At 46.2% G+C, this 72,089-nt stretch overlaps 1 protein-coding gene across 1 annotated transcript; it reads left to right on the plus strand.

The window, feature by feature from the left end:
• The first annotated feature begins 26,390 nt into the window (after positions 1 to 26,390).
• On the plus strand, positions 26,391 to 28,136 carry LOC148686429 (uncharacterized). Its single transcript, XM_088666901.1, has 2 exons — positions 26,391 to 26,543; positions 26,747 to 28,136. The coding sequence occupies exon 2, from the start codon at positions 26,860 to 26,862 to the stop codon at positions 28,114 to 28,116; it is 1,257 nt and encodes a 418-aa protein (XP_088523027.1). The 5' UTR covers positions 26,391 to 26,543; positions 26,747 to 26,859; the 3' UTR covers positions 28,117 to 28,136.
• Positions 28,137 to 72,089: the final 43,953 nt, after the last annotated feature.

A 72,089-nucleotide genomic window follows, 5' to 3' on the forward strand; every position in this document is an offset into this window, starting at 1 on the left:
GCCATGATGGTTGGTGTTAGATGTGTCAGAATTTAAGATATGGCTTTTGTAAGTAATCCCATTTTCCTCTTCCAGATGGTGGCCTAAAGGTTGATTCTCCGGAAAAGTGTGCTGAGCACTTGGGAACATGTAGAAAAGACCAATGTAATGTTAAGAACCCAGAACTCGGAAAGTGTAGAACAGGAATCAATTGCTGCAAAATATCGTAAGTTACCTTATTTGACAAATAAAAGGTACCCCAAAATGGAACTCCAAAATTCCACCATCATCTATTTTAGATTACTACTGGGTTTCTTTTTAACATTCTTTCATAAGCACTACCAATCTACATGATTATCCTATGCCTATTGATGGAGCGAGGGGACGAATATGGTTGGAAACAGCACAAAATGAAGTGCATTGAATTGCAGTGATGATAAAACAGTATTCACTCAATATTTACTAATTTTCTCAACAGCCGAGATGAAAAAAATCGGAAAACAGAACGTAGAGGGATTGAGTTTTCCCCCAAGGAAGAAGACAAGAAGGAGGGCTTCACGTTGAACATACAAGCTCAAGGAACTGAAGTTTCCATGAATAGGTTGGTCACCGACATCAAGGCTATCCTTACCGAGGAAAAGGAAATCACAGAATATTCCCTGAATGCCAGAGGCCAAGGAATCCCTGGGGAACACAACTCAGCAGAACCGCAGATCCGATATACTCTGGACATAAAAGGGCAAGGGACTGAATCAGCTCTTAAGAGATTACTTGAAAAGACCAGGGTTTTTTTCAGAATCCAAAAGGAATTCCGTAACATTTCAATGAACATAAAGGGCCCAAGAATTAGTCCTTCCATCCAGAGTTTAATACAAGAGATCAATGTTTCCCTGCAAGGAGAACGTGGAGGGACTGAATTTCCCCCCCAGGAAGAAGAAAAGAAGGACGGCTTCACATTGAACATACAAGCTCAAGGAACTGACATTTCCATGAAGAGGTTGCTCACTGACATCAAGGCTTTCCTTACCGAGGACAGTGATATCACAGAATATTCCCTGAATGCCAGAGGCCAAGGAATCCCTGGGGAACACAACTCAGCAGAACCGCAGATCCGATATACTCTGGACATAAAAGGGCAAGGGACTGAATCAGCTCTTAAGAGATTACTTGAAAAGACCAGGTTTCTTTTCAGAACCCAAAAGGAATTCAGTAATATTTCAATGAACATAAAGGGCCCAAGAATTAGTCCTTCCATCCAGAGTTTAATACAAGAGATCAACGTTTCCCTGCAAGGAGAACGTGGAGGGACTGAGTTTCCCCCCAAGGAAGAAGACAAGAAGGACGGCTTCACATTGAACATACAAGCTCAAGGAACTGACGTTTCCATGAAGAGGCTGGTCAACGAAATCAAGGCTTTCCTTACCGAGGACAGTGAAATCACAGAATATTCCCTGAATGCCAGAGTCCAAGGAATCCCTGGGGAACACAACTCAGCAGAACCGCAGATCCGATATACTCTGGACATAAAAGGGCAAGGGACTGAATCAGCTCTTAAGAGATTACTTGAAAAGACCAGGTTTCTTTTCAGAAACCAAAAGGAATTCCATAATATTTCAATGAACATAAAGGGCCCAAGAATTGGTCCTTCCATCCAGAGTTTAATACAAGAGATCAACGTTTCCCTGCAAGGAGAACGTGGAGGGACTGAGTTCCCCCCCAAGGAAGAAGACAAGAAGGACGGCTTCACATTGAACATACAAGCTCAAGGAACTGACGTTTCCATGAAGAGGCTGGTCAACGACATCAAGGCTTTCCTTACCGAGGACAGTGAAATCACAGAATATTCCCTGAATGCCAGAGTCCAAGGAATCCCTGGGGAAGACAACTCAGCAGAACCGCAGATCCGATATACTCTGGACATAAAAGGGCAAGCGACTGAATCAGCTCTGAAGAGATTACTTGAAAAGACCAGGTTTCTTTTCAGAACCCAAAAGGAATTCCGTAACATTTCAATGAACATAAAGGGCCCACGAATTAGTCCTTCCATCCAGAGTTTAATACAAGAGATCAACGTTTCCCTGCAAGGAGAACGTGGAGGGACTGAATTTCCCCCCAAGGAAGAAGACAAGGACGGCTTCACATTGAACATACAAGCTCAAGGAACTGAAGTTTTCATGAAGATCTTGCCCACCAACATCAAGGCTTTCCTTACTAGGGACAAGGAAATCACAGATTATTCCCTGAATGCCAGAGTCCAAGGAATCCCTGGGGAACACAACTCAGCAGAACCGCAGATTCGATATACTCTGGACATAAAAGGGCAAGCGACTGAATCAGCTCTTAAGAGATTACTTGAAAAGACCAGGTTTCTTTTCAGAACCCAAAAGGAATTCCGTAACATTTCAATGAACATAAAGGGCCCAAGAATTAGTCCTTCCATCCAGAGTTTAATACAAGAGATCAATGTTTCCCTGCAAGGAGAACGTGGAGGGACTGAGTTTCCCCCCAAGGAAGAAGACAAGAAGGACGGCTTCACATTGAACATACAAGCTCAAGGAACTGACGTTTCCATGAAGAGGTTGGTCACAGACATCAAGGCTTTCCTTACCGAGGACAGTGAAATCACAGAATATTCCCTGAATGCCAGAGTCCAAGGAATCCCTGGGGAAGACAACTCAGCAGAACCGCAGATCCGATATAATCTGGACATAAAAGGGCAAGCGACTGAATCAGCTCTTAAGAGATTACTTGAAAAGACCAGGTTTCTTTTCAGAACCCAAAAGGAATTCCGTAACATTTCAATGAACATAAAGGGCCCAAGAATTAGTCCTTCCATCCAGAGTTTAATACAAGAGATCAACGTTTCCCTGCAAGGAGAACGTGGAGGGACTGAGTTTCCCCCCAAGGAAGAAGACAAGGACGGCTTCACATTGAACATACAAGCTCAAGGAACTGAAATTTTCATGAAGCTCTTGGCCACCAACATCAAGGCTTTCCTTACTAGGGACAAGGAAATCACAGATTATTCCCTGAATGTCAGTAGCCAAGGAATCCCTGGGGAACACAACTCAGCAGAACCGCAGATCCGATATACTCTGGACATAAAAGGGCAAGCGACTGAATCAGCTCTTAAGAGATTACTTGAAAAGACCAGGTTTCTTTTCAGAAACCAAAAGGAATTTCGTAATATTTCAATGAACATAAAGGGCCCAAGAATTGGTCCTTCCATCCAGAGTTTAATACAAGAGATCAACGTTTCCCTGCAAGGAGAACGTGGAGGGACTGAGTTTCCCCCCAAGGAAGAAGACAAGAAGGACGGCTTCACATTGAACATACAAGCTCAAGGAACTGACGTTTCCATGAAGAGGCTGGTCAACGACATCAAGGCTTTCCTTACCGAGGACAGTGAAATCACAGAATATTCCCTGAATGCCAGTAGCCAAGGAATCCCTGGGGAACACAACTCAGCAGAACCGCAGATCCGATATACTCTGGACATAAAAGGGCAAGCGACTGAATCAGCTCTTAAGAGATTACTTGAAAAGACCAGGTTTCTTTTCAGAAACCAAAAGGAATTTCGTAATATTTCAATGAACATAAAGGGCCCAAGAATTGGTCCTTCCATCCAGAGTTTAATACAAGAGATCAACGTTTCCCTGCAAGGAGAACGTGGAGGGACTGAGTTTCCCCCCAAGGAAGAAGACAAGAAGGACGGCTTCACATTGAACATACAAGCTCAAGGAACTGACGTTTCCATGAAGAGGCTGGTCAACGACATCAAGGCTTTCCTTACCGAGGACAGTGAAATCACAGAATATTCCCTGAATGCCAGAGTCCAAGGAATCCCTGGGGAACACAACTCAGCAGAACCGCAGATTCGATATACTCTGGACATAAAAGGGCAAGCGACTGAATCAGCTCTAAAGAGATTACTTGAAAAGACCAGGTTTCTTTTCAGAAGCCAAAAGAAATTCCGTAACATTTCAATGAACATAAAGGGCCCAAGAATTAGTCCTTCCATCCAGAGTTTAATACAAGAGATCAACGTTTCCCTGCAAGGAGAACGTGGAGGGACTGAGTTTCCCCCCAAGCAAGAAGACAAGAAGGACGGCTTCACATTGAACATACAAGCTCAAGGAACTGACGTTTCCATGAAGAGGCTGGTCAACGACATCAAGGCTTTCCTTACCGAGGACAGTGAAATCACAGAATATTCCCTGAATGCCAGAGTCCAAGGAATCCCTGGGGAACACAACTCAGCAGAACCGCAGATCCGATATACTCTGGACATAAAAGGGCAAGCGACTGAATCAGCTCTTAAGAGATTACTTGAAAAGACCAGGTTTCTTTTCAGAACCCAAAAGGAATTCCGTAACATTTCAATGAACATAAAGGGCCCAAGAATTAGTCCTTCCATCCAGAGTTTAATACAAGAGATCAACGTTTCCCTGCAAGGAGAACGTGGAGGGACTGAGTTTCCCCCCAAGGAAGAAGACAAGGACGGCTTCACATTGAACATACAAGCTCAAGGAACTGAAGTTTTCATGAAGATCTTGGCCACCAACATCAAGGCTTTCCTTACTAGGGACAAGGAAATCACAGATTATTCCCTGAATGTCAGTAGCCAAGGAATCCCTGGGGAACACAACTCAGCAGAACCGCAGATCCGATATACTCTGGACATAAAAGGGCAAGGGACTGAATCAGCTCTTAAGAGATTACTTGAAAAGACCAGGTTTCTTTTCAGAAACCAAAAGGAATTCCGTAATATTTCAATGAACATAAAGGGCCCAAGAATTGGTCCTTCCATCCAGAGTTTAATACAAGAGATCAACGTTTCCCTGCAAGGAGAACGTGGAGGGACTGAGTTCCCCCCCAAGGAAGAAGACAAGAAGGACGGCTTCACATTGAACATACAAGCTCAAGGAACTGACGTTTCCATGAAGAGGCTGGTCAACGACATCAAGGCTTTCCTTACCGAGGACAGTGAAATCACAGAATATTCCCTGAATGCCAGAGTCCAAGGAATCCCTGGGGAACACAACTCAGCAGAACCGCAGATCCGATATACTCTGGACATAAAAGGGCAAGCGACTGAATCAGCTCTTAAGAGATTACTTGAAAAGACCAGGTTTCTTTTCAGAAACCAAAAGGAATTCCATAATATTTCAATGAACATAAAGGGCCCAAGAATTGGTCCTTCCATCCAGAGTTTAATACAAGAGATCAACGTTTCCCTGCAAGGAGAACGTGGAGGGACTGAGTTTCCCCCCAAGGAAGAAGACAAGGACGGCTTCACATTGAACATACAAGCTCAAGGAACTGAAGTTTCCATGAAGAGGCTGGTCAACGACATCAAGGCTTTCCTTACCGAGGACAGTGAAATCACAGAATATTCCCTGAATGCCAGAGTCCAAGGAATCCCTGGGGAAGACAACTCAGCAGAACCGCAGATCCGATATACTCTGGACATAAAAGGGCAAGCGACTGAATCAGCTCTAAAGAGATTACTTGAAAAGACCAGGTTTCTTTTCAGAACCCAAAAGGAATTCCGTAACATTTCAATGAACATAAAGGGCCCAAGAATTAGTCCTTCCATCCAGAGTTTAATACAAGAGATCAATGTTTCCCTGCAAGGAGAACGTGGAGGGACTGAGTTTCCCCCCAAGGAAGAAGACAAGAAGGACGGCTTCACATTGAACATACAAGCTCAAGGAACTGACGTTTCCATGAAGAGGCTGGTCAACGACATCAAGGCTTTCCTTACCGAGGACAGTGAAATCACAGAATATTCCCTGAATGCCAGAGTCCAAGGAATCCCTGGGGAACACAACTCAGCAGAACCGCAGATTCGATATACTCTGGACATAAAAGGGCAAGCGACTGAATCAGCTCTAAAGAGATTACTTGAAAAGACCAGGTTTCTTTTCAGAAGCCAAAAGAAATTCCGTAACATTTCAATGAACATAAAGGGCCCAAGAATTAGTCCTTCCATCCAGAGTTTAATACAAGAGATCAACGTTTCCCTGCAAGGAGAACGTGGAGGGACTGAGTTTCCCCCCAAGCAAGAAGACAAGAAGGACGGCTTCACATTGAACATACAAGCTCAAGGAACTGACGTTTCCATGAAGAGGCTGGTCAACGACATCAAGGCTTTCCTTACCGAGGACAGTGAAATCACAGAATATTCCCTGAATGCCAGAGTCCAAGGAATCCCTGGGGAACACAACTCAGCAGAACCGCAGATCCGATATACTCTGGACATAAAAGGGCAAGCGACTGAATCAGCTCTTAAGAGATTACTTGAAAAGACCAGGTTTCTTTTCAGAACCCAAAAGGAATTCCGTAACATTTCAATGAACATAAAGGGCCCAAGAATTAGTCCTTCCATCCAGAGTTTAATACAAGAGATCAACGTTTCCCTGCAAGGAGAACGTGGAGGGACTGAGTTTCCCCCCAAGGAAGAAGACAAGGACGGCTTCACATTGAACATACAAGCTCAAGGAACTGAAGTTTTCATGAAGATCTTGGCCACCAACATCAAGGCTTTCCTTACTAGGGACAAGGAAATCACAGATTATTCCCTGAATGTCAGTAGCCAAGGAATCCCTGGGGAACACAACTCAGCAGAACCGCAGATCCGATATACTCTGGACATAAAAGGGCAAGGGACTGAATCAGCTCTTAAGAGATTACTTGAAAAGACCAGGTTTCTTTTCAGAAACCAAAAGGAATTCCGTAATATTTCAATGAACATAAAGGGCCCAAGAATTGGTCCTTCCATCCAGAGTTTAATACAAGAGATCAACGTTTCCCTGCAAGGAGAACGTGGAGGGACTGAGTTCCCCCCCAAGGAAGAAGACAAGAAGGACGGCTTCACATTGAACATACAAGCTCAAGGAACTGACGTTTCCATGAAGAGGCTGGTCAACGACATCAAGGCTTTCCTTACCGAGGACAGTGAAATCACAGAATATTCCCTGAATGCCAGAGTCCAAGGAATCCCTGGGGAACACAACTCAGCAGAACCGCAGATCCGATATACTCTGGACATAAAAGGGCAAGCGACTGAATCAGCTCTTAAGAGATTACTTGAAAAGACCAGGTTTCTTTTCAGAAACCAAAAGGAATTCCATAATATTTCAATGAACATAAAGGACCCAAGAATTGGTCCTTCCATCCAGAGTTTAATACAAGAGATCAACGTTTCCCTGCAAGGAGAACGTGGAGGGACTGAGTTTCCCCCCAAGGAAGAAGACAAGGACGGCTTCACATTGAACATACAAGCTCAAGGAACTGAAGTTTCCATGAAGAGGCTGGTCAACGACATCAAGGCTTTCCTTACCGAGGACAGTGAAATCACAGAATATTCCCTGAATGCCAGAGTCCAAGGAATCCCTGGGGAAGACAACTCAGCAGAACCGCAGATCCGATATACTCTGGACATAAAAGGGCAAGCGACTGAATCAGCTCTAAAGAGATTACTTGAAAAGACCAGGTTTCTTTTCAGAACCCAAAAGGAATTCCGTAACATTTCAATGAACATAAAGGGCCCAAGAATTAGTCCTTCCATCCAGAGTTTAATACAAGAGATCAATGTTTCCCTGCAAGGAGAACGTGGAGGGACTGAGTTTCCCCCCAAGGAAGAAGACAAGAAGGACGGCTTCACATTGAACATACAAGCTCAAGGAACTGACGTTTCCATGAAGAGGCTGGTCAACGACATCAAGGCTTTCCTTACCGAGGACAGTGAAATCACAGAATATTCCCTGAATGCCAGAGTCCAAGGAATCCCTGGGGAACACAACTCAGCAGAACTGCAGATCCGATATACTCTGGACATAAAAGGGCAAGCGACTGAATCAGCTCTTAAGAGATTACTTGAAAAGACCAGGTTTCTTTTCAGAACCCAAAAGGAATTCCGTAACATTTCAATGAACATAAAGGGCCCAAGAATTAGTCCTTCCATCCAGAGTTTAATACAAGAGATCAATGTTTCCCTGCAAGGAGAACGTGGAGGGACTGAGTTTCCCCCCAAGGAAGAAGACAAGGACGGCTTCACATTGAACATACAAGCTCAAGGAACTGACGTTTCCATGAAGAGGCTGGTCAACGACATCAAGGCTTTCCTTACCGAGGACAGTGAAATCACAGAATATTCCCTGAATGCCAGAGTCCAAGGAATCCCTGGGGAACACAACTCTGCAGAACCGCAGATCCGATATACTCTGGACATTAAAGGGCAAGCGACTGAATCAGCTCTGAAGAGATTACTTGAAAAGACCAGTTTTCTTTTCAGAACCCAAAAGGAATTCCGTAACATTTCAATGAACATAAAGGGCCCAAGAATTAGTCCTTCCATCCAGAGTTTAATACAAGAGATCAATGTTTCCCTGCAAGGAGAACGTGGAGGGACTGAGTTTCCCCCCAAGGAAGAAGACAAGGATGGCTTCACATTGAACATACAAGCTCAAGGAACTGAAGTTTTCATGAAGATCTTGGCCACCAACATCAAGGCTTTCCTTACTAGGGACAAGGAAATCACAGATTATTCCCTGAATGTCAGTAGCCAAGGAACCCCTGGGGAACACAACTCAGCAGAACCGCAGATCCGATATACTCTGGACATAAAAGGGCAAGCGACTGAATCAGCTCTTAAGAGATTACTTGAAAAGACCAGGTTTCTTTTCAGAAACCAAAAGGAATTTCGTAATATTTCAATGAACATAAAGGGCCCAAGAATTGGTCCTTCCATCCAGAGTTTAATACAAGAGATCAACGTTTCCCTGCAAGGAGAACGTGGAGGGACTGAGTTTCCCCCCAAGGAAGAAGACAAGAAGGACGGCTTCACATTGAACATACAAGCTCAAGGAACTGACGTTTCCATGAAGAGGCTGGTCAACGACATCAAGGCTTTCCTTACCGAGGACAGTGAAATCACAGAATATTCCCTGAATGCCAGAGTCCAAGGAATCCCTGGGGAAGACAACTCAGCAGAACCGCAGATCCGATATACTCTGGACATAAAAGGGCAAGCGACTGAATCAGCTCTTAAGAGATTACTTGAAAAGACCAGGTTTCTTTTCAGAACCCAAAAGGAATTCCGTAACATTTCAATGAACATAAAGGGCCCAAGAATTAGTCCTTCCATCCAGAGTTTAATACAAGAGATCAACGTTTCCCTGCAAGGAGAACGTGGAGGGACTGAGTTTCCCCCCAAGGAAGAAGACAAGGACGGCTTCACATTGAACATACAAGCTCAAGGAACTGAAATTTTCATGAAGATCTTGGCCACCAACATCAAGGCTTTCCTTACTAGGGACAAGGAAATCACAGATTATTCCCTGAATGTCAGTAGCCAAGGAATCCCTGGGGAACACAACTCAGCAGAACCGCAGATCCGATATACTCTGGACATAAAAGGGCAAGGGACTGAATCAGCTCTTAAGAGATTACTTGAAAAGACCAGGTTTCTTTTTAGAAACCAAAAGGAATTCCGTAATATTTCAATGAACATAAAGGGCCCAAGAATTGGTCCTTCCATCCAGAGTTTAATACAAGAGATCAATGTTTCCCTGCAAGGAGAACGTGGAGGGACTGAGTTTCCCCCCAAGGAAGAAGACAAGAAGGACGGCTTCACATTGAACATACAAGCTCAAGGAACTGACGTTTCCATGAAGAGGCTGGTCAACGACATCAAGGCTTTCCTTACCGAGGACAGTGAAATCACAGAATATTCCCTGAATGCCAGAGTCCAAGGAATCCCTGGGGAAGACAACTCAGCAGAACCGCAGATCCGATATACTCTGGACATAAAAGGGCAAGCGACTGAATCAGCTCTCAAGAGATTACTTGAAAAGACCAGGTTTCTTTTCAGAACCCAAAAGGAATTCCGTAACATTTCAATGAACATAAAGGGCCCAAGAATTAGTCCTTCCATCCAGAGTTTAATACAAGAGATCAATGTTTCCCTGCAAGGAGAACGTGGAGGGACTGAGTTTCCTCCCAAGGAAGAAGACAAGAAGGACGGCTTCACATTGAACATACAAGCTCAAGGAACTGACGTTTCCATGAAGAGGCTGGTCAACGACATCAAGGCTTTCCTTACCGAGGACAGTGAAATCACAGAATATTCCCTGAATGCCAGAGTCCAAGGAATCCCTGGGGAACACAACTCAGCAGAACCGCAGATCCGATATACTCTGGACATAAAAGGGCAAGCGACTGAATCAGCTCTTAAGAGATTACTTGAAAAGACCAGGTTTCTTTTCAGAACCCAAAAGGAATTCCGTAACATTTCAATGAACATAAAGGGCCCAAGAATTAGTCCTTCCATCCAGAGTTTAATACAAGAGATCAATGTTTCCCTGCAAGGAGAACGTGGAGGGACTGAGTTTCCCCCCAAGGAAGAAGACAAGAAGGACGGCTTCACATTGAACATACAAGCTCAAGGAACTGACGTTTCCATGAAGAGGCTGGTCAACGACATCAAGGCTTTCCTTACCGAGGACAGTGAAATCACAGAATATTCCCTGAATGCCAGAGTCCAAGGAATCCCTGGGGAAGACAACTCAGCAGAACCGCAGATCCGATATACTCTGGACATAAAAGGGCAAGCGACTGAATCAGCTCTCAAGAGATTACTTGAAAAGACCAGGTTTCTTTTCAGAACCCAAAAGGAATTCCGTAACATTTCAATGAACATAAAGGGCCCAAGAATTAGTCCTTCCATCCAGAGTTTAATACAAGAGATCAATGTTTCCCTGCAAGGAGAACGTGGAGGGACTGAGTTTCCTCCCAAGGAAGAAGACAAGAAGGACGGCTTCACATTGAACATACAAGCTCAAGGAACTGAAGTTTCCATGAAGAGGCTGGTCAACGACATCAAGGCTTTCCTTACCGAGGACAGTGAAATCACAGAATATTCCCTGAATGCCAGAGTCCAAGGAATCCCTGGGGAACACAACTCAGCAGAACCGCAGATCCGATATACTCTGGACATAAAAGGGCAAGCGACTGAATCAGCTCTTAAGAGATTACTTGAAAAGACCAGGTTTCTTTTCAGAACCCAAAAGGAATTCCGTAACATTTCAATGAACATAAAGGGCCCAAGAATTAGTCCTTCCATCCAGAGTTTAATACAAGAGATCAACGTTTCCCTGCAAGGAGAACGTGGAGGGACTGAGTTTCCCCCCAAGGAAGAAGACAAGAAGGACGGCTTCACATTGAACATACAAGCTCAAGGAACTGACGTTTCCATGAAGAGGCTGGTCAACGACATCAAGGCTTTCCTTACCGAGGACAGTGAAATCACAGAATATTCCCTGAATGCCAGAGTCCAAGGAATCCCTGGGGAAGACAACTCAGCAGAACCGCAGATCCGATATACTCTGGACATAAAAGGGCAAGCGACTGAATCAGCTCTCAAGAGATTACTTGAAAAGACCAGGTTTCTTTTCAGAACCCAAAAGGAATTCCGTAACATTTCAATGAACATAAAGGGCCCAAGAATTAGTCCTTCCATCCAGAGTTTAATACAAGAGATCAATGTTTCCCTGCAAGGAGAACGTGGAGGGACTGAGTTTCCCCCCAAGGAAGAAGACAAGAAGGACGGCTTCACATTGAACATACAAGCTCAAGGAACTGACGTTTCCATGAAGAGGCTGGTCAACGACATCAAGGCTTTCCTTACCGAGGACAGTGAAATCACAGAATATTCCCTGAATGCCAGAGTCCAAGGAATCCCTGGGGAACACAACTCAGCAGAACCGCAGATCCGATATACTCTGGACATAAAAGGGCAAGCGACTGAATCAGCTCTTAAGAGATTACTTGAAAAGACCAGGTTTCTTTTCAGAAACCAAAAGGAATTTCGTAATATTTCAATGAACATAAAGGGCCCAAGAATTGGTCCTTCCATCCAGAGTTTAATACAAGAGATCAACGTTTCCCTGCAAGGAGAACGTGGAGGGACTGAGTTTCCCCCCAAGGAAGAAGACAAGAAGGACGGCTTCACATTGAACATACAAGCTCAAGGAACTGACGTTTCCATGAAGAGGCTGGTCAACGACATCAAGGCTTTCCTTACCGAGGACAGTGAAATCACAGAATATTCCCTGAATGCCAGAGTCCAAGGAATCCCTGGGGAAGACAACTCAGCAGAACCGCAGATCCGATATACTCTGGACATAAAAGGGCAAGCGACTGAATCAGCTCTTAAGAGATTACTTGAAAAGACCAGGTTTCTTTTCAGAACCCAAAAGGAATTCCGTAACATTTCAATGAACATAAAGGGCCCAAGAATTAGTCCTTCCATCCAGAGTTTAATACAAGAGATCAATGTTTCCCTGCAAGGAGAACGTGGAGGGACTGAGTTTCCCCCCAAGGAAGAAGACAAGAAGGACGGCTTCACATTGAACATACAAGCTCAAGGAACTGACGTTTCCATGAAGAGGCTGGTCAACGACATCAAGGCTTTCCTTACCGAGGACAGTGAAATCACAGAATATTCCCTGAATGCCAGAGTCCAAGGAATCCCTGGGGAAGACAACTCAGCAGAACCGCAGATCCGATATACTCTGGACATAAAAGGGCAAGCGACTGAATCAGCTCTCAAGAGATTACTTGAAAAGACCAGGTTTCTTTTCAGAACCCAAAAGGAATTCCGTAACATTTCAATGAACATAAAGGGCCCAAGAATTAGTCCTTCCATCCAGAGTTTAATACAAGAGATCAATGTTTCCCTGCAAGGAGAACGTGGAGGGACTGAGTTTCCCCCCGAGGAAGAAGACAAGAAGGACGGCTTCACATTAAACATACAAGCTCAAGGAACTGACGTTTCCATGAAGAGGCTGGTCAACGACATCAAGGCTTTCCTTACCGAGGACAGTGAAATCACAGAATATTCCCTGAATGCCAGAGTCCAAGGAATCCCTGGGGAACACAACTCAGCAGAACCGCAGATCCGATATACTCTGGACATAAAAGGGCAAGCGACTGAATCAGCTCTTAAGAGATTACTTGAAAAGACCAGGTTTCTTTTCAGAACCCAAAAGGAATTCCGTAACATTTCAATGAACATAAAGGGCCCAAGAATTAGTCCTTCCATCCAGAGTTTAATACAAGAGATCAACGTTTCCCTGCAAGGAGAACGTGGAGGGACTGAGTTTCCCCCCAAGGAAGAAGACAAGAAGGACGGCTTCACATTGAACATACAAGCTCAAGGAACTGACGTTTCCATGAAGAGGCTGGTCAACGACATCAAGGCTTTCCTTACCGAGGACAGTGAAATCACAGAATATTCCCTGAATGCCAGAGTCCAAGGAATCCCTGGGGAACACAACTCAGCAGAACCGCAGATCCGATATACTCTGGACATAAAAGGGCAAGGGACTGAATCAGCTCTGAAGAGATTACTTGAAAAGACCAGGTTTCTTTTCAGAAACCAAAAGGAATTCCGTAATATTTCAATGAACATAAAGGGCCCAAGAATTAGTCCTTCCATCCAGAGTTTAATACAAGAGATCAACGTTTCCCTGCAAGGAGAACGTGGAGGGACTGAGTTTCCCCCCAAGGAAGAAGACAAGAAGGACGGCTTCACATTGAACATACAAGCTCAAGGAACTGACGTTTCCATGAAGAGGCTGGTCAACGACATCAAGGCTTTCCTTACCGAGGACAGTGAAATCACAGAATATTCCCTGAATGCCAGAGTCCAAGGAATCCCTGGGGAAGACAACTCAGCAGAACCGCAGATCCGATATACTATGGACATAAAAGGGCAAGCGACTGAATCAGCTCTTAAGAGATTACTTGAAAAGACCAGGTTTCTTTTCAGAACCCAAAAGGAATTCCGTAACATTTCAATGAACATAAAGGGCCCAAGAATTAGTCCTTCCATCCAGAGTTTAATACAAGAGATCAACGTTTCCCTGCAAGGAGAACGTGGAGGGACTGAGTTTCCCCCCAAGGAAGAAGACAAGAAGGACGGCTTCACATTGAAGATACAAGCTCAAGGAACTGACGTTTCCATGAAGAGGCTGGTCAACGACATCAAGGCTTTCCTTACCGAGGACAGTGAAATCACAGAATATTCCCTGAATGCCAGAGTCCAAGGAATCCCTGGGGAACACAACTCAGCAGAACCGCAGATCCGATATACTCTGGACATAAAAGGGCAAGGGACTGAATCAGCTCTGAAGAGATTACTTGAAAAGACCAGGTTTCTTTTCAGAAACCAAAAGGAATTCCGTAATATTTCAATGAACATAAAGGGCCCAAGAATTAGTCCTTCCATCCAGAGTTTAATACAAGAGATCAACGTTTCCCTGCAAGGAGAACGTGGAGGGACTGAGTTTCCCCCCAAGGAAGAAGACAAGAAGGACGGCTTCACATTGAACATACAAGCTCAAGGAACTGACGTTTCCATGAAGAGGCTGGTCAACGACATCAAGGCTTTCCTTACCGAGGACAGTGAAATCACAGAATATTCCCTGAATGCCAGAGTCCAAGGAATCCCTGGGGAAGACAACTCAGCAGAACCGCAGATCCGATATACTATGGACATAAAAGGGCAAGCGACTGAATCAGCTCTTAAGAGATTACTTGAAAAGACCAGGTTTCTTTTCAGAACCCAAAAGGAATTCCGTAACATTTCAATGAACATAAAGGGCCCAAGAATTAGTCCTTCCATCCAGAGTTTAATACAAGAGATCAACGTTTCCCTGCAAGGAGAACGTGGAGGGACTGAGTTTCCCCCCAAGGAAGAAGACAAGAAGGACGGCTTCACATTGAAGATACAAGCTCAAGGAACTGACGTTTCCATGAAGAGGCTGGTCAACGACATCAAGGCTTTCCTTACCGAGGACAGTGAAATCACAGAATATTCCCTGAATGCCAGAGTCCAAGGAATCCCTGGGGAAGACAACTCAGCAGAACCGCAGATCCGATATACTCTGGACATAAAAGGGCAAGCAACTGAATCAGCTCTTAAGAGATTACTTGAAAAGACCAGGTTTCTTTTCAGAACCCAAAAGGAATTCTGTAACATTTCAATGAACATAAAGGGCCCAAGAATTAGTCCTTCCATCCAGAGTTTAATACAAGATATCAACGTTTCCCTGCAAGGAGAACGTGGAGGGACTGAGTTTCCCCCCAAGGAAGAAGACAAGAAGGACGGCTTCACATTGAACATACAAGCTCAAGGAACTGACGTTTCCATGAAGAGGCTGGTCAACGACATCAAGGCTTTCCTTACCGAGGACAGTGAAATCACAGAATATTCCCTGAATGCCAGAGTCCAAGGAATCCCTGGGGAACACAACTCAGCAGAACCGCAGATCCGATATACTCTGGACATAAAAGGGCAAGCGACTGAATCAGCTCTTAAGAGATTACTTGAAAAGACCAGGTTTCTTTTCAGAACCCAAAAGGAATTCCGTAACATTTCAATGAACATAAAGGGCCCAAGAATTAGTCCTTCCATCCAGAGTTTAATACAAGAGATCAACGTTTCCCTGCAAGGAGAACGTGGAGGGACTGAGTTTCCCCCCAAGGAAGAAGACAAGAAGGACGGCTTCACATTGAACATACAAGCTGAAGGAACTGACGTTTCCATGAAGAGGCTGGTCAACGACATCAAGGCTTTCCTTACCGAGGACAGTGAAATCACAGAATATTCCCTGAATGCCAGAGTCCAAGGAATCCCTGGGGAACACAACTCAGCAGAACCGCAGATCCGATATACTCTGGACATAAAAGGGCAAGCGACTGAATCAGCTCTGAAGAGATTACTTGAAAAGACCAGGTTTCTTTTCAGAAACCAAAAGGAATTCCGTAACATTTCAATGAACATAAAGGGCCCAAGAATTAGTCCTTCCATCCAGAGTTTAATACAAGAGATCAACGTTTCCCTGCAAGGAGAACTTGGAGGGACTGAGTTTCCCCCCAAGGAAGAAGACAAGGACGGCTTCACATTGAACATACAAGCTCAAGGAACTGAAGTTTTCATGAAGATCTTGGCCACCAACATCAAGGCTTTCCTTACTAGGGACAAGGAAATCACAGATTATTCCCTGAATGTCAGTAGCCAAGGAATCCCTGGGGAACACAACTCAGCAGAACCGCAGATCCGATATACTCTGGACATAAAAGGGCAAGGGACTGAATCAGCTCTGAAGAGATTACTTGAAAAGACCAGGTTTCTTTTCAGAAACCAAAAGGAATTCCATAATATTTCAATGAACATAAAGGGCCCAAGAATTGGTCCTTCCATCCAGAGTTTAATACAAGAGATCAACGTTTCCCTGCAAGGAGAACGTGGAGGGACTGAGTTCCCCCCCAAGGAAGAAGACAAGAAGGACGGCTTCACATTGAACATACAAGCTCAAGGAACTGACGTTTCCATGAAGAGGCTGGTCAACGACATCAAGGCTTTCCTTACCGAGGACAGTGAAATCACAGAATATTCCCTGAATGCCAGAGTCCAAGGAATCCCTGGGGAACACAACTCAGCAGAACCGCAGATCCGATATACTCTGGACATAAAAGGGCAAGCGACTGAATCAGCTCTTAAGAGATTACTTGAAAAGACCAGGTTTCTTTTCAGAACCCAAAAGGAATTCCGTAACATTTCAATGAACATAAAGGGCCCAAGAATTAGTCCTTCCATCCAGAGTTTAATACAAGAGATCAACGTTTCCCTGCAAGGAGAACGTGGAGGGACTGAGTTTCCCCCCAAGGAAGAAGACAAGAAGGACGGCTTCACATTGAACATACAAGCTGAAGGAACTGACGTTTCCATGAAGAGGCTGGTCAACGACATCAAGGCTTTCCTTACCGAGGACAGTGAAATCACAGAATATTCCCTGAATGCCAGAGTCCAAGGAATCCCTGGGGAACACAACTCAGCAGAACCGCAGATCCGATATACTCTGGACATAAAAGGGCAAGCGACTGAATCAGCTCTTAAGAGATTACTTGAAAAGACCAGGTTTCTTTTCAGAAACCAAAAGGAATTCCGTAACATTTCAATGAACATAAAGGGCCCAAGAATTAGTCCTTCCATCCAGAGTTTAATACAAGAGATCAACGTTTCCCTGCAAGGAGAACTTGGAGGGACTGAGTTTCCCCCCAAGGAAGAAGACAAGGACGGCTTCACATTGAACATACAAGCTCAAGGAACTGAAGTTTTCATGAAGATCTTGGCCACCAACATCAAGGCTTTCCTTACTAGGGACAAGGAAATCACAGATTATTCCCTGAATGTCAGTAGCCAAGGAATCCCTGGGGAACACAACTCAGCAGAACCGCAGATCCGATATACTCTGGACATAAAAGGGCAAGGGACTGAATCAGCTCTTAAGAGATTACTTGAAAAGACCAGGTTTCTTTTCAGAAACCAAAAGGAATTCCATAATATTTCAATGAACATAAAGGGCCCAAGAATTGGTCCTTCCATCCAGAGTTTAATACAAGAGATCAACGTTTCCCTGCAAGGAGAACGTGGAGGGACTGAGTTCCCCCCCAAGGAAGAAGACAAGAAGGACGGCTTCACTTTGAACATACAAGCTCAAGGAACTGACGTTTCCATGAAGAGGCTGGTCAACGACATCAAGGCTTTCCTTACCGAGGACAGTGAAATCACAGAATATTCCCTGAATGCCAGAGTCCAAGGAATCCCTGGGGAAGACAACTCAGCAGAACCGCAGATCCGATATACTCTGGACATAAAAGGGCAAGCGACTGAATCAGCTCTTAAGAGATTACTTGAAAAGACCAGGTTTCTTTTCAGAACCCAAAAGGAATTCCGTAACATTTCAATGAACATAAAGGGCCCAAGAATTAGTCCTTCCATCCAGAGTTTAATACAAGAGATCAATGTTTCCCTGCAAGGAGAACGTGGAGGGACTGAGTTTCCCCCCAAGGAAGAAGACAAGAAGGACGGCTTCACATTGAACATACAAGCTCAAGGAACTGACGTTTCCATGAAGAGGCTGGTCAACGACATCAAGGCTTTCCTTACCGAGGACAGTGAAATCACAGAATATTCCCTGAATGCCAGAGTCCAAGGAATCCCTGGGGAACACAACTCAGCAGAACCGCAGATCCGATATACTCTGGACATAAAAGGGCAAGGGACTGAATCAGCTCTTAAGAGATTACTTGAAAAGACCAGGTTGCTTTTCAGAACCCAAAAGGAATTCCGTAACATTTCAATGAACATAAAGGGCCCAAGAATTAGTCCTTCCATCCAGAGTTTAATACAAGAGATCAATGTTTCCCTGCAAGGAGAACATGGAGGGACTGAGTTTCCCCCCAAGGAAGAAGACAAGAAGGACGGCTTCACATTGAACATACAAGCTCAAGGAACTGACGTTTCCATGAAGAGGCTGGTCAACGACATCAAGGCTTTCCTTACCGAGGACAGTGAAATCACAGAATATTCCCTGAATGCCAGAGTCCAAGGAATCCCTGGGGAAGACAACTCAGCAGAACCGCAGATCCGATATACTCTGGACATAAAAGGGCAAGCGACTGAATCAGCTCTTAAGAGATTACTTGAAAAGACCAGGTTTCTTTTCAGAACCCAAAAGGAATTCCGTAACATTTCAATGAACATAAAGGGCCCAAGAATTAGTCCTTCCATCCAGAGTTTAATACAAGAGATCAACGTTTCCCTGCAAGGAGAACGTGGAGGGACTGAGTTTCCCCCCAAGGAAGAAGACAAGAAGGACGGCTTCACATTGAACATACAAGCTCAAGGAACTGACGTTTCCATGAAGAGGCTGGTCAACAACATCAAGGCTTTCCTTACCGAGGACAGTGAAATCACAGAATATTCCCTGAATGCCAGAGTCCAAGGAATCCCTGGGGAACACAACTCAGCAGAACCGCAGATCCGATATACTCTGGACATAAAAGGGCAAGCGACTGAATCAGCTCTTAAGAGATTACTTGAAAAGACCAGGTTTCTTTTCAGAACCCAAAAGGAATTCCGTAACATTTCAATGAACATAAAGGGCCCAAGAATTTGTCCTTCCATCCAGAGTTTAATACAAGAGATCAACGTTTCCCTGCAAGGAGAACGTGGAGGGACTGAGTTTCCCCCCAAGGAAGAAGACAAGAAGGACGGCTTCACATTGAAGATACAAGCTCAAGGAACTGACGTTTCCATGAAGAGGCTGGTCAACGACATCAAGGCTTTCCTTACCGAGGACAGTGAAATCACAGAATATTCCCTGAATGCCAGAGTCCAAGGAATCCCTGGGGAAGACAACTCAGCAGAACCGCAGATCCGATATACTCTGGACATAAAAGGGCAAGCGACTGAATCAGCTCTTAAGAGATTACTTGAAAAGACCAGGTTTCTTTTCAGAACCCAAAAGGAATTCCGTAACATTTCAATGAACATAAAGGGCCCAAGAATTAGTCCTTCCATCCAGAGTTTAATACAAGATATCAACGTTTCCCTGCAAGGAGAACGTGGAGGGACTGAGTTTCCCCCCAAGGAAGAAGACAAGAAGGACGGCTTCACATTGAACATACAAGCTCAAGGAACTGACGTTTCCATGAAGAGGCTGGTCAACGACATCAAGGCTTTCCTTACCGAGGACAGTGAAATCACAGAATATTCCCTGAATGCCAGAGTCCAAGGAATCCCTGGGGAACACAACTCAGCAGAACCGCAGATCCGATATACTCTGGACATAAAAGGGCAAGCGACTGAATCAGCTCTTAAGAGATTACTTGAAAAGACCAGGTTTCTTTTCAGAACCCAAAAGGAATTCCGTAACATTTCAATGAACATAAAGGGCCCAAGAATTAGTCCTTCCATCCAGAGTTTAATACAAGAGATCAACGTTTCCCTGCAAGGAGAACGTGGAGGGACTGAGTTTCCCCCCAAGGAAGAAGACAAGAAGGACGGCTTCACATTGAACATACAAGCTGAAGGAACTGACGTTTCCATGAAGAGGCTGGTCAACGACATCAAGGCTTTCCTTACCGAGGACAGTGAAATCACAGAATATTCCCTGAATGCCAGAGTCCAAGGAATCCCTGGGGAACACAACTCAGCAGAACCGCAGATCCGATATACTCTGGACATAAAAGGGCAAGCGACTGAATCAGCTCTGAAGAGATTACTTGAAAAGACCAGGTTTCTTTTCAGAACCCAAAAGGAATTCCGTAACATTTCAATGAACATAAAGGGCCCAAGAATTAGTCCTTCCATCCAGAGTTTAATACAAGAGATCAACGTTTCCCTGCAAGGAGAACGTGGAGGGACTGAGTTTCCCCCCAAGGAAGAAGACAAGAAGGACGGCTTCACATTGAACATACAAGCTCAAGGAACTGACGTTTCCATGAAGAGGCTGGTCAACGACATCAAGGCTTTCCTTACCGAGGACAGTGAAATCACAGAATATTCCCTGAATGCCAGAGTCCAAGGAATCCCTGGGGAAGACAACTCAGCAGAACCGCAGATCCGATATATTCTGGACATAAAAGGGCAAGCGACTGAATCAGCTCTTAAGAGATTACTTGAAAAGACCAGGTTTCTTTTCAGAACCCAAAAGGAATTCCGTAACATTTCAATGAACATAAAGGGCCCAAGAATTAGTCCTTCCATCCAGAGTTTAATACAAGAGATCAATGTTTCCCTGCAAGGAGAACGTGGAGGGACTGAGTTTCCCCCCAAGGAAGAAGACAAGAAGGACGGCTTCACATTGAACATACAAGCTCAAGGAACTGACGTTTCCATGAAGAGGCTGGTCAACGACATCAAGGCTTTCCTTACCGAGGACAGTGAAATCACAGAATATTCCCTGAATGCCAGAGTCCAAGGAATCCCTGGGGAACACAACTCAGCAGAACCGCAGATCCGATATACTCTGGACATAAAAGGGCAAGCGACTGAATCAGCTCTTAAGAGATTACTTGAAAAGACCAGGTTTCTTTTCAGAAACCAAAAGGAATTCCGTAACATTTCAATGAACATAAAGGGCCCAAGAATTAGTCCTTCCATCCAAAGTTTAATACAAGAGATCAACGTTTCCCTGCAAGGAGAACGTGGAGGGACTGAGTTTCCCCCCAAGGAAGAAGACAAGAAGGTTAGATTCACACTGAACATACACGCTCAGGGAACTGAAATTTCCATGAATAAGTTGGTCACTGACATCAAGGCTTTCCTTACCGAGGAAAAGGAAATCACAGAATATTCCCTGAATGCCAGAGGCCAAGGAATCCCTGGGGAACCCAACTCAGCAGAACAGCGGACCCGATTTACTCTGACCATTAAAGGAAAAGGGACGGAAGCAGCTCTCAAGAGATTAGTCCAAATGATCAAACTTTTCCTTTCAGGCAAAAAGGAAATCACTGGTATTTCCTTGAACATTAATGGCCAGGGGATTAGTTTTTCTCTCAGGAAATTAATCCAGGAGATCAATGTTTCCCTTAATATTCGAGGTGAAAAGTCTTTTGCTTCCTTCGATTATAAGTGTGTTGAAGTGCAAAGGCTATGTTCAGTGCTAAAGAATGGAGAGGTTGAATGTAGCAAAGTATTAAAGTACAGCAAATGTCCTGACTAACACATTCTAGGCCTAATAACTTATTTATGTATCTTAACAGAGGTGTCCCAAAGAGTTGCTTTCTTTCGGAATAAAACGTTCAAAGTCACATCAGTGATTGAAATGGATTCTTTTCACCCTATTGGAATTGTTCCCTGTACAAGTCGCTCGCGCTGCAGCTGCCTGATCACCGCCATTAATCATGCTGGCAGAGATCGGGGAGCTGATAGGTCGCTTCTGTGACGCAAGCGAAAACTAAATATTGTGGTGGGGAGAGATTGATTGACTATTGTTGGGGGGGGATGCTGAAAATTGCTTGCCTGAGCCCGAGATTGTAAGCAGCGTGAGCAGTTGTGTGCTGCGTTCTGGCGGGTGAGCGATTTTCAGCATCCCCCCCCCCCAATAATCCTACCCAAAAGCTCAATCGCCCTATTTTCTAAATTTTGAGGCCCCCAAAATAGGGGAATCTTATACAAGGGGGGGCATCTTATAGATGCAAAAATATGGTATATTTGTCAACAATGATGCTGAAAGTGCTTCTCTTCACCCTTGCTATCTGTGCTCTCTAGCTGCACTGCATCTTGCTTTGTAATCTATTGCATCTGTGACTCATTGTTATACTGCCAGGGCTTAATTTTGTGCTCTAGCCTAATCCAGGATGAGTTAAATGTTCCTCCCAATTGCTGTCACTAAAACAACATTAGTAAGAAAAAGCACTACTGGTTTTGGGGCATATTCCTGATGGTGCATGGCTCTCTTTGGTCCCACATCCATGTGAATTCCTGAGTCACTGAATTCTAAATGTTCTTTTTTATGACAGATGTCTACCTAACACTAGGAATAGGGTACAGACAAGAAGAGGCACATAGAACCATAAAGTCACAGAGTAGTAGAATTGGACTGGACCCCAAGGGTCATGTGGTCCAATTCCCACCCCCATGCAGGAATCACAAGTAAAGAATCTCTGGCAGATTGCTATCCAATCTCTGCTTTTAAACTTCCAGTGAAGGAGACCATTCCACAGTAGAACATTTGCTCAAGCCAGCTGGATTGAAGAGGCATGCAATGATGACCTATGTATTAGTCAATTGAGTTATTGATTATCATTTTTTCACTATTGGAGTATCTGAATGTATGAAAAAAAGATTTTATACGGCTCTCAGTGACCACCATCATTCCTTTTTGTAGACCCAAGAGAAGACAGATTCAGAATGCCTTTTCAATGTTTTATTCATTTATGAATTTGTTAATGCAGCTTTCATATGCTGTAAACAACTTCAACACACACATCCTATTCTAGTAACTGAACTCTGTAAACAAATAGTTGATAGATTACAAACCTTATTAGACTGGTTGATTGGGCCACTGAATCCAGTGATGTTCACTGTCCTGTCAAGTGTGAGCCTCATGGACTTAAAATAGGTTATTTATATGATTTGGACAAGCTGCTTGGACAAGTGAAACCAACCACTTGTCTTCTTGATCCTGGCCCATCCTGGCTTATAAAAGTTAGCCAGGAAGGGCTGGGCGATGGGCTTCACGGGGTGGTGAATGCTTCGCTCTGTGAGGGAGCCTTCCCAGACCCGCTGAAAGAGGCGGTTATCAAACCGCTTCTTTAAAAAAAAACATCTTTAGATGCGGCCAATATGGCCAACTATTGCCCAGTCTCAAATCTTCCATTCTTGGGCAAGCTGATTGAGTGAGTGGTTGCTGGAAAACTCCCAGGCATGCCAGGAAGAAGAAGACCATTTGGATCCCTTCCAGTAGGAATTCAGGCCTCATCATGGGACTGCAACTGCCTTGGTTGCACTGGTTGATGATCTCCCGCGGGCTAGGGACAACGGTGAGAGCTGTTTCCTAGTTCTGCTGAATCTCTCTGCGGCTTTTGATACTATCGACCATAACTTCCTTCTGGACCATCTAGGGGGGTTGGGAACTGGGGGAACAGTTATACAATGGTTCTGCTCCTTCCTCCTGGGCCGTGTTCAGAAAGTGGTGGGGGGGATGGGTGTTCAGACCCCTGGGCTCTCACTTGTGGGGTGCCTCAGGGTTCTGTCCTTTCCCCCATGCTTTTTAACAAAATATCCAGTCTGCTGGGACTTCGCCTGTTCTCCAGGAATTCTCAAAGATTATTGCCAGTGGTTCTGAAATCACCTCTGCCAGTTCTGGCCCTGGAGACTTGAATACTTCTAAACTAGCTAAGTATTCTTGTACTACCTCCTTACTTCTTTGGGGCTGTGTTTCCCCTGCTGAATCATCTGCTCCATACTCTTCAGGTCAGGCATTGTTTTCTTTTTTGGAGAAGACTGAGGCAAAGAAGGCATTGAGCAGTTTTGCCCTTTCACTGTCCCCTGTTCGCATTTCACCATCTTCTCCTCTAAGCAGAACTCCAGCCAGGACGGAAGAAGAAGAAGAAGAAGAAGAAGAAGAAGAAGAAGAAGAAGAAGAAGAAGAAGAAGAAGAAGAAGAAGAAACTCCAAAAATTAACAGTATCTTTTTTTATAGTTTCAGCTTTGGCATTTTAAACAAAGTAGCCGAAGTCTCTCCACAGATAAAAACTCACTCAGCAGAAACAGTCTCTCCTCCTTCAATCCCACAATGTGCCGTCTTTTGCCATCTTCTCCCCGCTGCTGGGACAGACTCCCTTTTTTTGTGTCACAGCTTCCCAAATCTTTATAAGTCCAATAAATTTTTCCCACTCACGATCAAATTATATTTCTAGATTATTTTTTAATCCTGGAAGCTTGCTGCTTTCATTAGAAGCCTGAGACTTCACAGCACAGGGTTAGAGTTGCTTCCATTCCGTGCCCACAGCTCGATCCCATCCCCGGACTTATTGTCAAAAATCCAGAGAGCGAGAGAGCATGCAAGGGCACCGCTGGGTGCCTAGTCCCCCAAGGTAGCCCCTTGGGGTTCCGAGGTCCGTGTAGTCTTCGCTGGACCTCTAGAAAAAGCCTGCACTGCTCGAGATTCCCCAGAGGGCTATCTCGTGCTTCTTAACAATGGCTGTGACAAACCAGAAGTCAGGGTTTGTCAAACTTTTTCATCAGGGGGCCGGTCCACTGTCTGTCAGACCTTGTGGGGGGCCGAACTATATTTATTTTGGGGGGGAATAAATGAATTCCTATGCACACTGCACATAGTTTATTTGCAGTGCACAAAAAACAGGGAAACAAAACAATATACGGGGAGGGAAAGCAAACGTGAGAAAAGGCCAAACACCAAAATTAAATAATAATAAGGTTTACATCCACATTCCCTCACCAAGAGATCCTGCACTGTCCCTTCCAGATGTGAGACGTTTCAGGACCCACAAAACTTTAGAAAAAGCAACATGGCGAGCACCTCCCCCCCAGGACCAGAGAAATGGGCTTCTGCATCCACACACATGAAAAAGGACACAGAAAGACCCGGTGCAAAACAGGTCAGCGAAGGAGGCACTGCGGAAGGAGCAAAGCCCACAAGTGACAGGGACAGGCCTGGGCTCGCCTCCCAGCCTGGACCCCGAAGAATGAGGCCTTGTCCGGGGATTCAGCCAGGCCACCCAACTTGGTCTCCCAATGGAGGGCAGCTGGCGTTCCTCAGCTGTGGGGGTGTGAGGAGGTGATGTGGAAACCATGGGCACAACTGCAAGGAGGGAGGGAGGGAGGGAGGGAAGGCAGACAGGCAGAGAGCTGAGCCGGCCCAGGAGCCCCGCGCTCCCTCGGCGCGCTTACCTCAGCCAACGGTCTCTGGGGGAGAAGAAGCAGCACTCCACTGGGAGTACAGCGGGGGGTTGGGGTTTCCCGTGTTCCCCATTGGCATCTCACACATAGGCCCCAGTGCAGAAGTGAAAGAAGGCAAGCCTAGAGGAAACAGAGAGGGGGAGGTGGGGAAGGGAAAGCACCAAAAGAAGAGTGGAGGCTGCGGAAACCAAGGGAGCATGAGGACAGAGGGAGGAGGCCTGGAGGCTGCCACCGTAATTCCCCCCAGCCCCCCAGCCAGTTGCCCTGCTCTCCCCACTGCCTCCTGTGCTTACCCACCTCATCCACCTCCATGCTGGCCCTGTTGCTGCTCCCAGCCTGGCAAGAACCGCCACTGGGAGCAGCCGCCATCTTGGCCACATATGTCCCACCTTGCTCTCCAGCAAGGCATCCACAGTTTCCGATTGGCCACATCACACGGCTTCCGATTTGCTGCAGGAGCTTCGGACACCCTGCCGCAGAGCACGGCAGGACATACGCAGCCAAGATGGCGGCTACTCCCAATGGGACTAACTGAGTGGGTGGCAGGGATTGTGGGCCAGATTTACGAACCTGGTGGGCTGCATCCAGCCCCCGGGCCTTGGTTTGCTGACCCATGGCCTACGCAGATGATCTGGTAATTACAGTAGAAGATCCTAAAGACTCTCTCTCAAAAGTCATATAAAAAATTCAGGAGTCTGGGCAAGTAGCAGGATTTAAACAAAAACAAGACCAAATTATGGAATGAGATAAAAAGGAATCTAGAAATATGGAGAAGAATGAATTTCTCCTTAATAGGAAGAATTGCAGCAATCAAGAATACAGTAGAAGCTCTACTTACATCCTGCTCTACTTAGGCCCATTCCAAGGAGCAACTGCAGCAACCCGGAAGTAAACACCAGGTTTGCCATGATTCACGCATGCGCAGAAGTGGGCTGCCGCCAAATGCACCTTTGCACAACAGCGCTTCTATCAGTGCTCAGTTTCGCCATAAGGTCGGGCCTCCGGAACGGATTGCGGTCATGATTAAAGGTTCCACTGTAATGTATTGCCAAAAATGTTGTTTTTATTTCAAACAATACCGGTAATAAGTGATGCAATTTCCTTTAAGAAATGGCAAAAACATATTGTGAGGGGCAAGGGATATCGCGAAGCCCCTCCCCTCCTGAGTTCTAGCCCAGCCCCGAGCGAGGCTGAAAAGAGGGAAAGCTCCAGCTCAAGTGGGGAAACAGGAAGTGGTGTCCAAGGCTCTGGCAGGGTAGAAGAGCCATCGTCCCAGGTGGGACAGGAAGGGGGAAGGAAGGGGGGCAGACCAGTCCCCCCAACTCCGGAACTGCGCAGAAAGCGCCGGGGGAAGAGGATGGGTCTCCCCAAGTTGTTATGCTGGCGCAAGAAGCGCCAAAAGCCACTTGGAGGTTCTGATTCAAGCTGAACAGATGCGTCTTTGTAAATAGCACTGCCATCAGCACTGTAAATACTCAGCACCAATAAAAGATAAAATGCAGAGCTGTGTAGAGTCGTTACTCTGAAGTAGCCTACTCCGGCCACCGTGACAGCAACCTCCAAGTCTTTCTGGCTACTTTGGAGCGGCCGCGATGAGCGCGCAAGACGCTGAGCAGTGGAGGCTGGAGGCCGAAGCCGCGGCACAGGAATTACAGAAATTACAGAACCTGACAGCGCAGGCACACCAGCAATTACTTGCCGCTCAGGAGGAAGCGCGAGGAACGCGGGAGGAGCTGAACAAGCTGGCAGAGCAGGTGAGAGCGAAAGATGAAACTGAGAAGCAACTAAGGGTGATGGTGGTGGAGTTACAGAAAAAGCTGGATGAGGAAAAAGCTGCGAGAGGTGGAGGGGTGCCCCAGCCCCAGCTAGTCCAAGTGAGGAGGGGACAGACCCTAGTCACCAAGTTTAGCGGAGACCCGAGAGAGTACCTAGGCTTTGAGACAGAAATAAATTATGCGCTGGAACTGCATGCAGCAGAATTCCCAGATGACGCGCACAGAGTCTCCTTTATCATAGAGCATTTGACGGGGGCCGCCAGAGAATGGGTCAGACCGCTCATCGCGCAAAAAAATGATTGCATGAAGAACGCAAAACTATTCTTAGAAGCTTTAAAAATCATGTATGCGAGTGACTCTGAAATGGAAGCCACAAAAGAAGAACTTCATAACTTAACACAAGGAAAATCGACAGTTCGGGACTACTGGGCGAGATTCACCATGCTAGTGCACAAACTGGGGTGGGATCTGCACAGTGAGCCAGTGAAATCAGCCTTCTACCTGGGGTTGCACTCAGACGTTAAGGATGAGCTGGTGAGAGGTCCTAAACCGTGGACTATGGATGAGTTTAAAAAAGCGGCGCTAGCGGTGGGGGTGAGACAGGAATCCAGATGGAATGACAAACAAACGACGCGTGCAGCAAAACCTTGGTCCCCACGCTCCCAGGACAGACCACATCACCAAACCCCACCCCAGGGCCCACCCCTAGTCCCGCCCAGACCAAGCTCAGAGCCGGAACCGATGGAGATCGGAGGAGCGCGCGCGCGGGCTTTTCAAACCCCGGCGGCGCCAAGACGCAAGGAGGGAAGAGGCGGGAATTGCTTTCTCTGCAACTCCCCCCAGCATCGCGTCAGAGACTGCCCACATCGCAGGGAGTGGCAAGGAAAGGCGGGAACGGTTGTGCCCTCCCCCACTGACGTAGCACCACAGCAGGGAAACGAGACAGCCTGGCTGCAGGAGACAAGGGGCAGCAGCCAGGCACAGTTGGCACAAACCGGCCCCAACCCGCCCACCCGCACAGCGAGGAGCAGCGCCAGCCCACCCACCCACCCCCCAGAGCAGGGGTGGTTCTAGAAGTGACGCTTACGCTCCCAAATGGCTATCCCCTGACGGTCTTAGCTTTAATCGATTCGGGGGCGTCAGCGAACTTCTTCTCGAGAAACTTTGCAGAAGCACACCAGATCCAACTTCTGCAGCTGGATTTCCCCCTGCACGTTTCCACCATAGACGGCAGGGAGTTGCTGGGAGGGGCCATCACCCACCAGACCCCCCCCCCATGAGAATGACGGTGGGACGACACTCAGAGACACTGGCATTCAACGTCACCACCATCTCAGACCCCCCATCGTCTTGGGCATGAGCTGGCTGGCGCGCCATGACCCCTCCATCAGTTGGCACCAGAGATGCATCACGTTTGGCTCAGACTATTGTCTGGAACATTGCATGCAGAACCAACCAGGGGAGGGGCCTCCAATAGCCACGGTGGCCACCATGCACGTTGTGAGGGACAGGGGATATCGCGAAGTCCCTCCCCTCCTGAGTTCAAGCCCATCCCCGAGCACAGGGGAAAGCAGAGAGAGTTCCGATGCCAGTGGGGAAGCAGGAAGTCGGGGCCGAGGCTCAGGCAAGGTAGAGGAGCCAGGGTCACAGGTGGGACAGGAAGGGGCGAATAAGGGGGGGAGACCCATCCCCCCAACTCCGGAATTACGCAGAAAGAGGAGGGGAAAGAGGATGGGTCTGCCAAAGCTTTTGTGTTGGAGAAAGACGCGCCAAAAGCCATTCGGAGGTTCTGAAACCGACTGACCACATCACTCCGTGTAAATAGCAATGACTTCAGCACTGTAAATACGCAGCACCAATAAAAGAATAAAATGCAGAGCTGCGTAGCGTCGTTACTCTGAAGTAGCCCACTCCGGCCACTGTGACAGCAACCTCCGAATCCTTTTTTGGGCTACTTTGGAGTTGCCGGGATGAGCGTGTCAGAGGCGGAGAGATGGCGGCAGATCGCGGAGCAAGCCCAGCAAGAACTGCAGCAGCTGTCGCTGCAGGCGCAGGGGGAATTGAAGGCAGCTAAAGAAGAGACTAAGAAGGTCCAGGACGACCGGCTACAACTTGCGGAACAGGTGAGAGCGCTACAGGAAAGAGAGCAGGAATTAAGGGCGGTGGCGGTAGACCTCCAAAACAAGCTGGATGCAGAGAAAAACAAGGCGGGAGGGGCACCCCAAGTCCAAGTGCTGCCAGGAAGGAGAGCCGGGACCCTAGTAAGCAAGTTCAATGGAGACCCGAGGGAATATCAGGGCTTTGAGACTGAGATTGTGTATGCTCTTGAGCTGCACCACGATGAGTTCCCTGATGATGAGCACCGGGTAGCGTTTGTTGTGGAGCACCTTACCGGGGCAGCCAGGGAGTGGCTAAGACCGTTAATCGCAACAAAGAATCCTTGCATGAAGAATGTCAAACTTTTTCTAGAAGGTTTGAAAACGATGTATTCGTCCGATAGTCATATGGACCAGACTAAGGAGGAACTTCATAATTTACGCCAAGGAAATATGACAGTTCGCGCGTATTGGGCGAAATTCACCATGCTGGTGCACAGATTGGGGTGGGAACTAGAGTCACCCCCAATGCAAGCGGCGTTCTACTTGGGGTTGCATGAGGAGGTGAAGGATGAGCTCTCGAGAGGTCCAAAGCCCAGTAATATGGATCAGCTGAGCAAAGCGGCTCTGGCGGTGGGGGTGAGACAGGAATCCCGGTGGAGCGACAAGCAAGCAACGCGCGCAAAGCGGGCTTGGTTCCCACGGTCGCAGGAAAAGCCACTCCCCCAACAACCCTTTCAAGCCACGCCTGGGGCCAGCCAGGACCAGGAACCCATGCAGATTGATAGCGCGCGGGCGCGGGCTTTTCAAACCCCAGCGGCGCCAAGACGCAAGGAGGGAAGGGGTGGGAATTGCTTTCTCTGCAACTCCCCCCAGCATCTCGTCAGAGACTGCCCACATCGCAGGGAGTGGCAAGGAAAGGCGGGAACGGTTGTGCCCTCCCCCACTGACGCAGTACCACAGCAGGGAAACGGGAAAGCCTGGCTGCAGGAGACAAGGGGCAGCAGCCAGGCACAGTCAGCAGACAACAGCCCCAGCCCACCCACCCGCACAGAGAGGAGCAGAGCCAGCCCACCCCTCCCAGAGCAGGAGTGGTTCTAGAAGTGACGCTCACGCTCCCAAATGGCTATCCCCTGACGGTCCTCGCCCTAATTGACAGTGGTGCCTCAGCCAACTTCTTCTCGAGAAACTTTGCAGAAGAGCACCAGATCCAGCTTCTGCAGCTGGATTTTCCTCTGCACGTGGCAACCATTGACGGCAGAGAGCTGCTGGGAGGGGCCATCACTCATCAACCCCCCCCATGAGAATGACGGTGGGAAGGCACTCAGAGACACTGGCATTCAACGTCACCACCATCTCAGACCCCCCCATCGTCTTGGGCATGAGCTGGCTGGCGCGCCACGACCCCTCCATCAGTTGGCACCAGAGATGCATCACGTTTGGGTCGGACTTTTGTCTGGAACATTGCATGCAGCACCAACCAGGGGAGGGGCCTCCAATAGCCACGGTGGCCACCATGCACGTCAAAGGGGGTGAGGCGATACCCAAGCCGTACTGGGACCTGCAGGAGGTCTTCAGCGAAGCGGAGTCCGACCACCTACCCCCGCACAGGCCTTTTGACTGCCAGATCAACCTGGTGCCAGGGGCAACTATACCCCCAGCCAAGCTGTACGCCATGTCAGACCAGGAACTGGAGGATCTGCGCGCTTTCATCGACAAGAACCTCAAGCGGGGGTTCATCAGAGAAAGCAAGGCAGCAGGGGGCAGCCCGGTCTTCTGGGTGGACAAGAAAGACACGCAACAGCGCCGTCTTGTGGTGGATTTTAGACGGCTGAATTCAGTGACAGAGCCAGTGGCATTCCCCATGCCCAGGGTGGATGATCTCCTGACAGCGGCACGCAGGGGCAAGATTTTCACCAAGCTAGACCTGAGGGGGGCGTACAACTTGATCAGGATCCGGGAAGGCGATGAATGGAAAACCACGATGTTCACGCCTCTGGGCTCTTTTGAATATCTGGTGATGCCCTTCGGGTTGCAAGGGGGCTCAGCATGCTTCCAGGCCTTCATGCACCACGTCCTGGGGTCCCTCCTCTTCAGGAAATGCTTGGTCTTCCTGGATGACATCCTTATCTACTCCGATGACCCAGTGCAGCATGTGAAAGATGTCAGGGAGGTGTTGCAGCGCCTGAAGGAGAACCACCTGTATGTGAAGCTGGAGAAGTGCAAGTTTCACACCAAGGGGGTGGACTTCCTGGGCTACAAGCTGTCAGACAAGGGGCTGGCGATGGACAAGGACAAGGTGCAGGCCATCCTGGACTGGCACAGCCCCAGGACGCGCAAAGATGCCCAACGCCTACTAGGCTTCGCCAACTTCTACAGGAAGTTCATCAAGAACTTCTCTCGCGTTACGGCTCCCATCACTGACTGCCTGAGAGGCAAGCAGAAGTTCAGGTGGACACCAGAGGCGCAAGCAGCGTTCGAAAGCCTCAAGAGGGTGTTCGCCTCAGACCAGAACCTGTTCCACGTGGTTCAGGACGCGCCCCTACGCGTGGAGACAGATGCTTCTGATAAAGCTGTGGGCGCCATTTTGTTGCAACTGGACGCCAACAGAGAGTGGAGACCCTGTGCCTTCTTCTCCAGGAAGTTGACCCAGCCAGAGCGAAACTACACGGTGTTTGATCGGGAACTTCTTACGATCCACGCTGCGTTCCAGCACTGGAGACACTTCCTGGTGGGCGCCAAGCACCCCATCCAGGTGTGCACGGACCACAAAAACCTGGAGTTCTGGAGAACTGCCAGGGTGCTCAACCAGCGGCAGATACGGTGGGCAGAGTTCTTCGCGAACTTCAACTTCTCCATACACTACATCCCGGGAGAGCAGAATGTCAGGGCGGATGCCCTCTCCCGCAAGCCAGAGTACATGGAGGAGGAGGCGCCACCGGCACCCAGGCACATTTTCCCCCCGTCAGCATGGTCCTGCGGAGCAGCAGTGGTGAGCGAGGCAGAACTCACAGCACTGACGGCAGCGGATGAATTTGCCAACCGCATCTTCAGAGAACTGAGAGGGGAGGGGGAGCAGGCAAAAGACTTTGCAGCACGCAGAGGGCTGCTTTTCTACAAGGGTGCACTGTACCTGCCCACCACCCAGCTTAGACGTACGGTCCTCAAGCAGATGCACGACAACCCAACGGCGGGTCATTTTGGGAGGGACAAAACCGCTCACCTAGTCATGAGACACTTCTAGTGGCCAGGGGTGCGGGAAGATGTTCGAGACTATGTACGGGGCTGTGACACCTGCCAGCGGGCAAAGGTGGTCAGAGCAGCGCCAGCAGGATTGCTGGAGCCCTTAGCCACACCACACAGGCCGTGGGAAGTGGTGTCCATGGACTTCATCACAGATCTGCCTTCTTCCAGGGGCAAGACCGCAGTGTTGGTGGTGGTGGACCTCATGTCCAAAATGTGCCACTTTATACCGTGTGCCAGGGCGGTCTCTGCAGAAGAGACAGCCAAACTGTTTGTTGACCACGTATTCCGACTGCATGGATTACCTTTAAGGGTTATTTCGGATCGTGGCCGCCAATTTGTTTCCAGGTTCTGGCGGCGGCTCATGAACCTCCTGCAGGTGGAGGTCAGCTTGTCTACGGCTTGGCACCCGCAGACCAATGGACAGGCGGAGAGGGTCAACGCCATTCTGCAGCAGTACCTGAGATGCTACGTCAGCCAGCGGCAAACGGACTGGGTGGATCGCCTGCCACTGGCAGAATTTGCCTACAACAATGCGGTGCACGTCTCCACAGGGGTGTCGCCCTTTAAGGCCAATTACGGGCGCGACCTCAGATCTTTCCCAGAGAGGGAGGGGGAGGAGGAGGAGGAGGGCCCACAGGCTGAGGATTGGGCAGAGGAACTGGAGACGGTGCACCAGCAGCTCAGAGAACACTTGGAGAGAGCCAAGGAAGCGTACAAGAAGGGGGCAGATCGCCACAGGCGACCGGGGAAGGTCATTAGGGTGGGGGACAAAGTTTGGTTGTCCTCGGAGGGCCTTCCCATCAGAGGGAGGTGCAAAAAGCTGGCGCCCAGAAGGTTGGGCCCCTTCACGGTCACGCAACAGGTCAACCCGGTGGCATACAGGCTGGCACTGCCAGAGGACATGAGGGTGCACCCAGTGTTTCATAGATCGCTGCTGTCGCCGTACAGGGAAAGCAGCAGGCTCAGAGGCAGCGAACAAACCCCTGAGGGAGGGGGGAGAGGGAAGGCAGGGAGCAACTCAATGAGGCCACGGCCATCCTGGACTCAAGGTGGGGGGTGGGGGGCCTGGAGTACCTCATGGCATGGGAGGATGCTCCACCGTCGCAGAATGAATGGGTCCCAGCCACTCAGATACAGGAGGAATTCCTGGTAGAAGAATTTCACGCCCTCTTTCCCCATAGACCCAAGCCCTGGCACATGGAAAGGGAGGGGGAGGGGGAGGAAGCACGGGAGAGCAGTTCACCATGGCACTGGGAAGCGGAGTTTGAGGAACCAGAGGATGAGGTATGGGTGTCACCGAGATCCACCCAGTCAGAGGAAGGAGCAGATTGGCAGAACATTTTTACCCCTACCAGCTCTGACGCCACGGACTTTTTGGGATTCCCGTCCTCCCAGGCGGAAGGGGGGGGCTCGCAGGACTGGGGGGAGGTGTTCACACCAACGGGCTCGGAAGGTACTGAGTTCTTAGGCTTCCAGTCGTCACCGACACCTGGGGGGGACCTGGGGAGGGGTGAAGGAGAGCTTGGGAGGGGGGTGGATGTGAGGGACAGGGGATATCGCGAAGTCCCTCCCCTCCTGAGTTCAAGCCCATCCCCGAGCACAGGGGAAAGCAGAGAGAGTTCCGATGCCAGTGGGGAAGCAGGAAGTCGGGGCCGAGGCTCAGGCAAGGTAGAGGAGCCAGGGTCCCAGGTGGGACAGGAAGGGGCGAATAAGGGGGGGAGACCCATCCCCCAACTCCGGAATTACGCAGAAAGAGGAGGGGAAAGAGGATGGGTCTGCCAAAGCTTTTGTGTTGGAGAAAGACGCACCAAAAGCCATTCGGAGGTTCTGAAACCGACTGACCACATCACTCCGTGTAAATAGCAATGACTTCAGCACTGTAAATACGCAGCACCAATAAAAGAATAAAATGCAGAGCTGCGTAGCGTCGTTACTCTGAAGTAGCCCACTCCGGCCACTGTGACACACGTCAAGGGGGGTGAGGCGATACCCAAGCCGTACTGGGACCTGCAGGAGGTCTTCAGTGAAGCAGAATCCGACCACCTACCCCCGCACAGGTCGTTTGACTGCCAGATCAACCTGGTGCCGGGGGCCACGCTACCCCCAGCCAAGCTGTACTCCATGTCAGATCAGGAGCTGGAAGATCTGCGTGAGTTTATAGACAAGAACCTCAAGAGGGGGTTCATCAGAGAAAGCAAGGCAGCGGGGGGCAGTCCGGTCTTCTGGGTGGACAAGAGAGACACGCCACAGCGCCGTCTGGTGGTGGATTTTAGGCGCCTGAACAACATGACAGAACCGGTGGCTTTCCCAATGCCCAGAGTGGACGATCTGCTGACAGCGGCACGCAGGGGCAAGATCTTCACCAAGCTCGACCTGAGGGGGGCGTACAACTTGATCAGGATCCGGGAAGGCGATGAGTGGAAGACCACGATGTTCACGCCTCTGGGCTCTTTTGAATATCTGGTGATGCCCTTCGGTTTGCAAGGGGGCTCAGCATGCTTCCAAGCCTTCATGCACCATGTCCTGGGGTCCCTCCTCTTCAAGAACTGCTTGGTCTTCCTAGATGACATCCTCATATACTCCAAGGACCCCGAGCAGCATGTAAAGGATGTCAGGGAGGTGTTGCAGCGCCTGAAAGAGCACCACCTATATGTGAAGCTGGAGAAGTGTAAGTTTCACACCAAAGAGGTGGACTTCCTGGGCTACAAGCTGTCAGACAAGGGGCTAGCAATGGACAAGGACAAGGTGCAGGCCATCCTGGACTGGCACAGCCCCAGGACGCGCAAAGATGCCCAACGCCTACTAGGCTTCGCCAACTTCTACAGGAAGTTCATCAAGAACTTCTCGCGGGTTACGGCTCCCATCACTGACTTCCTGAGAGGCAAGCAGAAGTTCAGGTGGACACAGGAGGCGCAAGCAGCGTTCAAAAGCCTCAAGAGGGTGTTCGCTTCAGACCAGAACCTGTTCCACGTGGTGCAGGATGCGCCCCTACGCATGGAAACCGACGCTTCAGACAGGGCTTTGGGAGCGATCCTGTTGCAACTGGATGCCAACAGAGTGGAAACCCTGTGCCTTTTTCTCCAGGAAGCTGACACAGCCAGAACGCAACTACACGGTGTTTGATAAGGAACTTCTCGCGATCCATGCTGCGTTTAAACACTGGAGACATTTCCTGGTGGGCGCCAAGCACCCCATTCAGGTGTGCACGGACCACAAGAACCTGGAGTTCTGGAGAACAGCCAGGGTGCTCAACCAACGGCAGATACGGTGGGCAGAGTTCTTCTCGCACTTCAACTTCTCCATCCACTACATACCGGGGGAGCAGAATGTCAGGGCGGATGCCCTCTCCCGCAAGCCAGAGTACATGGAGGAGGAGTTGCCACCAGCACCCCGGCACATTTTCCCCCCATCAGCATGGTCCTGCTGAGCAGCAGTGGTGAGCGAGGCAGAACTCACAGCACTGACGGCAGCAGATGAGTTCGCCACCCGCATCTTCAGAGATCTGCGAGGGGGGAGGGAGCACGCTAAAGACTTTGAGGAAAGGAGGGGGTTGCTTTTTTACAGGGGAGCCCTGTACCTGCCCACCGCCCAGATCAGAGGTAAGGTCCTTAAGCAGATGCATGACAACCCAACGGCGGGTCATTTTGGAAGGGACAAAACCACTCACTTAGTCATGAGACACTTCTGGTGGCCAGGGGTGCGGGAGGATGTTCGGGACTATGTTAGGGGCTGTGACACCTGCCAGCGAGCAAAGGTGGTCAGGGCACCACCAGCAGGGTTGCTGGAGCCATTAGCCACACCGCACAGGCCGTGGGAAGTGGTGTCCATGGACTTCATCACAGACCTGCCGTCGTCCAGGGGCAAGACTGCAGTGTTGGTGGTGGTGGACCTCATGTCCAAAATGTGCCACTTTATACCGTGTGCCAGGGCGGTCTCTGCAGAAGAGACAGCCAAACTGTTTGTTGACCACGTATTCAGACTGCATGGCCTACCTTTAAGAGTTATTTCGGATCGAGGCCACCAATTTGTTTCCAGGTTCTGGAGGCGGCTCATGAACCTCCTGCAGGTGGAGGTCAGCTTGTCGACGACTCGGCACCCGCAGACCAATGGACAGGCGGAGAGGGTCAACGCCATTCTGCAGCAGTACCTGAGATGCTACGTCAGCCAGAGACAGACGGACTGGGTGGATCGCCTGCCACTGGCAGAATTTGCCTACAACAATGCGGTGCACGTCTCCACAGGGGTGTCGCCCTTTAAGGCCAACTACGGGCACGACCTCAGATCCTTCCCGGAGAGGGAGGGGGAGGAGGAGGAGGAGGACCCACAGGCAGAGGATTGGGCAGAGGAACTGGAGACGGTGCACCAGCAGCTCAGAGAACACTTGGAGAGGGCCAAGGAAGCGTACAAGAAGGGGGCAGATCGCCACAGGCGACCGGGGGAGGTCATCAGGGTGGGGGACAAGGTTTGGTTGTCCTCGGAGGGCCTTCCCACCAGAGGGAGGTGCAAGAAGCTGGCACCCAGAAGGTTGGGCCCCTTCACGGTCACGCAGCAGGTAAACCCGGTGGCATTCAGGCTGGCACTGCCAGAGGACATGAGGGTGCACCCAGTGTTTCATAGATCGCTGCTGTCTCCGTACAGGGAAAGTAGCAGGTTCCGAGGCAGCGCACAGCCCCCCGAGGGAGGGGGGAGAGTGGAGGCAGGGAGCCACTCAATGAAGCAACGGCCATCCTTGATTCACGAAGGGGGGTGGGGGGCCTGGAGTACCTCATGGCATGGGAGGACGCCCCGCCATCCCAAAATGAGTGGGTCCCAGCCCCCCAGATACAGGAGGAATTCTTAGCGGAAGAATTCCACGCCCTCTTCCCACACAGGCCCAAGCCCTGGCACATGGAACGGGAGTGGGAGGAGGAGGAAGCACAGGAGGGGGAAAGCAGTTCACCATGGAGATGGGAAGCAGAGTTTGAGGACACGGAGGAGGAGATATGGGCATCTCCGAGGTCCATTCAGTCAGGAGAAGAGGTGGACTGGCAGCAGATTTTCACCCCCACCAGCTCTGAGGCCACGGACTTTTTGGGCTTTCCCTCTTCCCAGGAGGAAGGAGGGGGCCAACGGGACTGGGGGGAGGTGTTCACACCAACCGGCTCGGACAGCACGGAGTTTTTAGGCTTTCAGTCACCACCGACACCCGTGCAGCCTCTCGGGAGGGGAGAAGGGGGGCCTGGGAGGGGGGTGGATGTGAGGGGCAAGGGATATCGCGAAGCCCCTCCCTTCCTGAGTTCCAGCCCAGCCCTGAGTGAGGCTGAAAAGAGCGAAAGCTCCAGCTCAAGTGGGGAAACAGGAAGTGGTGTCCAAGGCTCTGGCAGGGTAGAAGAGCCATCGTCCCAGGTGGGACAGGAAGGGGGGAGGAAGGGGGCAGACCAGTCCCTCCAACTCCGGAACTGCGCAGAAAGCGTCGGGGGAAGAAGATGGGTCTCCCCAAGTTGTTATGCTGGCGCAAGACGCGCCAAAAGCCACTTGGAGGTTCTGATTCAAGCTGAACAGATGTGTCTTTGTAAATAGCACTGCCATCAGCACTGTAAATACTCAGCACCAATAAAAGATAAAATGCAGAGCTGTGTAGAGTCGTTACTCTGAAGTAGCCTACTCCGGCCACCGTGACACATATAGTGGAACCTTGGGTTGCGGACTTAATCTGTGACGGAGGCACGTCCACAACCCGTAGTGTTTGCATCCTGAAGCGCCACGTCTGTGCCAGCGCTGGCGCGATTTGGCACTTCTGCACATGCGTGAGCGGCAAAACCCAGAAGTAACCCATTCTGGTACTTCCGGGTTTCCCACAGTTCGCAACCTAAAAACACGTAACCTGAAGCATCCGTAACATGAGGTATGACTGTATCTAAATTTATCTGGAAAGGGATGAAGCCAAGAATAAAATATAAAATATTAACAGATATGAAGGATAGGGGAAACTTTTCTCTTCCAGATTTAATATTGTATTATGAGGCAAGCTGCATTACTTGGATCCAGGATTGGATTAAATTAGAAAAGACTGATTTATTAGATCTTGAAGGACATGATAATAGATTTGGTTGGCATGCATACTTATGGTATAATAAAGGGAATATACATAAAGGATTGCATAATCATATGATTAGGAAAGCATTGATAAAAGCATGGGAAAAATAGAAAGATCTATTCGAGCAAAAAAACACCCTGGTGGGTGTCCGTAATAGAGGCAATGTCAAACAAAAGAATAAATATGGAGGCAAAATGGCCGACATATAGAGATTTATTGATAGAAAGAGAAGGGAAATTAAGGCTTAAAGATTATGATGAAATAAAAGACTTGGCCAATGATTGGCTGCAACATTGACAATTAAACGAGATTTTAAAGTAAGATAATAAGGAATCATTTAGTTATACCTTATCTACCAGTAGATTCCAAAGAGAAATGATAGAAGAGTACAGTAAATCATTAAAGAAAACTTATAACTTATTGTTAGAATGGGAGAAAAAAGATGAGGAGATGAAATCAGTAATGATTAAATGAGCACAAGATATAGGACATAATATTCAAATATTAGGTGAGATTCTCTGTCTGTAGAGTTGGAACAGATGCGGTTGTAACGTAATAAGTTCCAATTCAGCAACTTCTCTTTCCAGTTTGTTCCTGAAATTTCTATGTAATAAAACAGCTGCTTTGAGATCTTGTATAGAATGTCCCGGGAGATTGAAGTGTTCTCCTACTGGTTTCTCTGTCTTATGGTTCCTGATGTCAGATTTATGTCCATTTATCCTTTGGCGTAGGGTTTGGCCTGTTTGTCCAATATAGAGAGCTGAAGGGCACTGTTGGCATTTGATGGCATACACAATGTTAGAAGATGAGCAATTGAATAGTCCTGAGATGGTATGTTGGATGCTGACAAACATATCTACATGCCTCTAGCTACCATCCCAAACATACCAAACAATCCATCGTATACAGCCAGGCCCTATGTTGCAACCGCATCTGTTCCAACTCTACAGACAGAGAATCTCACATAAGAGATCTACAGCAAACCTTTTTAGAACTAAAATATCCACCTGATGAAGTTAAACAACAGATCAACAGAGCCAGACTGATACCTAGAGAGAACCTGCTGCAAGACAGACCCCAAAAAGAAAATAACAGAACACCACTAGTCATCACATACAGCTCCCAAGTTAAAACAGTACAATGAATCATCAGAGATCTACAGCCTCTCCTGGACAATGACAGCTCCCTTTCTCAAGCTCTGGGAGGAAGACCTTTCATTGCCTACAGACAGCCACCCAATCTTAAACAACTCCTCACCCACAATAATACAACCACCAGACTTAACATGGACACTGGTACCAGAGCCTGCAATAAACCCAGATGCCAACTTTGCTGCCACATACACCCGGACAACATCATTACTGGCCCCAACAACATCCAACATACCATCTCAGGACTATTCAATTGCTCATCTTCTAACACTGTCTGAACTGGCAGAGGCAACTCTGTTTGATACAGGGCTACCCCAGAAGTTTTGGGGGGAGTGTTTTAGAGCCATTAACTACTGCACGAACAGAGCATATAGTTCAGTTGTGGAAACCACGTCCTATTACATGTTGTATGGCAAAGTTCCCAAAGTGCACTACTTCAGAACCTTTGGGTGTGAGGCGTGGGTTCTAATTCCGAAGAAGAAACGCAGAAAGGGTGGACCAAGATCCAAGAAAATGATCTTCTGCGGTTACGAACCAAACTCAAAAGCATGGAGATTTGTGCCAGCAGTGGGAGATCAATCCCACATTCACATTAGCAGGAGTGCTAAGTTCTGTGAACAGGAGGGTTGGAGACGCATTCATGCTAACCCTGATGTTCTTCTTGACTGGTCTTCAGGTCTTGACCAGGAAGAGGAAACTCAGGTGGCTGATGCTGGAGTTCCTGTTGCTGGAGAACCAGACCAAGGGCCAGACCCAGGTCAGGCAGCTGGTCCAAGTGGTGTAGCTCCTAGGGAAGTGAAGCAAGAAGTCAGAAGTGCACCAACTTCTCCCCAGGCCAAGCCTGGGAAGTACAGCAAATGTGGTAGGTCACCCACATCACCCAAATCTAGTCCAGAGGGTGCTGCAAAGCGCAGTAAGTCTCTTGACAGTACTGCAAGTTCAAGAGAGCCACAGTCAGAGACAAGCAGTTCAGAGTTAGTGGGGAAGGATGTGGGACCAAGGCGTTCCAAACGCACCACGAAAGGTAAACCACCTGATAGGTTTTCAGCCATCAGTGTATGGGCAAACCTAGCAGTGTGTGAACCTGAGAGCTTTGAGGAGGTGCAACAGTTGTCAGTAGAGAAAGCTAGTAAGTGGAAGTTGCAATGGAGAAAGAGTTGAACTCCATGCAATCTCTTGGTGTGTATAGCCTCACACAGTTGCCAGAAGGTGAGAAAGCAGTAAGCAGTCGGTGGGTCTACAGGCTGAAACCCACAGTGACTGGTGAGCCTCAGTACAAGGCTAGATTAGTGGCAAGAGGTTTTACTCAGAAGAAAGGAATTCACTTCACGGAAGTGTTTAGTCCGACATCAAGGAGTGAATCTTTCAGGATGCTTTTAGCAACAGCAGCGCAGAGAGGTTTTGTGGTCAACCACTTTGACGTGGACACTGCTTATTTGAACTCTGACCTCCAGGAGGAACTGTACATGTTGCCTCCACCAGGGTTTGAGGGCGAAGTGCCAGGTCAGGTGTGGAAGGTGCATAAGTCGATCTACGGTTTAAAGCAATCTGCTAGAAATTGGAACTCATGTCTAGATTCTGTTTTGGAAAACCTAGGTTTCAGGAAGAGTCTAGCTGACAGTTGTCTGTATCTCAGAGGTGAAGGAGAACAGCAGGAACTGTTGCTGGTCTATGTAGATGACCTGATCTACTTAGCCAAGAGCCAGATGCAAGTGCAGAAGTTTGCAAAGGAGCTAGGTAAGAGGTTCAAACTCAAGAATCTAGGTGCAGTGAAAGTCTATCTAGGTGTGCAGATTGACAGGTCTGAAGATGGAGGGTTTTTGCTCAGCCAGAAAGGAAAGATTGAACAGTTGCTTGAGAAGTTCAGAACGTCTGACTGTAAAGGAGTCAGAACACCCATGGAGACAAACTTCGTGAAAGAGTCACAAGTGAAAGACAAAGTAGCGTTTGAGAGTCCTGAAGTGTTTCAGTCAGCGCTAGGAAGTCTGTTGTATTTGTCACAGTGGAGCAGACCAGATATTGCTTTTGCAGTCAATTTGCTTAGTAGAAAAGCATCAAAGCCTAGCGTGCATGCCTGGAACGGTATTAAGAGAGTGCTTAGGTATTTGCAGGAAACCAAAGAGTACTGTTTAGAGATGTCATCGCAAGGTGAGCCACAACTCACTTGTTTTGCAGATGCGGATTGGGCCAATCAGGAGGACAGGAAGTCAGTGACTGGTTTGGTAGTGAAGTTTGGAAATGCCCTGATTGGTTGGCGGTCGTACAAGCAAAGCCTAATAGCTATGTCATCGACGGAAGCTGAATTCTGTGCGTTGTCTGCGATTTGCACTGAGTTGGAATACTACAGATGTTTGGTCCAGGAAATCTGGGGTGATTGTAGCCAGCCCATCACTGTTTGGGGCGACAATCTTTGAAACTGGCACAGTCTGGACAGTTCAAGGCCAGAACCAAACACCTGGACATTCGCTTCTGAAACGTATGCCAAAGCGTACAGGCAGGCTTGGTAAAGTTGAGGTATTGTCCAAGCCAGAAGAACCTTGCAGATGGGTTCACAAAACCCTTGAGTTTCCAATGTCATGGGGAATTCTGTGAAGGGTTGGTGTTGGGGTAAGTTTGGATGCCTACTGTCCCCAGTGTTCAGGTGAGAAGGGGTGTGAGGAGTAACAGGTAACCAAGGGGTTAAACTGTGTACTGTGTACCACCTGACCACTGGGCATGTTTAATTCACATACAGGGATTTTCTCTTTGTCTCTGTGTGTTGGAAGTTGGTTTCGATTCTGCCTGGGAGAGAGATGGCAAGATGTCGGCGATCTCTCCAGGATTGCTGTATTTTCTCTGTAAATAAAGTTCAGTAGTGAGTAGAAGAACCTGGACTTAGTCGTGTTCTTACAGGGCTTTTTATCCGAAGGCTATACAAGCTTCCGCTGTGTGACAAGAAGGAGAAAGAAGATACTCTGCATTCTCACTGCCGAGTCCACGCAGCTTCAAGGAAGTGTGCCGGGCAAGTGAGCAGCCCTAAATGAGTCATAAACCACTCATTAGGGTAATAAAACTGTCACAGAAGTAGCGGGGTGTGTGTGTGTGTGTGTGCTAATTGAAAATTGAAAATGTAATTTGAATTTTTGATTATGCTAAAACCTGTTGTAAAATCTTAATAAAAATAAGTTTAAAAAGAAAATAAAGATCACAATGGGGGCACTTTGATCAGGAGAATTTTTCAGTGCACGGTTATCAATGGAGCCACCCAGTGTTTTAAAGGGGGCAGTAAACAAAAACTGGAACATTAATACTACCTTTATTTAATAAAATCTTACAACAAATGTTCACTAATACCTTTAAATGTGGGATACGTTTTACTGATATCCCTCTAGTTCTTTTGGTGTTAGCTTCTTCTGGCCCTAGCCAACTGGCCAATGGCATATTACAGGCCACCCCAAACTCTGCCCAGTATTTGTGGAAATCAACATGTACAAATCAACATGTACAATGTAATCCAAGTCTGGGTTCATGAACAATATTTAAAGAAGGTCAGCTCAATTTATTTTACTAATCACTTTTCTCCAGTGGCAGTTATTTTACATTTTTCCAATATATATTCCCAAGAAACATTACCAAAGGCCTTTTCAGCATCTACAAACATTAATGCCGCCTGCTTTTCATTCCTCACCTCTAAGTATTCTGTAACATCCAATATGTTCCTTATACTGTCTTTCACCTGGCGGCCAGGCAAGAACCCGACCTGATCTGAATGAATCAATTCTTTCAAATACTTTTTTAAGCAATCAGCCATAATATTGGCAAACAGTTTGTAGTCGTTGTTCAATAGAGATATTGGTCTATAGTTTTTGACTGATAATAAATCACTATCTTGTTTTGGTATTAGCGTAATATACGCCTCCTTCCATGATTCTGGAACTTTTCGATATTTCAAAATATTGTTCATTAAATCTTTCAGAGGTTCTAATAAGAATGGTTGTAATTTCTCATAATATTTTGCAGATAGCCCATCTGGGCCTGGAGTTTTCCCTAATTTTGCTAGACTAATAGCAAATTGAACTTCATTTATTGTAATTGATGAAATCAAATAAATTTGTTTTTCTTTCAGAATCTTTGATAAGTCATTGTTCTTTAAATATTCCTCTATTTTATTCTCATCCTCTTTACCAGGCCTTACAAATTAGCATAGAAATTCAAAAAATGTTTTTTTTTCTTTCAGATTATCTATTATTTTCTTTCCAACATTTAGGTTCAATATTGTAGTCCAGGGGTCAGCAACCTTTTTCAGCAGTGGGCCAGTCCACCACCCACAGACCATGTGGTGGGCCGGACTATATTTTGAAAAAATATATATGAACGAATTCCTATGCCCCACAAATAATCCAGAGATGCATTTTAAATAAAAGCACACATTCTACTCATGTAAAAACACCAGGCAGGCTGCAAAAATAGCCCAGAGATGCATTTTAAATAAAAGGACACATTCTACTCATGTAAAAACACGCTGATTCCCGGACTGTCCACGGGCTGGATTGGGAAGGCAAATGGGCCGCATCTGGCCCACGGGCCATAGGTTGCCTATCCCTGTTATAGTCTACGCTTGTTTTTTCTTTAACTGCGAAGCCAGTAATTTCCCTGGCTTGTTTGCATATTCATTATTATTATTTTTTTACCTTTTAATCTTCCATTCTATTTCTTGGTTTACTAGCCTCGAAAATTGAGTTGGAAGCCTCATTTAATGCATTTGTGAGTTTCATCTTCCCAAACTCAGGAGCTATTCTTTGCAACAAATTGCTCTAATGCTTCCATCTCTCCCTCTTTCTTAAGGAACCTTCTAGTTCTGTTCATAGACTGCTACCGGTTCTGTCATTGTTCCAAGAGTTTTACACAACCAGGAAAAAGCTTTACAAGCTTTGCTGGTAAAACTCAAAATGAGTTCTGCCTTTTTAAAAGCAGCTTTGCCCTCATGTCTGTCCAGCTATCACAGCAAGAGCTTTCCAGGCCCCAGCTATCAATAGAACCAGACAAGCTTTTAAAAGGGGCAACAAACTAAAATCGAAACATGAATGCTACCTTCATTTATTAAACTCTTACATCAAGTGTTCACAAATGCATTTAAATTCTAGATAAAGTTCTTATATCTATAGTTTTAGCCACCTCTAATTCCAGCCTATTTTTGAGGAAGACTATAGAATGGTAGTGTCTACAAGACAACTGAGGGCACATGGTCACCCAAATTTAAAAAGTACAAGGGAACATTTCAGAAATTCTGCAGGGCTTAGTGCCCTGGCCCAAAGATTATTTAACCTTTCCAGGGGAAAACCAATCTCCTCTAAATTGTTAAAACCATCTTATGTGACATATTTGACTCCAAAAGAGTAGAATGCCCAATGTATTTGCAGAAGGGAATGGGGATGGATGCAAATGCAACATAAATGTAGGACAAACAGATGTTAGCACAACCAGGGCCGGCTCTAGGTATAGTCGTGCTGCGCGCGTGCTGCGAGGGCGGGGGCGCCAGAGCGATCTCCGCGCCTCAGCGCCAGGGAGCCCGACCTGCTCGAGACTGCCCTGAGCACAACTATTGGATTTCCCCTAGCTAGGTTTGGGTTTTGTAGCCCTCGACCATTCAAATACAAACTTTTGGTCCTGTGATTCTCAATATTCAAAAATCTTCAGGTAAAGGAGGGCTCTGTGTACAGGTGACTCTCAACAACACAAGGAAGGAGATTCAGGCAAAGATAGGAAAAGAGGAGGTAAGGGAACACATAGCTACTTTACATAACTTCAAATCTCCAGGACCCAAGGAGCTGCACCCAAGGGTACTAAATAAATTTATGGATGTACTCTCAAAACTTCTGTCAATGATCTTTGGAATTCTTGGAGAACAATTCAGGGGATGATCACCAAATTTGCAGATGACGCCGGGCTTGGAGGGATAGCTAATGCCAGAGAAGACAGAATCAGGATTCAAAACAATCTTAACAGAATGGAAAACCCAGCCTCATGTCGAACGACAGAGGGAGTTGGGTGTGTTTAGCCTGGAAAATAAAAGACTGAGAAGAGAGCCCCCTTCAAATAGCTCCATGTAAGATGGAGAAAAAAATAATTTCCAGCTCTGTCAACCAGTGACCCAAAATCGCTCAGCGAAGACTCTAACCCAAGGATGGCTGGCTGGGATGTTCTCAAAGCAAAATGGCTCTGAACTCCAGAGAAAGCAGCCTTATATAGACCTTCCCTTCCCCTTTTCAAGGGCTCATGGGACAATGTTTTCCCATGAGTCCATTGCACATACAAAATACTGGGCAAAACCTTGTCCAGTATTTTGCTGAAATCTATGGGCCACAGTGCCTCAGGGTAAAGACATCCAACACTTATTGGGCATGGAATGAGGCTTACAGGTCTTGATAACAAGACCATCCTTGAAAATACAAGGATTCATGTTCTGTTTTTTTTCCTGCTGCCATTAGGGTTAGGATATATTCAAAAGAAATATATCCTAGGATCACCTGAGGGATGCCAGCTTCACTAATATCATGATCCATAGAAATAAACCATATAGAAAAGGCCAGACCAGTGCCCATTGCTACAATATGGGTGCACAGAGGTCCCCTTTCCCCCTCCCTACACTGTAGTTAGGTTTGAAAGAAGGATTCTTTTACAACTAATAGAATAGTCTGCAGGCTGTACTTCAGTGCAGTGTGTGTTTGGTGGCCTTGACCAGTTCTCAGCTCTCCCCGCAGGCCAAAAGAGGTTAGTGATCCCTGACCTATCAGGTACGCTTATAAACTATGTGTGCTGACCATACAAAATAAAAACTGTATCTTTAAACAAATCTTAGGAACAGTAAAACTTTATTTCCAAACCAGTGAACCCTGAGCATGTTCTTGGAGTAATACAATATTAATGTACCATATTGTAGTTCCTCTTTCTGGTACACCGTGCTTTTTAAAGGAACAACACGCTAATATTCCAGCCATAATGCATGTTGCATCAGGAATGCTAATGCGTAACACAGAACACTATAAATGAATGTGTTTTCAGCTTTTCAGATAGCACTGGAAAGCATACTGGCTCAGTGTGCATCTCTCACTGGTCTCCTTGAAATCTCACAGAGGCTTCAGCCATGCAAATCTGCTGCCGTTTGATAGCTGTCTTTTCATTGATGCTCTCAGTTTTTCCAGGTGAGTCATATATCAGAACAGACACACTCCATAGGGCTGAGGTGTCTTCAGTCCCCTCAATATTTGTTGGCAGGGGGCCAGGCCCCCTCAAGGTTGAGGGGGCAGAGGAGGACGAGTTTGTGGCTTACAGGGTAAACAGGAAGTCTGAAAGACAGTAGATCACCACTTGCCTCTGCTTTTAACCTACTAGGTGGTTCTAGAGCAGCTAATCTCCCATGTGTACTAGGTAGAGGATAAAACTAATTGAGATGAAAGAAATAGTAGGAAGGATGACAATCAAACACAGCAGCCAGACATTCATGAGTACAATATGCATGCTAAGTATTGTTGTTATTAGAAGGTTTTGAATGGACCCTTCTCTTCAAATGATGATACCCTGGCAGAAAGAGAACGAACACCCAATATACCTGCCAGAAAGAAGAAGTTGCTATTGCTAAACAATCCCATTTTCTCTTTACAGTTGATGGCTCCAGAGCCAGTTCTCCAGAAACATGCACCAAGGTCTCAGGAACTTGCACTAAGACCCCATGTCAAGACTACCAGCAAGAGCTTGGAAAGTGTGGTCCACAACTCTATTGCTGCAGTTACAGGTAGGTAGCCGTGTTGGTCTGAGTCGAAACAAAATAAAAAAAAAATCCTTCAGTAGCCATAAAGACCAACTAAGACCAACTAATTTTTTATTTTGGTATGAGCTTTCGTGTGCATGCACACTTCTTCAGATACTATTCTATTGCTGCAGTTTTCCGTAAGATTTCTCTCTCTTTCAAATCAATGGCTTGCCGTAATGATTCCTACACTGTCTGCAGAATGACTAGAATCAAGAGTAGGGCTCTACATGATGTGAAAGATGCAAAGTATATAGAAGGAATGTTCTTTTAAAAGTCAGATGAAAGCCAGACATAGAATTTCAGAGTTGGAAGGGATTCTGAGGGTTATCTAGTCCATCTTCCTGAAATGCAGAAATCTCAACTAAAGCATCCATGAAAGATGACCAGACAACCTCTGCTTAAAATCCTCCAAGGAAGGAGATTCTACCACATTCTGAGGGAGTCCATTCCACTGCCGAATAGCTCTTACCATCAGAAAGATCTTCCTGATGTTTAGTCAGAATCTCCTTCCTTGTAACTTGAATCCATTGGTTCAGGTCCTACTCTCCAGAGCTGGAGAAAACAACCGTGGTCCATCTTCCATGTGACAGACCTTCAGATATTTGAAGGTGTTCCTCCTAAGGCTTGGTTTCCAGACCCTTCATCATATTCCTCGCCTTCCTCTGCACATGTTCCAGCTTGTCAATATCCTTCTTAAATTGTGGTGCCCAAAACACAGTATTCCAGGTGTGATCTGCCCAAGGCAGCATAGATGTCATAGCTATCCCATCCCGGTCCATCTCCCCCCCCCCCAAATAATATTTATTCATTTTATAAAAATGAAAAAATACAAAATACAAAAATACACAAAAGAGAACATAAAACACAAAAATACGAAATACGAAAAAAGAAAAAAGAAATTCATATTTATAATTCTTATATCTTAACCTTTATGACTTCCTCATGCCCCCCCACTGTGTTTCCTAGTAAATCATCTTTAGTAATTTATATTTCATCATTCCAATTATCTTATATCCTCTTATTATTCATTTCATTTCTTATTTAACACTTGTACCTAAATCCTAAAATACATTAACATTAACATTAACATATCTTTCCTCTACAACCTTTATGTACTTCCAAATCTAAATTAGACACTTCCAATATTGCAATTCTTTTTTATATAAACTTTAAATTTCTTCCAATCTTCTTCCACTGACTCTTCTCCCTGATCATGTAGTCTCCCAGTCAGCTCAGCCAGTTCCATAAACTCAATCATATTCATTTGCCATTCATCCACTGTTGGTACGTCTTTCGTCTTCCAATTCATAGCTATCAAAATTCTTGCTGCTGTTGTGGCATACAGAAAAAACATAGTATATTTTTGGGGATTTCCTCTCTGACTATTCCAAGTAAAAAGGCTTCTGGTTTTTTAATAAAGATGTTTTTCAACACTTTTTTCATTTCATTATATATCTTTTCACAGAAGTCTTTTACTTTGGGGCAAGTCCACCATAGAATCATAGAATTGTAGAGTTGGAAGAGACCACAAGGGCCATCCAGTCCAACCCCCTGCCAAGCAGGAAACACCATCAAAGCATTCTTGACATATGCCTGTCAAGCCTCTGCTTAAAGACCTCCAAAGAAGGAGACTCCACCACACTCCTTGGTAGCAAATTCCACTGCCGAACAGCTCTTACTGTCAGGAAGTTCTTCCTAATGTTTAGGTGGAATCTTCTTTCTTGTAGTTTGAATCCATTGCTCCATGCCCGCTTCTCTGGAGCAGCAGAAAACAACCTTTCTCCCTCCTCTATATGACATCTTTTAATATATTTGAACATGGCTATCATATCACCCCTTAACCTTCTCTTCTCCAGGCTAAACATACCCAGCTCCCTAAGCCGTTCCTCATAAGGCATCGTTTCCAGGCCTTTGACCATTTTGGTTGCCCTCTTCTGGACACGTTCCAGCTTGTCAATATCCTTCTTGAACTGTGGTGCCCAGAACTGAACACAGTACTCCAGGTGCGGTCTGACCAGAGCAGAATACAGTGGTACTATTACTTCCCTTGATCTAGATGCTATACTCCTATTGATGCAGCCCAGAATTGCATTGGCTTTTTTAGCTGCTGCATCACACTGCTGACTCATGTCAAGTTTGTGGTCTACCAAGACTCCTAGATCCTTTTCACATTTACTGCTCTCAAGCCAGGTGTCACCCATCCTGTATTTGTACCTTTCTTTCTTTTTTGCCCAAGTCTAGTACTTTACATTTCTCCCCTTGTTAAAATTCATCTTGTTTGCTTTGGACCAGTTGTCTAATCTATTAAGGTCATTTTGAAGTGTGATCCTGTCCTCTGGGGTATTAGCCACCCCTCCCAATTTGGTGTCATCTGCAAACTTGCTCAGGATGCCCTCAAGCGCATCATCCAAGTCATTGATAAAGATGTTGAATAAGATTGGGCCCAAGACAGAACCCTGTGGCACCCCACTAGTCACTACTCTCCAGGATGAGAAGGAGCCATTGATGAGTGTAGAAATGTTGTCCAATTTCCAATTGGTAAACAACATTAAACACAGCTTTGTGAGACAGAAGGATAGCAGAGTAAATCTATCTGCCTACGAACAACTTTGGCTGTGTTGCATACTTGCCCAGTATGCTTCCATCACGAAAGTCAAACCTTGTTTCTAAACGTCCCGGAATTTTCCTTCTGAAGTTCAGATAACAGTCGAATTGCAGCGAAAGTCTTATCCAGCTTTCAGTGCCCTTGCGTGCCTGAGAAAATAAGTCACTTTCACTCCCATGTTCATTAAAACAGAGATTTATTGCTTAAGGCAACTCCAGCCAGGAGAAGACAGGTCCATCTCAGCTGGAACTGCGACAGGAACAGACAGAATTAAAACATACGGTGTCATATATTACAGATACACAATAGCAACAGGTACTACTTCCTGTTTCCTGTTTACATGACACATCACAGGGCCCCTCATGATACAGGATGACTGCTGAGCTATTAACCCTCTCAGCTCACACCCCCTCTCGTCCTGCATCGCAGGGGTAGCATAAGGAATTCCTTACGCAAGACACAAACCTTTGCAGAATCCATCATGTCTCCGGAAACTCAAAGATTTGGTGAACCCAACTGCCAGGCTCCGCTGGCTCGGACAATCCCTCAGCTTTACCAATCCTGCGTGGACGCTTTGACAAATGTTCCGAAAACGAATGTCAGCGCGTTTGGCACTGGTTATAACGCAACCAGTCTCAGTAAGCATCAAACAGAGTCGGTTGTCCTCCCAAACCGTGATGGGTTGGCTACACTCCCTGTTGAACTTCTGGACCAAACATTGGCAAACCTGAATTGCTCCACAGACTTCTGAAAGAGCGTCATACTCAGTCTCCGCAGAGAAAAGAGTAATAAAGCTTTGGCGTCTGGAACACCGTTCCATTAGAGCATTACCATACTTCACACCTATTCCAGTTGCTGACTCCCTGTCCCGCAACTTGGCCCAGTTGCTGCCAGACCAGCACGTGTCCTGTGCTGTACTCACAACTGGCAGCTTAAAACACAACTCCTTAGTATCTCCCAGATACCTAAGAACTCTCTTTATGCCATTCCGGGCATGCACACTGGGCTGTGCATCCTCCTGGCTAAGCATCTTCACAGCAAACATACCAACTGGTCTACTCCACTGAGAAAAACTCAACAAACTCCTTAGAGCTGATTGGAACATCGCGGGGCTCTGGGACTCAGAGTGTTCCCCGGACTGACTATCCTCAACAAAACAAATCTCTATAGGTGTTCTGATACTAGCACTATCAGCCTTCTTGAACTTTGCAAACAACCGTTCAACCTTACCTTCCTGCCTCAGCAAGAAACTGTCATTCATAGATCTGTCAATCCTGACACCTAGGTAAACCCTCACTGGACCTAGTTCTTTGAGCTTAAAACACCTGCCAAGCTCTTGTGCAAACCATTGTACCTGTGCCTCTGTATTTGCAATGCATATGATGCCATCTACAAAACAGAACACAAGAATTTGCTCCTGGCTAGAACCTGCCAGATAAAGACAACTATCAGTAAATTTCTCTTGGAAACCTATGCTTTCCAAAGCTTCATACAAACTTATGGCTGACTGCTTCAAACCATAAATGGGCATATGTAACTTCCAGACAACATCAGGCTTACTGATCTCAAACCCTTGTGGAGATAGCATGTACAGCATTTCCTCCAACGGTGAATTCAGACAAGCGACACTGATGTTAAAAACAAAATTTTCCTGAGCAGTTGTAGATAACAAAGATCCTAGCGCTTCAGTTGCTGCGGGTGCAAAACTCTCAGAATGCAACTCCTCCAGCTTTGAGACACCTCTGGCTATCAACCTAGCCCTGTACTGAGGTTCTCCAGTTGCTGTGGGTTTAAGCCTAAACACCACCCAACTGTGTACAGCGTGCTGGCCCTCGGGCCGCGCTACTGTGAAAAACAACTTCCATGCTTCCATGGAGTCTAACTCCTTCTGCATTGCCTTAAACCACTTCCTGGTCACCTCCTCAGGCAATTGATGAACTTCCTCAAAGCTTTCTGGCTCACACTGATCCATACAAGTCCACACACTAGTGGCTGTATATCTGTCAGTAGATATCCTTTTCATGGCCCTCTCTAACCTTCTCAACATAGCCTCTGCATCCCCACCTGACCTTGTCACGATGAGACCTGCTTGAGAACCATTGGCTCCAGGAGATGCATTGCGCGAACTACTGCGCTTGCTTTGAGCTCCTGAACCATGGCGCGGGAACAACCCGTCCCTATTGGCCTGCCTACCAGTGCCTGGCACTGGAGGTGTGAGGGTGCTCCTAGGCTCTTGCTTTGGAACTCCTCCCCGCTGCGCATTACCCTGGGCAGCGCGGAGCATCCAGCCCGCGTCTCCAGCGGAATCTGTTGCAACAGTCCCTGGATTCGGCCCGTCAATTGAACCACTGTCCCTAGCCGTACCTAGCACAACGGTACCTGTGATGGGAGTACTGGCTGGTACACTACCGGACACAGCCTGTTCATCATCACTAGAACCTGCCAAGACTGTAAGCACATCAGGAATGTAGTGGATAGGTATCCACACCTGTGCCTCACAGAACTCAATGCTATCGCTGAGCATCACCCGTGACTCATCACTTCCTGGGTGCACGAACATCCAATACATGGAAAAAAGTTTGTATCCCACAAAAAACACCTTTCGGGACTTGGGACCGTCTTCAGATTGCATCACAAAGACTCCCCATTCAAACAACCTCAAGGAAACCTTGGGTTCCTCGCTATACAGCAAGAAATAGGATTTACACCCTACCGTTGAATTGCATGGCCAGAACTTCCTCAGAAAACTGGCGACAAAGACTATAGCTGACAACGTCTCTCCAAGAATCGTATCTTCCTGTTCAGCTACCTCACAGCTTTGTAGCTCCCTTGGAGCTGACAATCTGTGCTTGCTTCCTCCCTGTGGAAAGAAACCTTGTATTGTGCGCTCAGCACATTCCGATCCATGATCGGCCTGAAAACAAAACACCTTACAGGAAAACTTTAGCTTCACAGCTTGAACCCACTCTCTAACCAAGCCTAACACCTCCCCTGTACTCTTGAGAGGTATGGTGAAGCTCATTCTGATGTGGCCATCTGGCAGAGAAAAATGGGTTCTGCCCATACGGAGCGCTTCCCTTGGTCTACAGGAATCTACTTGAGTCAGCATGAGTGCCTGACTAGAAACACTGGTAGACCTGGAACCTTCACATGAAGTAATCTTGGCTTGTTGACAAACAGCGCAACCAAGAACCTTAGAGCATGTCAAAACATTGCACATCTCTGGTGTACCTGTACCTGGTACCCTCTTCACTTCACTTACGTGCGCACAACCTTGTTGCCACAAGTGGGCACAATTGTGGTGTGGACTAATGCTGGCACTCTGAACCTCAGCCGTGCCTGAGATGCTTTTACCTGTACCTGTTACAAGGATAAATACCCATTCACATTACATTTCACACATTCCAACAATCCACCCTCCATTTTGCACATAACATCCTCAGAATGTACATTGCAACTATCTTTCAACAAAGACAAGACAGATGAAAAATTACATTTCATCAATGGCAAATCAAATACATCAATATTAGCAATATTAGCATGTACAGAGTGAAACTTAATGCCATTTGCAAAACTCAGTCCTTTTCCAGGGAAAAAGTTCTTGTAGTTCAGGACTTCACACCAGGGGTCTGGAGTCCAGAGTCTTGCTTAGCAACTGGCACGCCACTTGCCTCAGCTCTTGCAACAACAAGATGACGTGACTCATCTGCTGACCGATTGTCAACACACATGCTTCTCAAGCTGGTGGCTCCGGTGCCTTTCCCAAGCTCCAGAGAACACCTTATCTGCTGGTGGCCCAGCTGGCGGCCATCAGCTTTATCTCCTAGATAACCTAGCAACACAAGGATGGAACAATGCCTCTGCTCTTCAATGGAATCTTCCAGCATTTTGCACACGGGTCCACTGCTGGGCAAAGAGCAGCCCTGCACAGCATAGCCTTACCTTCCAAGTTCCGGACTGCAGAATCTGGGACCGGAAGCCATTTTACACCGGAAGTTGTGTCGATGTAACTTCCGGTGTTGCTTTGCCCTTCTATGGGCACCCAAAATGGCCACCGCCGGCTTCAAAAGTCGCTTGTACGCATGTCAGGAAGTGTGCCGACGCAACTTCCGGTGTCGCTTCGCCCATCTATGGGCACCAAAATGGCCGCCGCCAACACCGGAAGTCACGTCTATGCACTTCCGGACATGCGTAAATGTGACTTTTGAAGCTGGCGGTGGCCATTTTTGGTGCCCATAGAAGGGCAAATCGGAAAGGAAAAAAATGGCGCCGGCAGGAGAAAATAATGGAGAAAAACGGGAGACAAAGTGATACAGGGGACCACCGGGAAAAGGTAAGAAAAAAGGGGTTTTCCCGGGGAAAACGGGAGACTTGGCAGCTATGAGCATAACTCTTGGATGCTTTCCCACGCACGGGGAAAAAACAAACCTCCCAAGTAGCCTTGCCTTCAGCTGTGGCACAACAGCCCTTTGCATCACAGGAAAACTCCAAAACAGCAACAAACAGCTGGGGGACATCTTGGACATCTTCAGCCCAATTGGCTCTGTGTTGTGCCAAAACAACCCCCACCTTTGGGGTTGAGGCTGCAGAGATAGGCCGTGGATGCTGACTGACTGCCAAGCCTCCATCTGGGAGCGTAGAAAAGTTTCTCTCCTTCCCATTTGTCCACCTAGCAAAGACTCTCAGAGCATTTTCTGCTTTACTTCTTACAGCATACCAGCCCCCTCTCATCTGCCTTTCCTTCTCCTCCTTGGGAGTAGGCGTGACCACAGCATTGCATGCTGCATCAAGGGATTTCAGTAGGAGTACTGGGGCAGCATGTCCAGGCCAGGAAAAACCTCCTTTGGCAACGATGTGGGAAAGTGGCAAATGAAAACCTTTGAAGCCTGTGCCATCATTAAGCAAACAGCACTTCTCCTCCCTTCCCAGGGCTGTCAGCTTACTCATGCTTGCAGCGTATCCAGCGGCTGGAGTCTCCTTCAGCAGACCCTCCGGAACAGAAGATTTATAGGTTGCCAGTGAGATATGCCTCCAAGCTGGAATTTTTATGGCTTTCAAAACAGCAGCAGTCTTTCCCACGTTCTTCATAAACACGTGAAAGCTGAATTGATTAGACCCATAACCTGTAGAAATGTTGTCCAATTTCCAATTGGTAAACAACATTAAACACATTAAACAAAGACAGAAGGATAGCAGAGTAAATCAATCTGCCTACAAACAACTTTGGCTGTGTTGCATACTTGCCCAGTATGCTTCCATCACAAAAGTCAAGCCTTGTTTCTAAACGTCCCGGAATTTTCCTTCTGAAGTTCAGAAAACAGTCGAATTGCAGCGAAAGTCTTATCCAGCTTTCAGTGCCCTTGCATGCCTGAGAAAATAACTCACTTTCACTCCCTTGTTCATTAAAACAGAGATTTATTGCTTAAGGCAACTCCAGCCAGGAGAAGACAGGTCCATCTCGGCTGGAACTGCGACAGGAACAGACAGAATTAAAACATATGGTGTCATATATTACAGATACACAATAGCAACAGGTACTACTTCCTGTTTCCTGTTTACATGACACATCACAGGGCCCCTCGTGATACAGGACGACTGCTGAGCTATTAACCCTCTCAGCTCACAATGAGCACCCTTTGGGTTCGGTCAGTCACCCAGTTAAAAATCCACTGAATGGTATAATTGTCTAGCCCACATTTTACCAGCTTCTTTACAAGAATATCATGGGGCACCTTGTCAAAGGCCTTGCTGAAATCAAGATAGGCTACATCCACAGCGTTCCCTTCATCTACCAGGCTTGTAATTCTGTCAAAAAATGAGATCAGATTAGTCTGACATGACTTATTTTTCAGAAACCCATGCTGACTTTTAGTGATCACAGCGTTCCTTTCTAGGTGCTCACAGACTGTTTGCTCTAAAATCTTTCCTGGTATTGATGTCAGGCTGACTGGGCGGTAATTGTTTGGGTCCTCTCTTTCCCCCTTTTTGAAAATAGGGACAACGTTTCCCCTCCTCCAGTCTGCTGGAACTTCGCCTGTTCTCCAGGAATTTTCAAAGATTATTGCCAGTGGTTCTGAAATCACCTCTGCCAGTTCTTTTAATACTCTTGGATGTAGTTCATCTGGCCCTGGAGACTTGAATACATCTAAACTAGCCAATTATTCTTGTACTACCTCCTTACTTATTCTGGGCTGTGTTTCCCCTGCTGAATGATCGGCTCCATATTCTTCAGGTCGGGCATTGTTTTCTTTTTTGGAGAAGACTGAGGCAAAGAAGGCATTTTACCACATATGGTAAAAGGTTCCTTCCACATTCTTACATTTCCAGCATTTATTATCTTGTGTGTGATAAATCTTAGCTAGTTTTACCAGTGTTAAATACCATCTATACATCATTTTCGTCATATGTTCTCTTAATAAATTACACACAGTAAACCTGATATTCTTCTTCCACAACCTTTCCCAATCCTCCATCATGATATTATGCCCCACATCTTTCACCCAGTCAATCATTACAGATTTTACTTGTTCATCTTTTGTATGCCACTCCAACAACAAATTATACATTTTAGAAAGATTCTTTATTTTAGACTCTAACAATTCCGTCTCCAATTTGGACTTTTTTTGTCTGAAAACCAACTTTTAAAATCCATTTTAAATAGTTCATTTATCTGGCAATATTGTAACCAGTCATTTACATTATTCTTCAACTGTTCATATGTTTTTAATTTAAAATGGTCTCCTTCTTCCACCAATATATATTTATATTTTAACCACTTGGTTTCCATATTTCATTTTTTGTGGGCCTTAGCGTCTAGAGGTGAAATCCACCTAGGTGTTCTCCTTTCTAACAAATCCTTATATCTACACCACACATTATACAATGATTTTCTAATTATATGACATTTAAAACCTTTATGAGGCTTTATCTTATCATACCACAAATATGCATGCCAACCAAACACGTTATTGAATACTTCCAAAACTAAAACATCAGTGTTTTCCAGTAAAAACCATTCTTTCAACCAGCAAAAGGTGCTGCTTCAAAATATAACTTCAGATCTAGCAGTGAGAAACCTCTTCTCTCTTTGTTGTTGTTGTTGTTTAGTCGTTTAGTCGTGTCTGACCTTACCTTCCAAGTCCTGGACTGCAGAATCCAGGACTGGCAGCCGTGTGACACTGGAAGTTGCGCCAACGTAACTTCCGGTGTCGCTTTGCCCTTCTATGGGCACCAAAAATGGCCGCCGCCAGCTTCAAAAGTCACTTCTACGCATGACCGGAAGTGCATCAACACAACTTCTGGTGTCGCGCCGCCCATCTATGGGCACCAAAAATGGCCGTTGCCGACACCGGAAGTCGCGTCTACATGCGTAGAAGCGACTTTTGAAGCTGGTGGGGGCCATTTTTGGTGCCCATAGAAGGCCAAATCAGGGGAAAAAATGGCCACCGGCAGGAGAAAATAACGGAGAAAAACGGGAGACGAAGTGATACGGGGTTAAGTAAAAACAGGGGTTTCCCGGGGAAAACGGAGTACTTGGCAGCTATGTGTCCGACTCTTTGTGACCCCATGGACCATAGCACGCCAGGCACTCCTGTCTGCCACTGCCTCCCGCAGTTTGGTCAAACTCATGTTTAATAATTTATATTTAATTCTTGGTTCCCCCCCCCTGCCAGATAAATCTTGATAACACCCTTTGCCATTCCTTAAAAACAACTCCTTAAAACAATTACCTATCAACAATAGGTAAAACTTGAAACAAAAACAACATTTTTGGCAATACATTCATCTTTATCACAGATATTCGACCCATCAAAGATCACTTCGAATTTGTCCACATATCCAAATCTCTCTTAATTTCATACCATAATTTATCATAATTATTTTAAAACGAATTAAAAATTTTGGTCGTCATATTTACTCCCAGATATTTCACCTTTTTTTTTTTTTTACAAACGTCAACCCCGTTGCTTCCTGCAACTCATTTACCTCTTCTGGTGTTAGATTCCCCCCCCCCAATACTTTGGTTTTCATTTTATTTTATTTAAAACCTGCAAGCTGTCCAAACTCCTGCATTATTTCCAGTGCTTTAACCATACTGGTTTCCGGTTCCTGTAAAGTTGATACTAAATCATCCGCAAAGGCTTTTAATTTATACTGTTTGAATCCCACTCCTATACCTTTCACTTCCTCATTATTCCCTATCATATTCAGCAAGACCTCCAGGACTGTTATAAAAAGTAGGGGGAGACCCTTGCCTGATTCCTTTCTCAATTCTAATTTCTTCTGAAACCATATTATTCACAATAATTTTGGCTTTCTGCTCAGAATAAATTGCATTTATACCATTAATAAAGCCTTGCCCAACCTTTATATTTTCCAAATTTATTTTCATAAACCTCCAAGAAACATTATCAAAGGCCTTTTCTGCATCTATAAAAATCAACATCGCTTTGGTATTCTTTCTTACTTCTAACTTCTCTAACACATCAATTATATTTCTAATATTATCTTTCATATGTCTAGTAGGTAAAAAAAAACCCTGCTTGATCATGATGAATTTGATCATTCAGAACCTTCTTCAATCTTGAGGCCATAATACTTGCAAAAAAAAAATTATAATCCACATTTAAGAGCAAGATTGGGCGATAATTCTTCATCTGAGCTCTGTCCACATCTGGTTTAGGAATCCGGGTGATGTACGCCTTCTCTCCAGGTCTCGGGCGCCTTGTCCCCCCCCCCAAGAATCTTATTGCAGACATCTATCAATGGATCTATCGACCAGTCTTTTAGAGTTTTGTAATATTTTTATGTCAGTCCTTCTGGTCCTGGTGCCTTGCTGATTTTCAATTTATTTATAGCTGACTCAACTTCTTGTTTTGTAATCATATGATTATACCCCACCCTTCCCGGTTTAAAATCTGGGCTCAGGGTGGCTAACAGGAAATATAAAACATTGATTAAAATGTGACTTAAAAACAGCTTAAAATACAACATAAATGAAGCACCAATGTCAATAAAATTCAAATATTCAGGGGTCATTTGGGGGAAAGAAAATCCCAGTCAGTAAACATCAAATGACCACCAGGGCTAAGTTGGTCCTACTAGGTCCTATTAGGTCATCATCATCATTGTTTTATAAATTTCACCTGCTTATACAGTGGTACCTCAGTTTAAGTACACAATTGGTTCCGGAAGTCTGTACTGTGCAACATCTCCTTTATTTGACACATTATGCACTGGTTTTCCAAAGATGTGTAAGAAATCCCGCAATCAACAATGTAGGATCTCAGCCCCATGGTAACATCTTCTGAAGGCTAAATGACAGTGGATCATTCACAAGAGAACATAATGGTTGCTGAGGTGCCAACTTCACCTTCTGTACTTCCTATAGAAAGAAAGCAGATTTTTATTTTCAGGGACATGCCTCGCACGGCATTTGCAAGAAACAGAAAGCACAGTCTACCAGAGAATATTCAAGCAGATTTTCAAGGACAAGGATGCTACTTCTGCATGAAAGAACTTACAGGTATCCCTATAACACAAGCTGGTGAATGTCATTATCTCCTTCAGCCTCCTCTCTTCCACAAAACAATAACCCAGGAAGGGAAGAAGAGGCTGGGAAGGCACCATGGATGCCTCTCAAACTTTTCCTTGACCCATCTTTTGACTGTACAGTGGTACCTCAGTTTATGAACACAATTGGTTCCGGAAGTCTGTTCATAAACTGAAGCGTTCATAAACTGAAGCGAACTTTCCCATTGAAAGTAATGGAAAGTGGATTAATCCGTTCCAGACGGGTCCACGGAGTACTTAAATGAAAGTACTCAAACCGAAGCATACTTAAACCGAGGTATGACTGTATGGCAGTTCTATTCACATTTATGGCAAAATAAGTCCCAGCTTCCTGGAACGTCCTTTTTGCAGCATAGATGAAGAATTGCAAATACAGTCATACTTCGGTTTAAGTAAGCTTCGGTTTGAGTACTTTCAGTTTAAGTACTCCGTGGACCCGTCTGGAATGGATTAATCTACTTTCCATTACTTTCAATGGGAAAGTTCGCTTCAGGTTAAGTACAGACTTCCAGAACCAGTTACAGTCACACCTTGGGTCAAGTATGCTTTAGTTTAAGTACTCTGCAGACCCGTCTGGAACGGATTAATCAACTTTTCATTACTTTCAAGGGGAAAGTTCGCTTCAGGTTAAGTATGCTTCAGGTTAAGTACAGATTTCTGGAACCAATTGTGTACACAAACCGAGGTACCACTGTATACCAATAAACTATTTGCTCACTTTTTATTATTTCTCTTTACAGTAGAGATCCACGATCTAGTCCTGAACCCCATCTGGGCCAGTTTACCCTTACCATAAAGGCCCAAGGGCCAGAGGCTTCTTTCAGCACTTTAATCCAAGGAATCCATTCTTTCCTTAAAAGGGAAGAGGAAATAATTGGTTCTTCCATGGGCATAGAAAATCAACAAATTGATGGTTCTATCTATCTTACATTGAGCATACAAGGCCAAGGAACAGATGCTGGTCTCAACAGATTAATCAATGAGATCCGTGATCTACTTAGAAAACAACAGCAAATAACTGATATTACCCTGAGCATACAAGGTCAAGGGATTGATGCTTCTATCAAAAGATTAATCAAAGAGGTCACTGTTTCCTTGAGCACAAATCATGAAACAATGGATGTTTCACCGAACCAGTCAAATCAGAAAGCCGATTTTACTGTGAACATAAAAGTCCAGGGGACTAAAGAATTTCTGAATAGATTACTTCAAGAGATCAAATATCTAATTGATAGAGAAAGACAAATATCTGGTGCTTCTGTGGATGTACAACCTGGAGATACTGGTGGGGACCATTTTCTTGTAAGGATACAAGGCCAAGGGACTCAAGACTCCCTAAGAAGATTACAACAGAATATAAATGCTTTCTTTAAGAAAGAAGGCCAATTGTCTAGTTCTTCCTTCGATATAGGACATGAGGTGAATTCACCTGACCAAGGAGACCAGTTTACCCATTTTACAGTGAACATACCAGTCCAAGGGACTACAGAATTTCTGATTAGATTACTTCAAGAGATCAAATATCTAATTAATAGAGAAAGGCAAATATATGGTCCTTCTGTGGATGTACAACCTGGAGATAATGGTGGTTCAATCAACAATGGAGTCCACGGGGACCGTTTCCTTGTGAGGATACAAGGCAAAGGGACTCAAGACTCGATAAAAAGATTACAACAGAATATTAATGCTTTCATTAAGAAAGAAGGCCGATTGTCTAGTTCTTCCTTCGATATAGGACATGAGGTGAATTCACCTGACCAAGGAGACCAGTTTACCCATTTTACAGTGAACATACCAGTCCAAGGGACTACAGAATTTCTGATTAGATTACTTCAAGAGATCAAATATCTAATTAATAGAGAAAGGGAAATATATGGTCCTTCTGTGGATGTACAACCTGGAGATAATGGTGGTTCAATCAACAATGGAGTCCACGGGGACCGTTTCCTTGTGAGGATACAAGGCAAAGGGACTCAAGACTCGATAAAAAGATTACAACAGAATATTAATGCTTTTTTAAAGAAAGAAGGCCAATTGTCTAGTTCTTCCTTGGATATAGGACATGAGGTGAATTCACCTGACCAAGGAGACCAGTTTACCCATTTTATAGTGAACATACCAGTCCAAGGGACTACAGAATTTCTGTTTAGATTACGTCAAGAGATCAAATATCTACTTGATAGAGAAAGGCAAATATATGGTGCTTCTGTGGATGTACAACCTGGAGATAATGGTGGTTCAATCAACAATGGAGTCCACGGGGACCGTTTTCTTGTGAGGATACAAGGCAGAGGGACTCAAGACTCCATAAAAAGATTACAACAGAATATTAATGCTTTTTTAAAGAAAGAAGGCCAATTGTCTAGTTCTTCCTTCAATATAGGACATGAGGTGAATTCACCTGACCAAGGAGACCAGTTTACCCATTTTACAGTGAACATACCAGTCCAAGGGACTACAGAATTTCTGATTAGATTACTTCAAGAGATCAAATATCTAATTAATAGAGAAAGGGAAATATATGGTCCTTCTGTGGATGTACAACCTGGAGATAATGGTGGTTCAATCAACAATGGAGTCCACGGGGACCGTTTCCTTGTGAGGATACAAGGCAAAGGGACTCAAGACTCGATAAAAAGATTACAACAGAATATTAATGCTTTCATTAAGAAAGAAGGCCGATTGTCTAGTTCGTCCTTCGATATAGGACATGAGGTGAATTCACCTGACCAAGGAGACCAGTTTACCCATTTTACCATGACAATACAAGGCCAAGGGACTGATGACACTGTCAACAGATTAGCCCAAGCAATTAATGCTCTACTTAACAGAGAAGGCCATATAAGAGATTCTTTTCTGAATAAAGAAAACCATGGGGGCTATTTTACACTGACGCTGAAAATCTGGGGGTTTCCTGCTTTTCTCAACAGAATAGCCCAAGAGATCCAGGCTTTGATAAGAAGAGAAGGCCAAAGAACAGAGGCTCCCCTGAACATCAAAGTCAACATGTTTGATGTGTCACCCAGCACAGGAGGTTTGCTTTAAAATATTCAAAATGTGTATTACTTGCAAGGGTACTTGCAGTGGGGATCCATCCCTCTTTGCATATCAGAATTCCATGCCCATTGCATGACTGGCAAAGGTGCACCATAACAGTCAAGTACATTTTGCTGAGTGGTGGCAAATTAAGTATAGAGCCTGATCAAAATATATTGAATACCAACAAAATAATCTTTAGCTAATGCAGGCTCTTAGAATATATGTTGATAAAAAAGAGTGGACTAAGACACATCAGCTGCTAATGTAGCTTAGAGAGCAAAGAAGTAGTAGAGAAGACCATGGATCAGTTCTTGCCTCTGAACCTCTAGGTGGTTCTACAGTAGCTGTTCTCCCATCTGCCTGGGTACAGAAGAACATTTACTGACCTGGGAGGATTAGTAGGACGGTTGCAATCAAAAGTAGCAGTCAGACATTCACAATTACTATAGGGGAGCACCCCCCCCCCAAAGGCACCAGTGTCTCTCGACAATACTCTGTGGTGTCATTATCAGAAAGGATCCAAAAGATCTTAGATCTTAGAGATCTTAGAATCTTAGAGTTGGAAGGGACCCAAGGGTCATCTAGTCCAACCCCCTGCAACGCAGGAATCTCAGCTAAAGTATCCATGGCAGATGGCCAGATCTTTCTGTTCATATGGTAAAGGTAAAGGATCCCTGGACGGTTAAGTCCAGCCGAATTCAACTATGGGGCGTGGTGCTCATCTTTGCTTTCAGGCTGAGGGAGCTGGTGTTTGTCCACAGACAGCTTTTCCAGGTCATGTGGTCAGCATGACTAAACCACTTCTGGTGCACGGTAGGACCATGACAATTGGCAGACCACCGTTTAGCTTCCCACCACAGTGATACCTATTAATCTACTCACGGAGGTATGCTTTCAAACTGCTAGATTGGTAGGAGCTGGGACAAAGCAATGGGCATAGCTGCCAAGTACCCCGTTTTCCCCCGGAAACCCCCGTTTTTACTTACCTTTTCCCGGTGTTCCCCCGTATCACTTCGTCTCCCGTTTTTCTCCGTTATTTTCTCTTGCCGGTGGACTTTTTTTCCTTTCTGCTTTGCCCTTCTATGGGCACCAAAAATGGCCGCCGCCGGCTTCCAAAGTTGCATCTACGCATGTCTGGAAGTGCATAGACGCTACTTCCGGGGTCGGTGGCGGCCATTTTTGGTGCCCATAGATGGGCAGAGCGACACTGGAAGTTGCGTCAACACATTTCCTGACATGCGTAGAAGCGACTTTCGAAGCCGGCAGCGGCCATTTTTGGTGCCCATAGAAGGGCAAAGCAACACTGGAAGTTACGTCGACGCAACTTCCGGTGTCACACGGCTGCCGGTCCTGGATTCTGCAGTCCGGGACTTGCAAGGTAAGGCAATGGGAACTCACCCTGTTGTGCATATTCGAACTGCTGACCTTAGGATCAGTAAGCCCAAGAGACTTGGTGGTTTAGACCACAGTGCCACCTGCATTCCTGTTCATATGATGGTACCCTGGCAGAAAGAGAAAGAACAGCCAAGGTGTCCTGTGCCTATTGTATCAGAATGTTACAAAATGCTTTTCTAAATGAGCTAATTTTCTCTTTCCAGTAGGTGGCTTCACTGTTGATTCTGCACAAAAGTGCTTGGAGCACTCGGGAACTTGTAGAAACATCCCATGTGATACTTACAATGAAGAACTTGGGAAATGTGGTGCAGGAGCCTACTGCTGTAGTATTTTGTAAGATTTATTGCTTTTTCAAACACATTGCCCACACAAAATGACTTCTCCAGCTGCCATCAGATTTATTAATTTTACTTAAAAAACAAACAAAAAAACAGTCACTTGCCTATATGGTGGGCCTATTCCTGTTTATACCAAATAAGCCCCGCCCTCCTGAAAAGAAATCATAGTTTTTATATATACACACATATGTATTAGAATTCCAAATATAATAAAACATTTATGCCCTATTTGTTATTTCTCTTAACAGTAGAAGGCCCACGCCTGATTATTCCATAAACATACAACCCAATGGGCACCATTTTACCCTGGCCATAACGGCCCAAGGAACAGACGCTTCTTTCAACAGTTTAGTCCAAGGGATCCGTTATTTCCTTATGCAAGAAAATCAAATAACTGGTTCCTTCATTAACGTACAGCGCCAAGAGACTGTTGGTTCACCTGTTGCTACAGGGCAAAGGGCTTATTTTATTGTGAGCATAGAAGGCCAAGGAAACAGTGCTTCTCTAAGAAGACTAATTAATCAGATCAGGGTTTTACTTGAAAGGGACAACCAAATAACATCCATTACCCTGAACATACAAGGCCAATGGAACGATGCTTCTGTCGAAAGATTAATCGCGGAGCTCAATGTTTCCTTGAACACAAATCGTGGAACAACTGATGTTTCATCCAACCAGCAGACTAGTTTTATCGTGAAGATAGAAGGCCAAGGGACTCATGCTTCTGTCAAGAGATTATCCCAAGCGATCAAGGATTTACTTAACAAAGAAGGCAAAGTAACTCATTCCTCCCAGAATATGCCTGAGATTGATTATTCACCCAGCCAAGGAGACCAGATGACACATTTTACCCTGAACATAAAACTTCAGGGGTTGTTATATTTTGTCAACAGAGTGGTCCATGAGATCAAATCTTTACTTGCAAAGGAAAGCCAAATAACAGAGTCATCTGTTAGCATTGAATACGAATGGCCCAATGCTTCACTAAGCACAGGAGAAGAGCACGAGGCGGTGAAAGGTGGGTGTGGTGAGTGTGGACTCCCCCGGGTGCCATCCAGGGGGGGGGGTTGAAATCGCCAGCGGCGCACCCCCAGGATGCTCATGGAGGGCGGTGCACCCCAGGGACCCTGGCAGCTGGTGACGCTATGGCATGCTACACACATTGCGTGCCTGGCAAAATGTGCATCGTAACAGTTAAAAAATCATAGCTAGACAGTGGCAACATTAGTATGGAGCCTGATCATTTGTGGAATGGAATTGGTGCAACAAAATATAATGAAACCAACAACAGATGATTTATGGTTAGGAGATGCCCATTGTTGTTGCTGCTGTTGTTGTTGTTGAATAGGACATCCCTATTTTCATCTGAGAAATGTTGGAGGGTATGCATGCTAATTACAATCATTATTACAATATCTACAAGCACCTTTCTGTCCAAAGGATGTTACCCTGGGGGGGGGGGCAGCCAAGATATCTGGTGCATGATGTGTCACATTTCAAGAAATAACTTTTGCTTAACTATCCTCTTTTCTCTTTGCAGGTCTTTACACCACTATTCAGTCTCCAGAAACATGTTCTTTGCAAAAGGGCTACTGCACAGAGGCCCTATGCACCGCTGCAGGGCAATTACTCGGCATGTGTAGTACAGGAATGTATTGCTGTGGTACCCTGTTTCCCCTTTTTTAATACGTAGTCATAAAGTAAGCCATGGCAGGGTTTCTAAGCATTTGAGAAATATAAGACATACCCCGAAAATAAGCCATACTTCCGCGCCGCGAAAACCAACCCCCACTGTCACCTCCACTCACAGAGTCACTCTATGTGGCCAGCACTGCAGTAGCACAATCAGCTGTGAAGCGGTGCTCCAAGAGTTCCACTTAACAGCTGATCGCGCTCCTGCCTTGTTGGCTGTATCACCGCGCTCTGCCTTCTCATCCACCGCCGTCCCTGCCACTTCTGTGCTTGCCGCCACCGCTGGGCTCATTGCTTCTTCCTTGCCTGGCCCGGCCCGGCCAAGGAGCTTGGAGCGCCCTGCAGCAGCGGGCAGAGCGCCTGAGCCAGCGGCCTCTGCCTGGCTCAGCCAAGGACGCCTGCCGCCCCGCCTGCTGCAGTGCCGAGCACTCAAGAGAGCCCAGCAGCGCCCTGAGCCAGTGCCCTGAGCCATAAAAACCGTACCGGTAATAAAAAAATAAGACATCCCACCGAAAGTAAGCCACCCTGTGTTTTTTTGAGGGGAAAAAGTTATAAGACAGTGTATTTAAAAAGAGGAAACACGGTATTGAAATTTATGGTGCTGATGTTTTACCCAAGGAGGGCCAGTTTACTCTGACCATATAAGGCCAAGGAACGGGTGATTCTGTCCAACGATTAGTGCGGGAGATCAACATGTTGCTTAAGAAAGAAGATGAGATTATCAATCCTTCCTTAAACATACAAAATCAAGGGATAAGAGGTCAGAGTTCTAGTTTTATCCTGACCATAAAAGGCCAGGGAACTGATGCCGCTCTCAACAGATTAATCCAAGCCATCCATGCTCTGCTTAAAAAAGAAGGCAAGATCAGCAGTATTTCTCTTGATTTACAAGGTCAAGGGATTGCTGATTCTCTCAAAAGATTAATCAAAGAGATCAATGTTTCCCTGAACAAATGAGGCCCTGTGGCTAACAACCTAGGTGGAGATTGAATTGATGATATTCAATATGTTTGTGCACAGAATATGGGTAATTGTAGGAAGAAGCCATGCCAGGGGAAAGAGAAGGATATTGGCTCCTGTGGTCCAGGCTTCTATTGCTGTAAAAGATCTTGATTTCTCTGTTCTGATGCTGTAAATGGCAGCATCAATTAAACATATATTTCAAAATTTGTGTTTCCTGTTTTCGTGTTATAATTTGTGAATGTGGTCCAAAAAAAATAACTCAAGCTGGCATTAGAACAATTCAGATTATTAATGTGCTTCTTTAAGGCAATTAGTTGGAAGCCCATGGCATGTAAGGGAGTCCTGATCCTATTGACACAAAAGCAAACCCCACAGGATTTAAAAGCACTGACTCCCTTCAAAATATTTTTTAAGATTTGAACTGTAAAAACATAATATTCAGTCAATTAAACATTTAAAGATTCCATTGTTTCAGGTCCTTCTCTCCAGAGTAGCAGAAAGCATATGTGCTCCATTTTCCATGTGAAGATGGCCACCATACATAGCTGCCAAGTTCTCCCTTTTTTTAAGGGAAATTTCCTTATGCTGAATAGGCTTCCTCGCGAGAAAAGGGAAAACTTGGCAGCTATGCCACCATATCATCTCTTGGTCTTCTCTACCCCAGGGTAAACATATCTAGCTTCTTCTGCAGTTCCTCATAAAGTTTGGTTTCTGGGCTGTTTAGCATCTTAGTCCCTCTCCTCTGTGACCAAAGCCCATCCTTGTTTTACTTTGACGGCACTGCTAGGACTCTCAATTAAGACTCACTCTCCCCCCCCCCCCCCCGGTCCTTATTAATCTACGTCACTCCTACGTTTTGTAATCTGAGTTTGTACCCTCTGCGCTTTCTGTTCTTTCTGTTCTGAGACTTTCTGAGCTATTCTTGACCTTCAGCTGAGCGAAGGAATGCTGTCCAGAGACTGTGAACCTGTTAACCCTCCCTCTCCCAATGTTTCTTCTTCTAGCTGTTCCTCATTCAGTATTTCCCAGCTCCTGCCTTCTGAACTATGTCCCTCTACAAACCACTGTTCCAAATCTACACAGTCTTCCTGTTCCTGGGAATATTCAGGATCAGGACGAGGGGGGTGGCTCCCACCATTCCTCCTCAGTGCAGCCTAGATGCTGCATTCTGGATTAGTTGTAGTTTCTGGGTCACCTTCAAAGGTAGCCCCACATAGAGCGCATTGCAGTAATCCAAGCGGAAGATAACCAGAGCATGCACCACTCTGGCGAGACATTCCATGGGCAGGTAGGGTCTCAGCCTGCGTACCAGATGGAGCTGGTAGACAGCTGCCCTGGACACAGAATTAACCTGCTGCTCCATGGCCAGCTGTGAGTCCAAAATGACTCCCAGGCTGCGCACCTGGTCCTTCAGGGGCACAGCTACTATAGTCAGGGCCAGGGAGTCCCTCCCCACCCACACCCTCTTCCCCATAAACAGTACTTCTGTTATGTCAGGATTCAACCTCAATCCATTAGCTGGCATCCATCAGAAATGTTGCCCAGGTGGAGGCCTTTGCTGGGATTCCAGCTGTGATGCATTTCCTTAAAATTGCACTATTTCTTTAAAAATAACAGAAACCCTCCCACCAGCAGAAAAAGTTCCAAAGTTCTAATTTATATGCACTCTTCAGTTCAGTTCACTTTAATTGCTTTTGTTATGGACAATAGCAGCTGGAAGCAGGAAAGAAAACACAACAATTTTAATTAAAACTTGAAAACAATAAAAACCATGCTTCAAGCCAATGGACCCTGGATTTATCTTCAAGTTAATGTACCTTGCTGCACTTATTTTGGGTGTCTTGCCATGCAGCCTGTTGTTTCCATGAAAGCCTGCAGTTCTAACATGCAACCTGATAGCCATTCTTAGGCTCCTTCTACACCAAAGGCTGAAAGATACTCACAAGCCCATGAAGTGACAGTTTCAGGACACACTGAAATCAGAAGGAAAATGGGTGCTGACTGACTAGAGCCACTTGGTTTAGAAAGTGACATGGAGGTTGTCCCAGAAAGAGCAAGCTCTGAGAGAAAGCAATCGGAAATCGTGTCTGCATGGCTAATGGGGAAAGGGTGCACCCACTTTTCCTCTTCTCCTTGGGGAAACTGCTCTTCAGCACTCAGTTGAAACAAACAGCAATTCAGGTTTTCTCTGGATTGATGTATGCTCTGATTTAGCAATAAAGAGCATTCCCCCCCCCCTGAGAAAGGAACAGAGCAAGGGGGAAACAGCTCAGATCCATGCGTAGAAAGTGCAGATCAAGTGGGGAACTGCTTGGACACGTGCTTTCTAGGCATTGTACAAGCGGAAGTGTGGTGGAACCCTTGGCCAACTTCATCAAGAATAAAGGATACCCAGTGCCTTCACACTCACACCCACCCACATCCAGGGCTTTGTTTCTGCTGGAATTGACCGTGACTCAGTTGTCAGGAATGAGCCAGCTCCTAGTGAAACTCCACAGCCAGCTGCAGAACGGAGAGAGTTAGATCTGCAGCAGGCTGATCAGTGCCCAGTGCAACTCCCATGGGTATTGGAATGTTGGTTGCCAAGGGAACGACTGAGAGTGGGGTGGTCCATCAAATATCTCTAGTCCCCTCCCAAGTGGGGGGAGACTGCTTCTATTTTCTTCCTGTGTAACAGCCGCCACCATCTTTTGTCCTCCTCAGCCCGAGCCGCTTTCATGTCTGATCTTGTTTTGCTAGTTTCTAATCGGGGCTCTCCGCCGAAGACTGCCAATCTGGGCGGTTTCCAGCAAAATTTTAAAAATACAATAAAACATGAAACATAAAAAACGTCCCCAAACAGGGCTGCCTTCAGGTGCCTTCTAAAAGTCAGATAGTTGTTTAGTTCCTTAAGATCTGATGGGAGGGTGTTCCACAGGGCGGGCACCACTACCAAGAAGGCCCTCTGCCTGGTGTCCTGTAACTTCACTTCTCACAGGGAGGGAACCGCCAGAAGGCCCTCGGAGCTGGACTCAGTATCCGGGCTGAATGATGGAGGTGGAGATGCTCCTTTAGGTATACTGGGCCAAGTCTGTTTAGGGCTTTAAAGGTCAGCACCAACACTTTGAATTGTGCTCAGAAACATACTGGGAGCCAATGTGTAAAAGTAGCATAAAATCCTATAAATAGATTAGCATTCAGCTTTCCAAATGATGCTGAAAACTGATAGTGCAGGCGTCCGCAACCTTTTTCAGCTGTGGGCCAGTCCACCGTCCCTTCAACCATGTGGTGGGCTGAGCTATATTTTGAAGGGGGGGGGGTGAACGAATTCCTATGCCCCACAAATAACCAGAGGTGCATTTTCAATAAAAGTACACATTCTACTCATGTCAAAACACTAGGCAGGCCCCACAAATAACCCCTTTATTGCGTTTTCAATAAAAGGACACATTTTAATCACGTCAAAACACGCTGATTCCCGGACTGTCCGCGGGCCAGATTGAGAAGGTGACTGGACTGCATCCGGCCCCCAGGCCTTAGGTTGCCTACCCCTGTGATAGTGCATTGCTTCAGTATCTATCACTCACCTCGCCCTCCTTGAGATCCTGGTGAAACCTTAATCGTGCAAAATAAAAAAATTCCTTCAGTAGCACCTTAAAGACCAACTAAGTTTATATTATAAACTTAGTTGGTCTTTAAGGTGCTACTGAAGGAATTTTTTTATTTTGCTTCGACTCAGACCAACACGGCTACCTACCTGTAACTTAATCGTGCAAGTCTGCATGATTAAGGTTTCCATCAGATTTCAGTAGCAAAATGATAGAATGACAGGAGAATGGAAGTCTTATAGAATTGGGGCAGCCCACCCGTTGCCTACAAGCTAGATCTGCCCTTCCGAATTTTTTTTTTTTATCGAAGTTCCAAAAAATATTAATCAAGCCGTGGTAAAAAGGGACAGTGTATCTAAGGTTCATAATTACCTAGTATGGCATATGGGTATGCAAAATCCTTAATGTTTTGGTATATTGTGACTAAAGGCTATCTGCTCTTCCCCCCAAATTGTTCACTGCACTATCAGCATCTGGAGTCAGCTCTCAGTCAAGGAATCTGTTTGGTCATCAATTCCATTCCTTCTCAAGCAAGTTGGCTGAGTTAGACAATCTCCATTACAAAGATTTCAATGACCCATGGTGCTCACCATTATCCTTATTTGCCATGTGCCAAGAAGCAGACAACACATCAAAGCTCCACCTAATACAATAGCAGGAAAGCTACTGGCCTCCTACTGGTCACAAGCCGGCAAATAAAAAAGCTTTGAATGTGTACCAAGCTCAACTCCCATCCATGGTAGCACCATCTCATTTTAAGTGAAATCTATGAAATACAACATACAAATTTTACTACCCAAGTCCAGCCCCTTTAACAAGGAAAAGTATTGATTTACTGTTCTATAGTTGAGATATGAAGACAGGAGTGCCTGGCATGCTCTGCTCCATGGGGTCACAAAGAGTCGGACACGACTAAACGACTAAACAACAACAACAGTTGAGATATCATTCTCTGGCCAGCCTGGTTGGGGTATGGCATGGTGGGGCCTCATCATCACAATACCAAAAGCCTCCTGAAGTCTGGCATCCATCCTTTATTACCATCCTTTTGGCCCTAGCAACTAAGGAATTCCAAAGGTGGTGGATGGTAAGAAAACCAGCAACAAGGGTATCCTAGTTTGGTGAGTGTATGGTCCCACTAGGCTCAGCTGTAGCAGAGAAACAGAGATAGGTATCATCAACCTGTCTATATCAACAGATTGAGATTTTTCTTCATGTGATTGGATCGAAGGGACAAAGCCTCCAAGAAGCTCTGCTTATACGGATGACAACTAGAGAATTGACCCAACTCCCTGTGCTTCCTGGAAGATATTGGAGCAGGATTTAATCTGAAAAAAACACACACTCAAGGCTAGTTGCAAACTGGTCCAGAAGCCTCTGCTTTCTCCCTGCTGCTCTTACATAACTTTCTTGAAAGGAGAAATCAAGGTGCTGAGACAGCTCTAATGGAAATGTGTCTTTAAGCTGGCTCGGGGGAACGTGGGGAATTTACTGGCA

This window comes from Zootoca vivipara, chromosome 3, assembly GCF_965207765.1.
Source record: "Zootoca vivipara chromosome 3, rZooViv2.hap1.1, whole genome shotgun sequence".
In the NCBI taxonomy this organism is placed as follows: Eukaryota; Metazoa; Chordata; class Lepidosauria; order Squamata; family Lacertidae; genus Zootoca; species Zootoca vivipara.

Coding starts and splice junctions, on each gene's coding strand:
- LOC148686429 (XM_088666901.1), top strand. CDS start 26,860: ATGAGCGCGCAAGACGCTGAGCAGTGGAGGCTGGAGGCCGAAGCCGCG.